General features: G+C 38.4%; 1 protein-coding gene, 1 non-coding gene and 1 pseudogene across 6 annotated transcripts; 1 reads left to right on the forward strand and 2 right to left on the reverse strand.

Annotated features, from left to right (window-relative positions):
- Positions 1-16,620: 16,620 nt before the first annotated feature.
- Positions 16,621-35,653, reverse strand: PEX2 (peroxisomal biogenesis factor 2). 5 transcript variants are annotated; one of them, NM_001280222.1, is given in 5 exon segments: positions 17,482-18,753; positions 20,745-20,854; positions 22,864-22,895; positions 34,560-34,702; positions 35,475-35,601. In NM_001280222.1, a coding segment is annotated over 1 exon segment (918 nt). In that variant the 5' UTR covers positions 18,737-18,753; positions 20,745-20,854; positions 22,864-22,895; positions 34,560-34,702; positions 35,475-35,601; the 3' UTR covers positions 17,482-17,818.
- Positions 34,876-41,782, forward strand: LOC112204162 (uncharacterized). Its single transcript, XR_010159608.1, has 3 exons — positions 34,876-36,255; positions 37,306-37,384; positions 41,411-41,782. It is a non-coding gene; the product is annotated as an uncharacterized LOC112204162 (transcript).
- A 6,499-nt stretch (positions 41,783-48,281) lies between these two features.
- On the reverse strand, positions 48,282-48,638 carry LOC129135613 (HIG1 domain family member 1A, mitochondrial-like; annotated as a pseudogene).
- Between the last annotated feature and the right edge of the window lie 23,451 nt (positions 48,639-72,089).

Here is a 72,089-nt window from a genome sequence, read left to right on the forward strand (position 1 = left end):
CTTGTGAAAAAGGAGGCATTTTCTAAAGCTGCTGATGCATATAACCAATCTGCTCTCCAAAAAAATTTACACTGATACAGTAGTTTAAGAAGATGCTAGCTTCTCTATACTCTCAACAATACTTGGTATTTTTATTAAAAAATCACCACCAGAAAGTAGCTTTGCCAATATGTAAGTTAAAATTAGCATCTCCAGTGTTTTCCCTTTCCCTTGATATTCATTCTTCTAGTCATTCAACAAGTAATTATTGAGTATGACCATGGATGAGGCACAATGTTGAGTCCTGAGAAAACAATAATAACTCTTCCCTTTCTGAATCACTCACTATTCTCCCTTTCTTGAGTCAAAGAAAGTCTGGACAAGGGCTTTTCCTCTCAAGTATCCAAGTATCTCAAGAATATACTGTATCTCTCCCATTTCTCAATTATATCTACTCAGGACATTCTAGTTGGTTTCTATTCTCATATCGCCCCTACTTTAAGTGGTAGTTCCATATGCATGACCTTTTTAAAAATGTTTTTGACACAATTCTGATTTTTGTTGAAAGCAGTGTATTGCAGAGGGTATGGACAAGCCAGTTAAACAATGAGCCTCTGGTAGCAATTGTGAGATAAAATTGAAGGGCGATTGGGTGTTGTAGAAAGAGGGTAGATTTTGCATCAGAAAGACCTTAGTTCTCACCCTTGCTGTGTAACCTTGGGAAAATTACTTAGTTGCCTCTTTTGTAAAGAGTGGCTTATAACACATCTCACAGAATAAAAAGTTCTAAAAGGGTACCAGCCACCTGGTAGAATGATGAATTTTTGGTTCATTTCGGCCAAAATTTGTTTGCTACTTGGTCTGTCCTCTTTCAACAGCCTTTTCTCTAGTTTTGTTTCCCTTTTTCTTCCAAGGCATTCTTAGTCTTTCCTAGTGGCCCTGGAAAAATCTCAATTTGGGATTACCAGCCTGGGCTTTCTTTCCTAAAGGATGTCTTATGTTATGACTCCATCTTCACCTTGTTCTTGCATAAAATTCTTTTCTCACTGGACCCTGTTTTCCATAGTGATTAACTAGTTTTCAGGGAAACTGTGAGTTTCTTAAGGGCAGAAAACATGTCCTGTATTTACTGTCTTTGCATCCTTGATGCTTACCTAGCACAGTGTCTGGCAGACTGTGAGTCCTTGATGATTATCTGTTGAATGAATGACTACTCATCTAAACTTGGATGTTAGGGGCTCAGGTGTTAAATCTCAAGAACTTATATACTCTTAAGATATTCTTAAATGTTATTGTTTTCAGACATGAGGAAATCTGTCGGTTCTGTGTATACACACACATACACACACATATCCATACATATATATATGTATGTGTGTGGATGACATGTGTGTGTACATGTATGTATATCCCATTTTGATGTCCTTTTTACATTTCTTTACCTGAAGATATCCTACATACCTCAAGACTAAACCGAAATATCTTTGTCCCTGGAAGGCCTCTACAGGTCTCTGATGAAATAAATCACTCATTTCTCAATGCTCTCCAAGCACTTTGTCTATTTACTCCCATTGCCTTCTCCTTTGGTAGACTCTAATCTCCTATTTATCTTTGGATTCTTAATGCCCAACATACTGAAAAAAAACATATTGAAAAAAGTGTTCACTAATCATTTGGCTGAATGAGGAGGGAGGCTAGGCTTAATCATTCATGTGGCCTTAAGTTTTAGCTTGTATAAAGGAGAAGCCAGTTTACAATGAACTTAGAGGGCCAGATGCAGTGGCTCACACTTATAGTCCCAGCACTTTGGGAGGCCAAGGCGGATTGCTTAAGGCCAGGAGTTCAAGACCAGCCTGTGTAACATGGCAAGACCCCCGCCTCTAAAAAAAATAATAAAAATAAAATGAACATGAATTTAGAGGATAGTAAGTAAAAAGAGGTAATGTGTAAAAAATAATTAGTGGTTAGGGAGATGAGGAAATAGAATAGATTTTGATTGGTGGTTCTATAGTTTACGGATGTATGTATCCGAGCCACCTTTCTCCCACTCCAGCTGCCTCTAATCTCTGACTGGTGCTGGCAGGAAATCCACAACAGAAGGCAGCACATTGCATGGAATTTACATTATAGATAATGCTCTGCCCTTATAGACATACTACTTTCAATTGATGATTAAATGCCAGGAACCATGGCAGAGCTAAGGGCAGATATTTATACCTCTAAAACACAAGCGGAGACCTCTGCATAGGAGTGGCCCTGCAGAGACCAAGTCCATGGGCATTACTTACTTAACTCATTAAAGGAAATACGTGGGTAACCAGAGCTGCAATGGAAGGCAGAGGAGTAAATAAGGACCAGCTTCAGAACCAAACTGGTTATCTTGAAAATCTATCACTTCACCCTTGCAATAGCTTATAACTCTGTATTGTAAGTAAATTCAATTATCATGCTTTTGATTCAACCTTTCAATCCAAGGACGATATTCTTAAAAAAATTGGACTTTAATTTCATAAGCCTTCTAGGAGATGTTTAATCTTCTGAGAGAAGTCTTTTGTACTTCTGAGAAATTTTCATTTATCATACATGTCCTTAGACCATCACTGAGTCTGCAGGCTTTCCCCCACTCTTATCTCCATATTTTATACTGAATACCCATCTTCCACTTCTCAACCTTGAAACATTAGACAAAACCACACTCAAGTTATCAGTGGAAGAAATCTACCTGAGGAAAATCCTCGGGAGCTCCATTAATTGACAGATGGACACTTCCTGAATTTCCCCCAGCCCTCTGCCTGACTTCCTTACCCTGGGGTAAAAAAAGAGTGAATTTAAGCACGATTGAAGAAAAAGGATTTAGGTTTGGGAAAACTTTTGTTTCTCTTAATATTTCTGCTTTGATTCCAGGGAAAAGAATGAATGTCATTGTTTCAAATACGAAGAAATCTGTTGGTTTTGAATTTGCTACCAGTTATCCACCCATATGTGGAATCAACATATATAGGAAAGAAAAGGAGTCTGATTTCTTAATTTTAAAAAAATAAAACCAATGAGACAGCAAGTGATATTCAATCCTATTAAAGAGACTAAGCACCGACCTTTTAAAAAGTCCTTATGTTCCTTGCATTGGGATTGTGTGATATGGCTCCACAATTCAGGAGGACTGGAAATTACAGAACATCTGCAATGAAATTGGTTTTCTGTGGAAAACTGATGAATCACTTACTGCCAATGACTAGAAGGAAAAGCACTTGCTTATGCCCTTATGTAATGAATTTTTATGAGGTGAAGTTTGCTGTTTATAAAAAATACACTTTACGCTGCTGTAGATGTAAAATAATAGAATTCAGAATTCAGAGCAATGCATTATTGCAAAGACAGTCACCAGCAGAATATTATCTGCTTACAAAACACCAAGACAGGGCTATTACTTTTATAATGGAATTAAAAAAAAAAAACAAACTTCATCTACCCAGTTGGATTCTAGAAGAAAAAAGTATTTAAAGAGACATAGCTAAAATTGACAGCTCTGAAATTGCATGTATTTTCAAAGCAAAGTTATTAATTCTCTTATTGTGCTCTTGAATTCCAACTGTTTTTCTCAAAGCAAGAATGCCACAGGACATTTTAAATTAATAATGGCAATCCTAAGATACACTACAAACCTGAGGTGTGGCCTTTCCACAACATTATATACATGCATATAGAATTCTCCCTACGCTAATACCATCAGCTGCTCTGCTCAATCTTTGTGAAGGGCTTGATGATCAAACTCCAAACTCTCTTGGTTTCTACAGACATTTACAGAGCATCTGTATTGTGTCAGTCAGTTTTTGGCTGTAGTGCCACAAAAATGAGAAAGATACAGTTTCTGTCCTTACTGAGCTGAAAGGCTATTTTGCTGTTTGAGAGAATCGTCAAGTTGAACTGAGAAATATTCCACTAGGTCTGAGAAGGAAAACTAAGAAATAATGCTCACGATATTGGATGAGGATCCTTGCTCTTAAATTTTTTTTTGACCTCTATATTTAATCTAGAACTAAGTATTTTTAAAGCAAGTAATTATAATTTCAATTAGTGAAAAAAACTGTAGTATTTTATTATTTTTGGTGACTAGAAAGGCACTCTTACAAATTGGTGTGGATTTAAAATAGAGGCTGTCAGGAGAGGATGATATTTTCTGAGTGTATGGTGAGATATATTTACCAAGGAACCATTCTGAAAACCTCAAGAACAGTAAAGACTTCAGCTCCAATAATTCAGAATAGTGACTATTTATTTTATATATTTTCTTGACAAAGAGTCTTGCTCTGTTGCCCAGGATGGAGTGCATTGACGTGATCTCAGCTCACTGCAACCTCCGCCTCCCAAATTCAAGCGCTTTTCCTGCCTCCGCCTCCCAAGTAGCTGGGAAAGGTGTACACCACCACACCCAGCTAATTTTTACATTTTTTAGTAGAGACGGGGTTTTGCCATGTTGGTCAGGCTGGTCTCAAACTCCTGACCTCAGGTGATCCACCCACCTCGGCCTCCCAGAGTGCTGGGATTACAGGCTTGAGCCATGGCGCCTGACCAACTGTGACTATTTAGATTAGGTCTCAGTTGAGATTCAAGTTTGCATTGTCTCTTATTGGCAGCCAAACCATAACAATACTCAGAAATGTCGACATTTTGTGTTGATATCTGGAAGAAATACAAAATCCTAGGTCAGACCCTGTATCTTAGATTCTTAGTTGTGGAAATATAGTGACTTTACAAGCTTAGGCAGTTGACAATATTAAATATTCACGTCAATTTTTCAGATCTGGTGTATTAGCTCTAGACTTTCCTACATACTTCTAAGTGATTAAAATCCATATATAGTATGGAGTTAGATATTTAATATGTAATTTAAGACATATGAAATAATTCAGACTTTCTACAGTTGTGATTGGCTATAAAGGCAGGTTTTATTTAATGCAAAAATAGGTACTATAGTAATTTAGAATCTTTTACCTCCTAAATTATCTCACATCAAAAAACTTGTTTACAAGTTGTGAAGATGTTTTATCTTTGGATTAACTGAAACAAAACTGGTCATGAAATTTTAAAGAAATAACCTGTTTGGGTCTTATTAAAAATAATTATATGCTCATTGTAGAAAATTTGGGAAACACAGAAAAACATAAAGAAGAAAATCAAAATTTGATTACTGAGAGGTATTTGTTGTTAGTAAGACATATTATGTACCTATTTATCTCATTGGTGAGGTCATAGTGTACTTAATTTAGTATGCTATTTCTTTAATTTAGTATTACATTATGAGCACTTTCTCATGTAATTAAAAATATTCATAAATATTTCTGCAAGAAATTCTTTCCTGTTGTATTTGTATTACATTATTTTAGTCAACTAAATTGCTACACTATTTTATTTATTTCCCTATTGTTGAGCATTTATGTTGTTTCACATCTTTCTTTATTATGAATAGTCTGGCACTAAACACTATCATTTCCTTCAGATAGATCTCTTGAAGTTAATAAATATAAACATGTCCACATCCACTCGATTTTGAAAATCAGTTTTACTTAACTAAGTAGATATACAATTTATTGGTTCTGAGGTTTCAGCGTAGACATAAGTTGAACCTGTTAATGAGAATATATTATTCTGCTGCTAATGAGAAGGGAAGTGAACTACCTACAGAATACTACACTTATGGATCTCCTGGCCTCAAAAGTGACTTCTCTCAACTTTATTTGACTTTTTATAGTTTCCAGAATAACAACTCAATTCAGGATTAGGTAAAAGACATTATACAAAATGATGCTTACTTTATTTTTTCCCAACATTTTAAAACTATAAGCTTTTTTTTTCTTTTTTGGAAAAGAGGGGAAATAAAAGACTACCTGTAAACATGAAGGCATATTCTCATATTCTGTCTTGTTTCATGATTTACATACTCTTTGAAAGATAAAAGAAATAGACATTAAAAAAAGTTGATTTTGTTCCCCCCAAGACGGGGAATTAGAGATTTTTAGTGCACCTCAGCCACTTGGAAATAGCAAGACAGTGCATAAAGACCAACTCTGTCAGCTTTAATTCAAGAAGGAAAATAGGAATCCATACAAATTGTGAAGGACACCTCAGATTCTGATTTTATCAGTGTCCGGCTGATAAAAATGAGTGACCCCCAGTATGCGAAAGAGGCAGAGGGCCTCCCTCTGTAACTGACCTTTCCACTGCAGATTCAAGAAACCCAGGCCAAGGGAGAGCACTTTGCTTCTCCCAAAGCCAAGAGCTAACTTGGGGAGAGGCTTGGAGACTTTGTGAGGAAAAGACACTGGGAAAGCTGCAGGCATTTTCCCACACCCAGGACTGAGAGCAGAATGCCATTTTTGATCAGGGTGCATACAAAGTCACAGGCATTATTTGGTGACCTAGCAGCATAGCCATGCAGGCATTGCATCAGGCCAGAGACTGGAGCACCTGCTCTGGAGCAGAGTAGGGACTCCACAGCCAGAATTGTGGAAAGTGCCTCAGCAGTAGGTACTGGAATTGTGGTCTCCCCTGTTGCAGGCCTGAGGTAGGAGGAGATCTGGTACAGCTGCAGTTTCTCCTGGATGACAAGACTTGCAGCCAGTGCCAGCGTGGCAACCTGGAACTGGTCTGCATGTGTTACTGCTGGGTGCCCTCCCTGCTCTCCTGAGATTGTGCTGCAGTGGGGCCTGTTCCACTCCATCCCAAGGCAAAAATCTAGGCATCTGGAGCACCTACGTGCCTGGACCAGTAGCTTGGCTATCCCATCGTTCATGGACGTAGATTGTGGTAGAATAGGGCCCTTTCTGCTCCATGCCCAGGCAGATCTCCAGCTATTCAGAGCACTCCCAAGCCTGAATCAACAGCCTGAGCTGTCCCACCCTTCCAATGCATAGATCACGGTGTGGGTGGGGGGCAGCAGGGCTGTTTATACACAGGCAGATCTCCAGAGATTAGGAGCACATGCTCCCCTGGTTCAGCAGCTTAAATTGCCTCATGCTTTCTAGGCATAGATCATGGTACAGTGGGGCCCTCTCTGCTCCACATGTAGACAGATCCCCAGGCATTTGGAGTACCTGCTCACCTGAACCAGCGGCCTGAGCTAGCCCACTCCTCCTGGGCAGAGATTCTGGTAAAGTGAGGCCCTCTCTGCTCCCTACCCAGGCAGATCTCCAGGCATCTGGAGCACCCACTCTCATGGACAGGGAGTTTAGGCTGCCCCTATCCCCTGTGCAGAGAACCTGGGGCTGAGGAAGTTTCCCAGCTCCATGCCTACGCATGCCTCTGGGTACTTGGTGACTTTGCAATGGATTCTCCCTTGGCACTGTTGCATGTGCATGCCATCAAGGGGCCTGCAGGCAGACCTGTCTAGTCCAGCCCTGACCATCTTGGCCCCCACCCCACTGGGGCTAAGGAGGGAGCTCAGATCCCTGTGTACTCTGTGAATAAGCCCATTGCCTGAGGCAACAGAGCTTCTCCCAGCATACAATGATCAAGTATATATCCAGCTGTGTTGGCCCAAACTGGCTCTTACCCATAAGCACCATCCACGGGCTCTTAGGTTGAACTGCACAGCCCAATATAAAACCTGACAACAGAAGTGCCTATTAGGGCAATAGAAGCAAAGCCAGAAGATCCTACATAGCATTCTCTACAGTGATACCACTTAGGGAGCGGGGGAAAGGGAAAGCGGGAAAAAAAAAATTATGTTGAATAGGAGTGGTGAAAGAGGGCATCCCTGTCTTGTGCCAGTTTTCAAAGGGAATGCTTCCAGTTTTTGCCCATTCAGTATGATATTGGCTGTGGGTTTGTCATAAATAGATCTTATTATTTTGAGATGTATCTCATCAATACCTAATTTATTGAGAGTTTTTAGCATGAAGGGCTGTTGAATTTTGTCAAAGGCCTTTTCTGCATCTATTGAGATAATCATGTGGTTTTTGTCTTTGGTTCTGTTTATATGCTGGATTACATTTATTGATTTGCGTATGTTGAACCAGCCTTGCATCCCAGGGATGAAGCCCACTTGATCATGGTGGATAAGCTTTTTGATGTGCTGCTGGATTTGGTTCAGCAGGCAGGAGAAAGAAGGGTATTCAACTAGGAAAAGAGGAAGTCAAATTGTCCTTGTTTGCAGATGACATGATTGTGTATTTAGAAAACCCCATTGTCTCAGCCCAAAATCTCCTTAAGCTGATAAGCAACTCAGGATACAAAATCAATGTGCAAAAATCACAAGCAATCTTATACAGCAATAACAAACAGAGAGCCAAATCATGAGTGAACTCCCATTCACAATTGCTTCAAAGACAATAAAATACCTAGGAATCCAACTTACAAGGGATGTGAAAGACCTCTTCAAGGAGAACTACAAACCACTGCTCAACAAAATAAAAGAGGACACCAACAAATGGAAGAACATTCCATGCTCATGGATAGGAAGAATGAATATTGTGAAAATGGCCATACTGCCCAAGGTAATTTGTAGATTCAATGCCAACCCCATCAAGCTACCAATGACTTTCCTCACAGAATTGGAAAAAATGACTTTAAGGTTCATATGGAACCAAAAAAGAGCCTGCATTGCCAAGATAATCCTAAGGCAAAAGAACAAAGCTGGAGGCATCATGCTTACCTGACTTCAAACTATACTACAAGGCTTCAGTAACCAAAACAGCATGGTACTGGTACCAAAACAGAGATATAGACCTATGGAACAGAACAGAGCCCTCAGAAATAATACCACACATCTACAACCATCTGATCTTTGACAAACCTGACAAAAACAAGCAATGGGGAAAGGATTCCCTATTTAATAAATGGTGCTGGGAAAACTGGCTAGTCATATGTAGAAAGCTGAAACTAGATCCCTTCCTAACACCTTACACAAAAATCAATTCACGATGGATTAAAGACTTAAATGTTAGACCTAAAACCATAAAAGCCCTAGAGGAAAACCTAGGCAATAACATTCAGGACATAGGCATGGGCAAGGACTTCATTACTAAAACACCAAAAGCAATGGCAACAAAAGCCAAAATAGACAAATGAGATCTAATTAAACTAAAGAGCTTCTGCACAGCAAAAGAAACTACCATCAAAGCGAACAGGTAACCTACAGAATGGGAGAAAATTTTTGCAATCTACTCATCTGACAAAGGGCTAATATCCAGAATCTACAAAGACCTCAAACAAATTTACAAGAAAAAAAAAAAACAACCCCATCAAAAAGTGGGCAAAGGATATGAACAGATACTTCTCAAAAGAAGACATTTATGCAGCCAAAAGACACAAGAAAAAATGCTCCTCATCACTGGCCATCAGAGAAATGCAAATCAAAACCACAATGAGATACCATCTTACACCAGTTAGAATGGCGATCATTAAAAAGTCAGGAAACAAGAGGTGCTGGAGAGGATGTGGAGAAATAGGAACACTTTTACACTGTTGGTGGGACTGTAAACTAGTTCAACCATTGTGGAAGACAGTGTGGTGTTTCCTCAAGGATCTAGAACTAGAAATACCATTTGACCCAGCCATCCCATTACTGGGTATATACCCAAAGGATTATAAATCATGCTTCTATAAAGACACATGCATACATATGTTTACTGTGGCACTATTCACAATAGCAAAGACTTGGAACCAACCCAAATGTCACCACTCCTATTCAATATAGTATTGGAAGTCCTTGCCAGAGCAATCAGGCAAGAGAAAGAAAAGGCATCTAAATAGGAAAAGAAGAGTGAAACGATTATCTCTTTGCCGATGATAGAATTCTAAATCCAGAAAACCCAAAAGTCTCTGTCAAAAGGTTCCTCGAACTGATAACAGACTTCAGCAAAGTTTCAGGATACAAAATCAATGTACAAAAATCAGTAGCATTTCTATACACCATAACATTCAAGCTGAGCACCAAATCAAGACTACAATCCCATTCATAATAGATGCAAAAATAAAAATAAAAATAAAAAACCTAGGAATACATCTAACCAAGGAGGTGAAAGAGCTCTATAAGAACTACAAAACACTGCTGAAAGAAATCACAGGTGATACAAATAAATGAAAAAACATTCCATGCTCCTGGATGAGAAGAATCAATATTGCTAAAAAGGCCATACTCCTAGCCCAAAGTAATCTACAGATTCAGTACTATTCCTATTGAGCTACCAATGTCATTTTTTTTAATAGAACTACAAAAAGGTATTCTAACATTCATAGGGAACAACAACAAAAAAAGAGCCCAAATAGCCAAAGCAATTCTGAGCAAAATGAACAAAGCTGGAGGCATCATATTACTTGACGTCGAACTATATTATAAGGTGATGGTAACCAAAAGAGCATGGTACTGCTACAAAAACAGACACAAAGAACAATGTTACAGAACAGACAGCAGAGAAATAAAGTCACACACCTACACCCATTCTTTGACAAAGTTGGCAACAATAAACAATGGGGAAAGGACTTCCTATTCAATAAATGGTGCTGAGAAAGCTGTCTAGCCATGTGTAGAAAAATGAAACTGAACCCCTACCTTTCAACATACACAAAAATTAACTCAATATGGATTAAAGATTTAAATGTAAGACCTCATTTTAAGAATCCTATAAGAAAACCTAGGAAACACCATTCTGGACATCAGCTTTGGGCAAGAATTTATGACTAAGTCCTCAAAAGCAATTGCAACAAAAACAAAAATTGACAAGTGGGACCTAATTAAACCGAAGAGCTTCTGTACAGCAAAAGAAACTATTAACAGAGTACACAGAAAACCTACACAATGGGAGAAGATATTTGTAAACTATGCATCCAACAAAGGTCTAATATCCAGAATCTATAAGGAACTTAAATAAATCAACATGTAAAAAAAACCTATTAAAAATGGGCAAAATATATAAACAGATACTTCTCAAAAGAAACTACACAAGCAGCCAACAAACATATGAAAAAATTTTCCAAATCACTAATCAGAGAAACGCAAATTAAAACCACAACGAGATACCATCTCACACCAGTCTGAATGGCTATTACTAAAAAGTCAAAAAACAACAGGTGCTGGCAAGGCTGTGGAGAAATGGGAATGCTTATCATACATTGTTGATGGAAATGTACATTATTTCAGACCCTGTGGAAAGCAGTTTGGAGATTTCTCAAAGAACTTAAAACTGAACTCCCATTTGACTAAGCAAGCTCATTAGTGGGTATATATGCAAACGAAAATAAGTCGTTCTACCAAAAAGACACACGCACTCCCATGTTCATCGCAGCACTATTCACAATAGCAGAGACATGGAATCAACTTAGGTACCCAGCAACAGTGGACTGGCTAAAGAAAATGTGGCACATATACACCATGGAACACAATGCAGCCATAAAAAGGAACAAAATCATGTTATTTGCAACATGGATGCAGCTGTAGGCTGTTATCCTAAGTGAGTTAGTGCAGGAACAAAAAACCAAATACCACATGTTCTCACTTATAAGTGGGAGCTAAACAACCGGTATTCATAAAGATGGCAATAATAGACACTGGGGACTACTAGGTAGGGAGAGACAAAGAGGGTATGAGTTGGAAAAAAAACTATTGGGTACTATACTCAATACCCTGTTACCTGTTACCTGGGTGACAGGATCCACTATGCTCAACCTCAGCATCATGTAATATATGCAGGTAACAAATCTGCACACGGTACCCCCTAAACATAAAAGTTGAATTTTTTTTTTTTTTTTTTTTTTTTTTTAAGACAGAGTCTCGCTCTGTTGCCCAGGCTGGCAACAGAGTGTAGTGGCTTGATCTCAGCTCACTGCAGCTTCTGCCTCCTGTGTTTACGTGATTCTCCTGCCTCAGCCTCCCAAGTAGCTGGGAGTACAGGCATGCATCACCAAACCTGGCTTTTTTTTTTTTTTTTTGTAGAGATGGGGTTTTGCTATGTTGGCCAGGTTGGTCTTCAACTCCTGGCCTGAAGTGATCCACCTGCCTTGGCCTCCCAAAGTGCTGGGATTACAGGTGTGAGCCACCGTGCCCAGACAGAAATTTTTTTTTTTACCAAAGAAAAATATTTGCTAACTTATTTGTGGTGATGAGTATAAATGTACACTACATAGTAGTTCTAGCTGCAGAGGACCATGGATCATCAGTTGTATATACAATATGGCCAATTGGTTTGGCTAAAAAGCATGTTTAGAACTGTTTTCTTGATGAAAAAGATCTTGTCTTAAACAGTAACAACGCTTACTGAATGTTTTTTGCTAAAACTGAATGTTTCAAATAAATCAAATTTTTGCCTCTAAGTGCCATCCCATTTTGAAGGCTTCTCGAACAGAGCAATACTAATTTCTGCCTTCTTAACCAAATCAAACAGAATATAGGGTAGATTTCATTGATGATACAAGGTCATTTTTTAAAACCACAATTACTATTCACAGTTAGTTCTCAGAGCCTGTGTGTCCCACTCTAAATGATACCAGATTAAAGTCTGTTTTTAAGTTTTTCTTCTTTGATACCAAGTTGTTCATTATTGCTTGTTATGGTAAACCATGCTTGCTTTTACCAGTTTTCCTCTTCTGTCTGTTATTTTTAATCTGTTGGTGAAAGTTGATTAGAATTCTATTCAAAATAAAGCAGCCTCTTACTGGAGACTTGAGAAACTGTCGCATGAGTATAGCTTTGGTGATAGAATCTATTAAAATCTATTTAGGTTTCTTCAGGCTTTATTTCAGATTGCAGACCATTTCAGTGATACTGTTAATGGAAATAACAATCATGGCTCATGTTGACTGTTAGCAATAGCCTTTGACCTGGTTTTCTTGCTTTGACTCATACCTCTGCACAAATTATCCAGAGCGAGCCCTTAAAAATGTAAATCTGATCATGTCACATCTCTGCTTAAAATCCTCCTCTGGCCTCCTCAGAGCTGGAATAAATCCAGGTATTTTCCCCCTGGCTTGCATGACCTCACCTCGCCTACCTCATTTCCCACCTCTTTCTCTGGTTCACTGGGATTTCTTGCTGTTCCTCAAAAAGGTAAAAGACTCATCTCAGAGATTGGGCGCAGCCATTTCCTTACCCTAGCACCCCTTTTCTGCTTGGCTTTCTCCGTTTCTTCATATCTCTTTTTAAGTATCACCTCAGAGAGGCCTTCCAAAAGCACACAATACAGCAACCCCTATCACTCCCCATTTCTCAGCCTGTTTTATTTTCTTCAGAGTACTACTAACATTTGAAATTATCTTTATTATTTATCACCCCTCTAAGAATGTAAACTCCATGAGAGCAGGTGTTTTGTGGTATTCATGAATGCATTCCCTGAGTACGGAAAAAGAATGTCTGCAGGGGCTCAATAGATAATTTTTGAGAGAATGCTTTATTTAATTCCCATTAGAATTCTAAGAGGTAGACATTATTGAATGTCCATTTCATAGGTGAACAAATTGAATCTTAAGTTAAATGAACTTGTCCCAAATCCAGTCACTAAATACTGAAAGCAGGGGAGCTGAGAGCAAAGTAGTAGGACATGCCTTGTGTGAGCTCTGATTGGTATCTGAGTAATTTAGATATGATCACTGAAGTCACTTGGGTACTTTAAATACAAAAGTAGCAAACTTGATTTGAGAGCAAGTGCAAGGGAGAGAAAAGAAAAATGTTAAGTGTAAATGTTTTTATTTTCCTAAGGAAGAACACTTGTAACTGATGGTTACATACTTGAGGCTAACATGGAAACATATCATGTAGCTAAATCCTATCCAGTTTTCCTAAAGCTTGAGCCTGGAGCCTGCTGGGGAGTAGAAACAGTCGCACCAGAGGTAGAGCAACTCTTCTGGCAGTGCCCAGAGAGGCAGAGACTGAATGGAGTTCCTGGGGGCTGTCATAGCAACTTGGCCAGGAAATCTGGTATTTGTAGTGGGGCAGAGATACTCAAGAGACACTTGGGTGTGTCAGTCATAAATCTATTGTTTATAAACTGAACACTACCTGGCATTAGTGTGTTGTTTGTCCAGTGTACTATATGCAAGAAAAAACAAAAAAAAAAGAAACCAGAAAGGAAAAAATGGACAGTATTAGATGTAGTACACACCAAGATATGCCACCTGGCTCCTCCTGCAAGGATGTACATGGTGCCCAGCTGTGGAGTGTGGTCAGTGGACTGCCTCCAGCTGTTGGCTCCCACAGGATCTGCTTCTGCTACAGAGCTGCCATGCTTGAGATCACAACCTTCCCAGAGCTGCCCACACCCAGTGACTGATAGAAGTGTAGGTAAAAAGGCCTATTTACTTTGGCCTAATTTAGGACATTCTGACAGATGACACTAGCTCAGAGCTCCCCTCTGGGCTGGCCAACTTTTTTCAGGCCTGCTTTAGAGTACTCTCATTTCTTCTGCCTATTCCTGCTTTGCTCTTTCCCTTCACAGGCATGGATCCCTGAGAGTTATACATAAAAATCTCTTGTACTTCAAACCCCTTTCAACGCCAGCTTCTGCAGAACCCTATCTGCGACCTTAGGTTTATTCAGCTAATAAAATGTTTCTATTGCTACACTAGAACTAAAAGGCTCTGGCTATCTAGTGATGAACAAAATAGTCATGGTCTCTGAACTCATGGGGGTTATCACCTAGTAGGGGTGGCAGATGTTAAATAAAAATGAAAAATAATAAAAACCTATTTTTACTAAGTGCCATTAGGGTCTGTGGAAAAAAACCACCCCCTACCCCAATACTGACAAGTCTATCAGCTGGCATATGTGTAAAGTACTGTTTTCTTAAGATTTTGAGAATATGGATAACTACTTAGAAGTTACTCTATCAAAATAATATAACAATTGTTGATATAACAATTTTGTTGACTTTATTTAATCCTTTCAAATCTGCAATGTTAAAGAATCATCCAGTTACTTATGAATGTCCTTATCAAACTAGATCACTGGTAAAATGAGACTGCAATGTGGACTTTTGAAATGAGTAAGGCAAATGTAGACTCTAACTAGTAGAGATCTATCTGCCAGCATCCACCCTTCTAAGAACACCTCAGTTTCCTGTGGTGTACGGCCTCCTCCAGGACTCCTTTAGGTTCATGTGGTATATGGGAGGAGCATCACCTACATTTAAGTAACCAGGAACAGTATTTTCCATCCCCTAGATATAGTGGCTGGTTCAGGAATGTGCACATAATCCAAGGCAGACCAGTAACAGTGAGCTCCTGGACTTTAGCTGTAACTATTAGGCAAGAGTATCTCATGCCAGTGGGATCAGAAAGCTAGCAGATTATAAGCCTTGAGCTTCTAGCGGCCATCATTCTGTGTGAGAATGAAACCGACTCAAGAGTAATACTGACAACAGCAAAGGAAAGCACTACTATTATATCCTATTTACTATGTGTCAGGCATTGTTTTAAGAGCTTTATATACACTAAACATGTAATCCTTACAATGAACAGATGTGCAGAGATGTGGCACATTGCCCTAGGTTATACACAAGTGGGATTTGAATTCTAGCGGGATCTGTGTCCCTCATGCCATGTACACTCATCAAAAAAATGAGAGCCAAAGGATAAAGCCTGCCTCAAAGAGAACCATCTGAGCACCTACATCCAGACTGGGCCTGCAGTGTGCAGCTGGACTCTTCACTTAATGAACTCAGATTCAACATTGCATTATTCACAACAGAAAGTGAAAAGAACCTAAATGCTCTATGATGGTGGTTAAATAATAATAGGAATAGGAATATGATGGCATATACATAGCCTTTTAAAAATATATTATGGCTGGGTGCAGTGGCTCATGCCTGTAATCCCACAACTTTGGGAGGCGAGGGTAGGAGGACTGCTTGAGCCCAGAAGTTCAAGACCAGCCTAGGCAACAAAGTGAGACCTCATCTCTACAAAAATTAGCCAGGCATGGTGGTATGGGCCTGTGGTCCCAGCAACTTGGGAGGCTCAGATGGGAGGATCGCTTGAGCCCTGGGAGGGAAAGGCTGCGGTTAGCCATGATCACACCACCGCACTCCAACCTGGGGGACTGGGTGAGACCCTTTCTCACCAAAAACGAACAAACAAACAAAAAACAAAGATGTTTGTATATATTTTTATTTTTTTAGAAACGACCTCAAACTCCCGGGCTCAGCCTCCCTAAGTAGGGAGCCTGGGATTACAGGCATGAGCCATTGTGCTCAGCCCTAAAATAGTTTTGAAGAATATTTATGCATATGAAAAAATGCTATTTTTTATGCATTATAATAATTTTGTAAATAAGAAATGTACGTGCAACAAATCTACAAATATAGTAAAATATAGTGATGATCTCTCTCAAAAAATTGTGGGAAAGTTGATTTTATATTTTTTCCTGAATTGCTGGTGTTTTCTACAATAATGTTTTAAAATTACAGAAGGCAAAAGAAGGCAAATTCTTAAGACGTAAAATACTCTTAACTCAAACTACAAAACTTCTTCAGTATCTTACACTAAATTGAACCTAAATTAAACTTACAGTTCATTCAATCACAGAATGTAAACTCCATGAAGGTAACTTGATTTTTCCTGCTTAATATACTGTTGTGCCTCTAATGGCTACATCAGTACCTGGCACCTGAGTACTTGTTCAATGAAAGGTGAAGAGAAAAATGAACTGGCAGTGTATTTCCACCATACTAGCAAGATGTTTATTTAAAAACATTTAAAAACTGTTTTTTAAAAAACATTCTAGTTAAGACGAGATAATTCAATGTTCAAGCTAATAATTCTATACCATTTTAAGAGTCTGAATTTACTTTTAAGTAAAAAAAGGCAGAGAAAAAGAGTGAAGGATACAGAATTATCTTGATTATGCACTGCTGTTATTATTCCCATGCTAAAGACCCCTTTTGTTTCAATAAAACTATCAATATTTACTGAGAATGAGAGCTCTGAATCAAAGGCAAGAGAAAGAGACCTGTAAATAGTGCTGTTCATACTAGTTGCCCCCAGTAGTTCCCAGGCCTCACTTCCAAGCTGCCTTAAGTAATTTTTACTTTCTGAATATAAAGCTAACTGTGGAGGGGTCAGACAGCTGAGGACTGAACTTCTTAAAAATTGGCTTCAGAGAAAAGCATAACATTACAACTGAGGCGGCCGAGCACAGTGGCTCACGTCTGTAATCTCAGCACTTTGGGAGGCTGACACAGGTGGATCACCAGATCAGGAGATAGAGACCATCCTGGCTAACACGGTGAACCCCAACTCTACTAAAAATACAAAAATTACCCGGGCATGGTGGCATGCACCTGCAGTGCCAGCTACTCGGGAGGCTGAGGCAGGAGAACTGCTTGAACCCGGGAGGCAGACATTGCAGTGAGCAGAGATCGCGCCACTGCACTCCAGCCTGGGTGACAGAGCAGGACACCGTCTCAAAAAAAAAAAAAAAAAGTTACAACTGAGGCATCAGGTCTTAAGGTTTAAAACAGTCTCATAATTGTCACATTATCATATTATGTCAACTCTGAAAATAAATGCACACTCATCCCAGAGTCTCCAAAATCTTTATCTTTAGAATCCAACCTTGTTTTAAGTAGTAAAATGAAGGAGCATTGTTAGTAGTCACCTGACAAAAACTGTCCATTATTCTTGACATTAAAAATTGAATGCAATGATTTAAAAAACATAATACATTAACATTTACATAATATATTTAGAATCACATGGTTTCCAGTGATTAGAATTCAGTCATGCCTGGAAAGGAGAAGACAGTGGCTAGGAGCACATTCCTTATAAAGGATACATAAATGGTATACTTAGGATGACTAATATTAAGAATTTAAACACGGTGCATTTTTTTCCTCAGAGGAAGCAATTTTAGTTTCTAAAGAGCATTTACTTCTGACATCTCGATTCCTGATTTCAGTGGCTGCAGACTGTGTACTTCTGTGCCACACTTAGGACAAGTAAAGTACATGTCAAATAAGAAACTACTCTTAGCACAGAAGTAACAGAAAATATGCTCACATCCTATGGTGTGAGGCATGGTGGGCCACTCTCCACATAGAGCGCATTCTTTGCCACTGGTGGCTAATGTATTGTCACTATTAGGTGCACCAGTAAGAGGAATACACCATGAAGACAGCTTGGCTTTCAACTTCTGGACATTGATAAGTGGTAAGAGAAAAATCAGAAATTCAGCAAAACCATGCCAGAGAAGTTCCCTATTCATGTATTCAAAGCCAACTTCACGTATGTTTTGAGGCTTGCAAAATACAGAATGAATACCTAGGAGACGTTCTGTCAAAGTTGCAAACTTTCCCCTCTGAAGGAAAATCAAAAAATTAATCAGCCCACCTAATTTCAAAAGTCCAATCACAAAATTCACACACTGCTTGACTTTCCCAAATGATGCTAATTGATGGTTTCGAAACAAATCATAGCATCGTTCTTCTAACCACCTGCCACCAATTGTACAAACAGCATACCAGATTTTTTGATTTTTACTGGGTGGCTGATATCTCAGGTTAGGGGAAAAATCATTTTTGTACTTAATATTCAAAACTGACTGTCCCACTGTGGCATTTTTGGAGTAGATGGTGAATCTCCACAAGAAAACCCATAAGCACGCTTTCACCTCTGGCTCAAAGCGAGCTAACAGCCCAGGTTTAAATCCATGAAAGCACTGAGTAAACTGGGACCAAACTAGCTGCTCCAGGGCCTTGTTTAGTTCAAGTGAATCCAACTGGCTTATTCTTAGCACTCTGTTTGCACTCTTCGCATTCTCTTTTCTGGAAGCCATGTCTTCTCTGAAGGTCTCTAGGAAAAAATACAATTGAAGAACATTAGCAAAGAGTTGCAATCTTGTACAACCTCCTCAACTTATGCCTGGAAACTGTCATACACAAATTACACAGGACACATAAGCGATGAGCCTTTCAGTAGTCTCAAATAGTACAGCGAATAATCACTTCTTACTTGAAACTTCTGTCTCATCTCTCAGAGCCTTTCTTTCTCCCCCTGCCTTTTTTTCTTAATTTCTTTTTCTTTTTTCTTGACCCTCTTCATCAAAGAAATAACAACAAAACAAAACAAAACTGTACCCTCTTTCCACAAATATACTTCTAAGCAATACTCTTTGGTCAGATATTCTAGCAGGGAGACATTAAAATCCTGAAGCTAACAGAAAGGAGGCTGAATAACATGACTAATGAAGAGATACAGGAAGGTAATAAATACAACAACTATATAGAACATTGCAATAGATGGTTAAGTCAAGACCTCAGTTTATTTTCCAGCACTACTACTGACTCCAAAGGTGTTATTTTTCAGCAAGTCATTTAATCTTTCTCAAATACATTTTATATGTGTAAAGGAAGTTAAAAAGAAAAATAAATGAACAATACACGGTTACTATTCTATCACGCTATTGCCAAAAATAAATAGTACTAAATCTTAGTATGAAGGAACAAGAATGCAGAAATATCATTATTAAGGTACTAAAAATGTATATATCACACAGTACTCTAAGAAAACTATGATATAAAAATATATACCACAATAATGCCATAAATAGACTAAGGAAACAAATTGGTGCTAAAGGGAAAAAAATTTAAATGAAATATAAGAAGCTGAATGGTTAGCTAGGTACAGCTTACTGATTCAATACACATATATTATTATAAATATGTATTATGTGCAAGCTGATATAATTAAAACACCAAGTCACTGCCATAATCCAGTATACAGACCAGTTCAGATATTTTAAATATTATTAACTGGCAAATCCACCCATGACAAAAAAAAAAAAAAAAATGAGGCTTAAATTTAGTTGCTAAAATGGACCTCAGTATGATCTCATTTATATGTGGATTCTAAAAAAGTCAAACTTATTGAAACAGAGAGTAAAATGGTGGTTGGTAGGGGCTGGGAGGGTGAGAGAAATGGGAGATATTAGTCAAAGGGTGCAAATTTTCAGTTATAAGATGAGTAAGTTCTGAGGAACTCATGTCCAGAATAGCATAGTTAATATGCTCTATTGTTTCTTTGAAATTTGCCAAGAGCAAATCTGAAGTGTCCTCATCACACACATACACACAGGTGGTAAGTAACTACGGGTGGTGATTGATGTAATTAACTTGATTGTGGCAGTCATTTCACAATGGATACATATATGAAATCATTACATTGCACACTTTGAATATATACCATTTTTACTTGCCAATTATACTCCAATAAAGCTAGGGGAAAAAAACACAAAAAAATTAAAATGGGCTATCACCACACCGGGCTTGATTATCATGTCTAGGCCTTTAAAAAGCCAATACCCTAAAAGAAAGAACAGTTACTGAGGGAGGCATGGATACTGCTGGAGCTCACTGCCACGGTCTGGTCACATATTCTTCGACAAGTCATTTCCCCTGACCCTGACCTATGCCTTGGTTTCTTCACATATAAAACAAAGGGCTGGAGATAAAATGACCTTCGAAGTCCTTTCAAATTCTATTCTGTTATGATTTTTAGTAAAAAGATGATAAACACAATTTATTAGAAGGTAACGTAAACTTGTACTTCTTGAAATTGGGAGTATCTTTGACAACCAAAGTTGTTTTCAAGAGGGAAGTTCTAAATTTACCCATGCATCCTAGGAGACTTAGTGGCAGAAGACTACATGTTTAACAAGTTCAAGTCCAGGAAACAAAAATGATCAATGAATAACAGGTTGTTTGGAGCTATTTTTCTCTCAAACCAGATATACAACAGGAATGCTTCTCACCATAAATGCCAACGATCTTCTGGGGAGATCTCACCTTTTTCCTGTTCCTGCAGCTCCCTCAAGACTGGACAGCCTATAGCTATGACAGTGGGAATTTTTGCTCCAAGTTCTTCTGTGAAATCCTTGCCTCATACTTGCCAGAAGCTACATACAAAAAAGAATAAAGTTTAAAAGGGAGTTCCCTTTCCTCACTCTACAAATCAAATCCATTGCCAAGGACTGTTGGTACGTGGTCCAAAATTTTTCCTAACCCATCTGTCACTCCCTATCCCCCGCAAGCCTTTTCCTGAATTCTGGCTGCTCTCCTCTCTCATGGATTCCATCAAACTGGTCTACCTTACCTTCTGCCTCCTTCAGTGCATTCTCCACACTGCCAGTGTTCTAAAACACAAACCTCCCCAAATCCACTCCCAGCTGCTTTCCTTCCTTACGCATCACATCCAGTCAAAAAGTACCCCCTTCTCCTGTTCACCAGTAGACTTCACTGTCTGTTCCCTTTGTGTGGAACAGTCCGTTTCCAATCTTTTAACTGAAAACTCATACTAAGATTTTAAGTACTGGCTCAGACATCACTTCCTTCTGACTCCAAATTTGGGTTGCTGCCCATCTAGTTGTTCCCTTGGCACTCTATTCTTTCCCTTTCTTGGCCTCTATGTACTGTACATAAACTACTTTTAAATGGTTTATTTCCTCCACTAGAGGATGAGCCTGTTGTGAAGATTATTTGAGCCTTATCACAGTTGAATCAGAACAACTATCTCAGTTCCTGGTACACAGAAGGCACTCTACAAACACTAGATAAATGAATAAATGAATAGGATGAAAGTCTGGGATGTGTGAAGGATAGAAAATATCAATTCCCATCCATTACCCTTTAAAACTATTTCAAATTACCATATCCAGAAAGATGATTATTACTAATTTCACCATGTTTATTGTGCATCTGTTATTTACCTGTTAATATGAGAGCTAGTGATATAATGGTACAACAGACACTGTTTTCAACCCTTGTGGAGGGTTGTGGAACGAGAGAGAAAAGTAAAGGTGTGCTATATAAAATAAACAGGTGATTACAATAAGGTGCGATCAGTGATATGCAAGGGAAAATTCAGGGCACTATGGTTACAACTATACTTCAGAAGGTCAGAGAAGGCTTCCTGGGAGAGGCAATACCTAAGCAGCCACCTGATATTAGCATGTCAGCCTGGTAAAGGAGGGTAAGAATATTATTGCCAATGGTGAGAAGAGTAGGTACTAAGGACTAGAGGTGCACAGATGAGATAAGGCTGGAAAGAAGCAGGAGACAGGTCCTAAAGGCCCTAGAAGCCAAACTCAGGAGGCTGTATTTTATGAGGAAGGTAACGGGAAGCCCTCGATAGTGGTACGCAAAGAACTAGTAAGATTTACATTTTAGACTACTTGTTCTGGCCACCCTGAGCAAGAATGGAATAGAGGCTGAGAGAAAGACTGGAAGCATAGAGACGAGTTAACAGGTTGTTAAAATGATCTAGTGAGAAACTAATGATGGCCTAAATTAGAAAAGCATCAATGGGGACAGAGAGAAAAGGGTTATCTTTGACAGCGGTGAGGTGGTAGAAGTGACACTATCTGGAGAGAAATAAGCCAAGAAAAACTGACTTAAGTAATTGAGTGATACTGATCCAAGTCCCTGAAACAAGAAATACACGAGGCAATACAGGTTTGAACAGAAAGATAACACATACATGCAATTTTCAACATCTGAGGATCCTATGAGACATCTAAGTGGAAAAGTTCAGTAGGCAGTTATGTAAATACGACAGAAAAAATCTGGGTAGAATTTTAGAAGTCTGATGCCCCTCTGGTAAAACTAATCTATTTTAAATCTACTTGATCTACATAAGTGCTAAAATCAAGAAGGCAGTGATTTAAAACAAGATAGATCTTGTCTATTTGTAACACATTCAACTTTCTTTGTAACAACGTAATCTTATTCTGGTAGTTTTTAACTGCTAACAGATATATGTGTCTATGATAAAGATACATATATCTCTGGGCTTTTAATCCTTCTAAACTGTGGTCTTCACCATCACAGTCCTGTGGTCTCTGCTCCTCTAGTCTAGTGGTTTTCAAACTTGTGACTTCATCAGAATCACATAAGAAAACAGGCATACCTCAGAGACATTGCAGGTTAGGTTCCAGACCACTGCAATAAAGCAAATATCACAATAAAGTAAGTTACACAACTTTTTTGGTTTTCCAGTGCATATAAAACTTATATTTTCACTATACTGCAGTCTATTAAGTGTGCAATAGCACTGTGCCTTAAAAACAATGTACATACCTTAATTAAAAATTACTTGATTGCTAAAAAATGCTAACAACCATCTGAGCCTTCAGTGAGTTATAATCTTTTTGATAGTGGAGGGTCCTGCCTTGATGTTGATGCCTGCTGACTGATCAGGGTGATGACTGCTGAAGGCTGGGGTGGTTGTGGCAATATCTTATAACAACAACAAAGTTTGCTGCATGGATTGACTCTTCATCTCATGAAAGATTTCTCTGTAGCATGCGAAGATTTCTGATAACATTTTACCAAGAGTAAACCTTCTTTCAAAACTGGAGTCAACAGTCTCAAACCCTGCCACGGCTTTATCAATTAAGTTTATGGGATATTCTAAATCCTTTGCTATCTTTTCAACAATGTTTACAGCATTTCCCCAGGTATAAACTCCATCTCAAGAAACCACTTTCTTTGCTTATCCATAAGAAGCAACTCACTGGGTGCAGTGGCTCATGCCTATAATTCCAGCCCTTTGGGAGGCCAAGGGAGGATTTCTGGGCAACACAGGGAGACACCGTCTCTACAAAAACTGGAAAAAAAAAAAAAAAATTAGCCAGGCGTGCTGGCATGCACCTGTAGTCCTAGCTACTAAGGGGAGGCTGACGCAGGAGAGTTGCTTGAGCCCAGGAGATTGAGAGGCTGCAGTGAGCTGACTGTGCTGTTGTTCACCAGCCTGAGTGCCAGAGCATGACCTTCGTTTCAAAAAAAAAAAAAAAGAGGGGAAGCAAGTCCTTATCAATTCAAGTTCTATTATGAGATTGTAGCAAATCAGTCACATCTTTAGGCTCCACTCTAATTCTAGCTCTCTTACTATTTCCATCACATCTGTAGTTACTTCCTCCACTGAAGTCTTGAACTCCTCAAAGTCATCCACAATGGTTAGAATCAACTTCTTACAAACTCCTGTTCATGTTGGTATGTTGACCTTCTCTCACCAATCATGTTCTTAATGGTACACAGAATGGCGAATCTTTTCCAGAAGGTTTTCAATTTACTTTGCCCAGATCCATCAGAGAAATTGCTATTGGCAACTATAGGCTTATGAAATGTAGTTCTTAAAAAAAAATATAAAAGTCAAAATTACTCCTTGATCCATGGGGTGCAGAATGAATGCTGTGATAGCAGGCATGAAAACATTAATCTCCTTGTACATCTTCGTCAGAGCTCTTGGGTGACTAAGGTGCATATCAATGAGCAGTAATATTTTGAAATAATCTTTTTTGAACAAGTCTCACCTGTGTGCTTAAAATATTCAGTAAACCATGCTGTAAACAGATGTGCTGTCATCCAGGCTTTGTTTTTTTCATTTATAAAGTACAGGCAGAGTAGTTCTAGCATAATTCTTAAGGGTCTTCGAATTTTTAGAATGGTAAATAAGCACCGGCTTCAACTTAAGAGCCACCAGCTACATTAACCCACAACAGGAGAGTCAGCCTGTCCTTTGAAGCTCTGAAGCCACATATTGGCTTCTCCTCTCTAGCTATCAGTGTTACATGGCATTTTCTTCCAATATAAGCCTTTTGTCTATCTTGAAAATATATTGTCTAGCGTAGTCACCTTCATCAATTATTTAGCTAAAGCTTCTGGATAACTTGCTGCAGCTCTGATGTCAGCATTTGCTGCTTCAGCTTTCATGTTTATATCATAAATAGTTATTTCCTTAAATCTCACGAACCAACCTCTGCTAGCTTCCACCTTTTCTTCTGCAGATTCCTCACCTCTTTGTCTTAAAGAATTGAAGAGAGTTAGGAACTTGCTCTGGATTAGGCTTTGACTTAAAGGAATTTTGTGGCTGGTTTGATCTTCTATCTAGACCACTAAAACTTGTCCCACATCATCAGCAATAAGGCTGTTCACTTTCTTTAATTCATGTGTTCCCTGGAGGATCACTTTTAATTTCCTTCAAGAACTTTTCCTCTGCATTCACAACTTGGCTGTTTGGTATAAAAGGTCTACCTTTTGGCCTGTGTTGGCTTCTGACATGGCTTCCTCACTAAGCTTAGCAAAATCTAGCAAAATCATTGCTAGATTTTGATTTAAAGTGGGAGATGTACAACCCTTCCTTTCACTTGAACACTTAAGAGGCCATTGTAGGCTTATCTTAATTGGCCTAATTTCAACATTGTTGTGTCTTAGGGAATAGGCCAGTCAGCAGAACAGTCAGAACACCCAATATTTGTTAAGTTCACCATCTTATATGGATACAGTTCTTGGTGCCCCAGAATATTTATAAGTTCACCATCTTATATGGATACAGTTCGTGGTGCCCCAGAACAGTTACAATAGTAATAACAAAGATCACTGATCACAGGTCACCACTAAGAATATCATAATAAAAAAAAGTCTGAAATATTGCCAAGAATTACCTAAACGTTACACAGAGAAACCAAGTTGAGTAAATGCTGTTGGAAAAAAAATTGTGCAGATAAACTTGATTGACTCAGGTTTGCTACAGACCTTTAATTTGTAAAAGCAGTATCTGCAAACCAGAAGAAAGCACAGTAAAATATACGAGGTGTGAACTAGGCTATACCAAGTAGGTTTGTGTGAGTACACCCTATGATGTTCGCACAATGATGAAATCATCAAACTATGCGTTTCTCAGAATGTACCCCCTTGATAAGCAATTCATAACTGCATCTCTTCCTCAGGTTCCTTAGTGATATTTAGTGAGAAACTGGTCAGAGTGAGTGGCTTGTCAGAAGAATCATCTATTTCAAGTTTCTTGTTTTTGGAGGAATTACACTTAAAAACATTCAGTAAAAACAGGAATTTTTAATGACTGCCAGAAAAGGAGACCTAAAACAGTCTTTAACCAATACAATATTTAACAATACTTATTATCAAAAAATTCTTTCTTATCCCTTCTGTTACAGTTTAACATTTTTTTCTTTCTTCTTTTCCTCCCCAGGCCTGGCCTCAGTGTAGATTAGGAACAGCTGGGTTTGCTCTCCTCCCTACGTAAGACTCTTTAATAGACCAAAAGACTATTATTAAACTGTTCTTCAGCCTTTGCTCCTCCAGATGAATAATTTCTCTATTTTTTGTTTTAGGTTTTATTTTCCAACATTTTAGTCATTTTTGTGACTTCTTTTAGTTGTAAACATAGAACAGACACTGTCTATTACACACCATAGTTCATTAAAGTGGAATACTTCTCCCATGCTCTACATTCTTCTTTAGGCATCTGTCACAGAGTGGAAAAAGCAGATTTAAAATCAAACAGGCCTGGGCTCAAGTTCTAGCTCTGTCACTTACTTGCTATGAGATCTTAAAAAACTTCATTAGCCTCGGATTCTTCTCCTAAAAGTTGGAAATAACAGCTACCTCACAAAGTTGTTGAGATTAAACCAGATAATGTTACGAAAGTGGTTTAGAAGCCATAAAGCAGTATTATTTATTACATTATTGTTGCTTTGGCTAGGGATGAGCATGAAAAGTAACAGGCCCCAAACTAATTTTGGCAAATCTCATTTCGAAAGACTGAAACCTTCACTGTTAGTTATAGTAATGCCTCAATCAACCTGTATCAAAATGTTTTTCCAGGAAATATTGACATCATTAAGACATAAATTGTGGCAGTTAAACCACAAACATGATGTCACCCTTATGTGTGCATGTGGGAGGGGCCAGGCAGGAGTGGGCAGAGATATGACGGTTCAGTGGAACTCACTGCCCACTTAACTTGCACCTTGTCTGAAAGGATATGACACAGTGTGGATAGAGAAAAGAGATGGGTTCCCGCATGACCTGCTCCCGTCATTATTTAGCCCCTATCAACATAGTTGTGCCTGTTATCTTGAAGTAAAGAAACCTCATGAATGCACACTTACAATATTTGACTCTAGGGTGCTTTGCTGCACACAACATGGTACTGGCAGTCCAAGACAAGCAACAAACTTGTATTCATCACCAGCATATTACATTCAGTTCTTCCTCATCACACATACTCCCACCCCACCCCTCTCTTTCTGGCAGGTACAGCTATTCTAGAATACTCTCTTTAGTAAAGGGCAGCAAAGGAGTAGAAGAAAATGATGAAATCAAAATAACTAGAAATTCAATTAACCCAATTATGGAATCTTCTTCCCTCTACAGCAGTACAACAAGATTTGTTATAATAGGTATGAAGCATAAATGCCATAAACGACTTTATATCACATAAAATTATTCCCAATATAGTGTAAGCAGTTTGTGTTTTAGTGAATTCTAATTCTCTGACAAATGGTTACTCAATGTAACAAATATATACTGGACACCTACCAAACACAAGGCATTCTCCTAGGTACCAGAGATTCAATCTAAATATTTAACTGTCAGCTAGCTTCCTTTTATTCAAGCATTTTAAAAGACATAGGAAATCAGGACTGGCCATTGATCTCTGAAGTGAAGAATGGATCCCAAAACGTGAAAACATTATAAAGGATCACAAAACTTTCCAGGGAGAAAAGAGGAAAATGGTATGTAAGGCAAGGGAACAGGCTGTGTGAAAGCCCAGAAATAGCAAGCTCCTGACCATAGCCTAGCTGGGACATACGGACACCAGTTGCACCATGAGCTGCATCCTTGGTTATTTAACCCCCGTCAATGTGGCTGCATCTGTTATCTGGAAGGAGACAAGTCATCTGCCATGACCAAAGCAGGCTGGCAGGAGAGACTGGCTGAAGTGTCAACCTAGCCACATTGTAAAAAGAACCTGTGTTAAGGAAATTGTATTGATTCTGTAGGCATGAATAATCATTGAAGAGAAGAGACATAATGGGATATAAATTTCAAAAGATTAATCTGACAGCAGAGTTCAATAAAACTGAAGAAAAGAAAAACTGCCGTTCTGGGAGACCAGATTTATAGGATTCCTGCAACAATTCAGGGGCCTACCTATGATGCTAGCAACTTCCTGGAAAAGTCAAAGTAATTTAACTTACTTAAGAACCATGGAAATCAAGAGGAAGACTATACTATCCCTTCACATTTTTGGGTCAAAAATTCCCAGTGCTTTTGGTAAACTAGTACTCTCCTTACTTCTGTTACAAGGATTGCCAACACCCATGCCCAACCACTGGTAAGTCTATTTTGACTTTACCTTCAATAATTTAAGTAAGCTTTAACAATTTCTGTATTATTGGTCATTGTAAATTAGTATTTAGTTTTATAAATGTAAGCTCAAACTTGAATATTTTTAAAAATTCCAAGCTAACTGCTTTTTGTAAAAAGAATTGCTTTGAATTGAACCACCATTAAATTTAATTCTAATAGATTTTTCCTATTCTACCTTTTCATACACAATCCTACCAGCCACCCACTCCTGCAATTCTCGAACTATACTAACTTTAAGATTCCAAAATGCTAACCCAGGGGAGGGGAGAGATATATTTACTGGCTATGCAAAGAGATATATAAAAATATGTAACTAAAATTATAATTGGCAGTAAATAATCTTAGCGTTTAGTGAAGGATTCTACCATGTTAAGGATATGTGAAAAAGATGCTTAAGGCAAAATCAAGACCAGATAAAAAGTATAGCATCTACTAGGGTTCGTGTGATTAACTTGTCACATAAATATGTTTAAGACAAAATGATCTAGTACTAAAATCTATTAAAAGGGTCTCCTGCTGACATTTTATCATTAAACATGTCACACTGCTTTTCTTTCACAGAAAAAGACAACTAAAAATTATTTACTAAGAGCAGCAATATATAACCTTATCCCTTAAATAACTCATGCTTTCCTTTTATGTTTTTCATATCCCAAAATAAAAACTTTGCCTTCTATATCACATTCCAAAAACTAAACAAATGACTGTATCTCACTGAGGAAGAAGGAATGTTTCAGGATGTATTTTATAGTTTTATTGAGTATAGTACAAATTATGAATGAATATATTTTCTTTAAAAACATGTTATTGACAGAAATCTATCAATAATAATGTGGGTATTGTCAAGGGCCTGTCAATATTAACGTAATTATGATTAAGGGGATAACATGGATTTTAGCTATAATACCATGTAACATCTCCTACATCGCTGCTATCAATATACACATTATTATTGACCTGTTCCAAGACTCTCAGTATTAGACGTATTACCATCAGGCATATTTGTCAATGCATACTGTCTACAAAATTCTGCATTTAAATTTACAGTCCTGTAAACTTTGTCAGCAGAAACGTGATTCTCAAGTAATCTCTACTGTGTCATACCCACTCATGCACCCCCTGCCAGGCTATTCTTTTCCATCTCCACAATAATAAACTAAGTTTTAGAATGAAAATGTCACTGCCACACCATCTTAAATGTTCTAGCAATCAAAGTGGATGAGACCACGTTCATTGTTTTCTCTTTCTGAAAATGTTAAACTAGCATTTCATATTATGAGGTTATATGAATAAAATTCTATGACTAGACATCTTAAGTTTTGAACCTATAACCTACTATTTTCTTTCCTTTGTGTAGTCAGATAGATTTACTGTCCCATGTATTGAAATCAATACTAATAAATGGGACGTGCATCAAAGAGGGATTTAACTGGACACTGATTCCCAGAACACGTTTCAAATATGGGGAAAAGATAAAAGGCTATGGCTGAAGCCCATTAGAACACTGTGACCTCTGGCACTGTGAACAGGCCTAACAACTCTTAAGTTCAAATCCCACTTCTGTCACAGACTTGCTAAGTGCCTTGTCACTACTTTCTCGTTCCTCTCTTTCACCACACATAAACTAAGTTTTAATAGTTTATAGACACCTGATGTTGTAAATCCCAGTTGTGCTCATTTGGGTATAGCCAAGATATGTGAAATTTTAAAACTGTGTTATGTCCAACAGACCTCTAAATTACTTTTAACTTCAATGAACATTGCCTCATCAAAATCCAAATAGGATTTTTCTTTTTGAAGTGGTAGTGGATACATGACAAAACATTTCTAAAATGTATCTGAAAGATAAACTTCAAAGTTGCACATATTTCTCAAAAATATGGACAATGGTAAGTAACCTGCCCTAGAAGAGGGGAAAATATCTTTTTTTTTTTCCATTTAGGGAGAAGAGGAAACTCAACACAACTCAAGATTATATTGAGTCTTACACAATCAACTGAGTGCCTTACTTATCTCATACACAATATAGTTATTCAAGTATCTAAAACTAGCACAAAATACTTTTTTTAAACCTTAGAAAAGAATTTCCAATACTTGGGCCTAGCTTTATAAGTATATTTTTAAGATAACAGCATGGCACTCATATTTTTTTCTTTCAGAAACCTGATACTTCTGAGTCTGAGAATGCTTACTGTGAAAATAAAGAACAGATGTTGGAGCGAGTATTGGGGAAAGCAGAGTTAAACTGCCTCTGATTAGCTCTGTATTCTAGCCCAGGTTCACTAACAGATTGTGTGACTCTAGACAAGTCATTTTATTACACTATACTCTTCATTGGCTAAAAAAAGAAACAAACAAAAAAAAGCAACTGTAAGTTTACCTACCTATCTAGAATCCTTATAGAAACTGCTTTAGGAAATCTTGCAAGGGAAAGGGAAAAAAATGAACAGCTATTTCCAATTGCAAAAGAGCAATACAGGACATGAGGAAAATAGAGAAATCAGAGCAGGACACAGGAGACAGAGACAGTATTCATGGAGAGTAACAGTGAAACACTAAGGAAGACAATCCCAATGAACTTGTTAGTTTACAACCAGAGAAAATACTTAACACCTACCAGTTACTGAGTGCTAACAAGTGACTACTATAGCTAATTACCAAGTACAAATTTAAATATTAAATCATTTAATCCTTATAATACTAATAAAGAGCTTCTGTTATTACTTCTGTTCTAAAACAAGGAAATTGAGGTGCAAAGAGATTAGATGACTTGTGTGAAATCCCATGACCAGAGGGGGCAGAACCAGCTCTAAACCAGTGTTCTATACTGACAACGTGGTAATGGACCCAAAAGTGAAACATAAACACTTTAGGATGGTACCACAGGTCACACAGATGGGGCTACCTTAAAGAGGCCAAGTACTAAGAGTATAGGCATAAACTATGGGAAAAACACTAGTGCAAGTATGAACAGGACACACATGAAATGTATGAGCAGCTAGATGTTTAAATACTCTATAAATAATTTAAAAATGGGCTTTAGAATCTAATTGCTTAAGAATTCTAAATGACTTGAAAATAACTGGAACAAACATTTAATTGCACATTTTATGGTACAAGAGAACACGGAAATATCCCCAAAGGAACAAAGAGCCATTAGCAATGGAATAGGAGGAACTACCATGTGATACATATCATGTACAAGGCACTACAACTTTTCTTTACATTCTTCATTTCATTTAATCCTCACAACACAGTAAGTACAGTATTATCATCTCCATTTTAAGAAGATAAAAAATTAAGGCTTGAGAAGATTAACAACCCATCTAAAGTCAAGCTGGTAATAAGTAAATTTATGGTAAACATTAGAAAAACTGTAGAACATACAAAATACACTTAGTAGAATGGATATTTGCTAAGCTTGGATCAAATTTAATCCCACAGAACTCAAAAGAAATCTTTTTCCCCTTCAAGATCATTCAAAAGACCAGACTGCCAGTCAAGCTGTCAGGACTGTAGATGGGGAAAGAAATTAAAGGAATGAGGTAAAGTTTTCCTTGTTGCTTGGGATGTATTTTGTCTATATTCCCTCTCCCTGCTTCACTATACATGTGGTCAAAGGACCATTCAAAGGACCATGTCAAATCTGAACAAAAGGAATAGATGAGTGAAAAACTCAAGGTGTGAACATTAACTATTATGAACACAAACATGCAAGGTAGAGGTAATGCCAACTCATTCATCTAACACTAAAAGACAAGTGGGCCGAGGTGGGCAGATCGCCTAAGGTCAGGAGTTCAAGACCAGTCTGGCCAACATGGTGAAACCCTGTCTCTACTAAAAATACAAAAATTAGCCAGGTGTGGTGGTGCACGCCTGTAATCCCAGCTACTCGGGAGGCTGAGGCAGGAGAACTGCTTGAACTCGGGAGGCAGAGGTTACAGTGAGCTGAGACCGTGCCACTGCACTCCAGCCTGGGGAACACAGCAAGACTCTGTCTCAAAAAAAATGAAAAGACAGTGGTTAGGCATAATCAAAACACCATTACACTTAAGTTCTTGGTTGTTTTACTAGTAAGAAGAAAGAAAAGATAACTTGGATGGAATTTTATCTCATCTTATTGAGAGGCAGTAATAAGGGAGATGTCTGATAAAAAGAAAATATATTAAATTGAGTAAGAAGCAACATAGAAGAAGGTATTTTTATTGTATAGATGGGAATATGTTAGGAAGAAGTCTAATATCCCACACGGAGAAAGGCAGAGGACACTAGACATCCCTTCTTTGCCTCCACTTCCATGTAAAGAAACTACAGGGCTGGGTTTAAAAGAGCAGGATTACAGACAGGGCAAATGGAGCAATTTAGGGCTTTTCTCCTAAGGTTTCTTGTACATTCCAAAGGAATAGAAAAGGAACATGAAACATTTACAAACTGTTATCACTTCACAGAAAAGAGGTACAGAGAACATCCAATTTGCTTCTAGGTTGTCCAACTCAGATCATCAAAAGAGGAAAAAATGAAATAATTCAAGAGAGAACTTCTGGCCAGAAATAAAGATTGTGCACATTCACACATTTTCCTTGTGCTATTGGAACCTGAGAATGTGGATGGTGTGCAAGAGGGAAAGAAACTTACAATTATTTGATGTTGTGAGAAAAACATGGGGCTAGGACTGAGCTCTTTTAATGGGTGTGATGATGAGCAAGCCTGCTAATACCTTTAACGTTCAGGTACCAAATATGTAAAATGAAAAATACTTGTCCTCCCTACGGCAAGAATCATTATGTGCATCAAATATAAGCAAAACTTTTATGGCTAAAATAAGAGGATATGGAGAAGAAAGAATAATAAATTCTAATTCTGTTCATAAAGAAAAACATTTCAAATTTGTATTGATAAAATAAATTGAAACAGAATAGGGACATATTTGTAGCTTTTAGAAATAAATTAGCTGTGAATATATTATTTTTAAAAACTGTAATAAATGTACATTGAGTACAAATGAATAATTATCCCCAAAACCAGAATTTTAATGCTAGAAGAAAAGGCAGATCATCTCATTTAAGACATAAATTTAATCTTCTTAACAAGAACTTTGTTATTCAAGCGGAACACCTAAATGGCTGCTCTTGTTAAAATAAACCTGAGGGTGGGCTTGCTTTGTCTCTCCCTGCATGGCTCCAGAAAATTTCTACACAAGTTCTCCTATGGAACAGTTTTAAAACCCCAGCTTGAGTACTAACACTAGTTTCTAAAAATAAGGAGAATACGGCCAAGAGGTAAAATTGTACAAAGGCAACCAGAGTCAGGACTAGAATCCAACTGTCTTGATTTAGTCTAATACTCTTTAGTCTACTAGTCTAGTATTCGCTCTATGTCCTGTTACTTCTATTTTTTTTTTAAGAAAAAAATATGAAGGGTTTTTTTTTTTTTTTTTGACTCTGTAAATAATTCTTTCAAATCTCTTTCTGGCTCAAGATCACTCAACTGTAATCTTTCTGGAAACAAGTAATTGATAATATAAGTGAGATCAGATAAGTTAAAAGAGCCACCCCAAATTCATTCTGTTCAGGATTAAGTAAAGGTAACACTTTAGGGGAAGGTGTTTAGACTACAAGCTGCGGTGTTGTGAGCGCCCAAATATCATTTAATTGTCCGAAACGTCAAGATAAAATATTTCCGAGGGGCATTACGGAAGTTTAACAGAATGTGTTAGACTTGAACGTTCAACAGCTTGCTCATTTTGCCAAAAGCCCTTTCACTAAACGTGGGAAATTTGGAAAATGGTACCTCAATAAATAAACAAACAACGATTTTTAATTTAAGAACCCAGGAAAAAAATGTTAACAATTCTCACATTCAGATTTCTTATCAAAAGTCAACGTGAAATATAACTAATTTATCGCAAGCAATTTTATCAGAAACTTTTCATTATCTCTTCCTCCATAAGAAAACCAAACTGCATTTACGTGCGCTTTCAACAGTGTTAGAAAACTAAGCACTCAAATTTTTTGTACTACATATAACACTTTACATGAACTTTCAGATATTAAGTAAAGCTTGGATCCTCAATTCTTTATAAAGCCGTTTATAAGAGGTAAATATCTTCACGACCGCCAAATGAGAGAAAAAGATTTAGAAGTTCGTCTCTTAAGTTACTACGTGGAATGCAGAGGGGCTCAACTGCAGCTGTGTGTGTGTTTATTTTTAATGCCGCGATCCTAAAAACATCTTTAGGAGTTTAGGTTTGCTTCACTGCCTTTCCCAAAATTCAGCAGCTTTGATTTGCCTTTTCCAGGGAGACAGGAAACCAATAAACAGGGAAAAAAAAGCAAACGGCGACAATTACAAGGTCGTGAAACTCCACGACCTCCCAGCTGAAAACAAGACCTCGGGTTTGCACTCCGGCTCTCTAGGGCAGACACTGACCTTAGGAGTCTGCGAAACGCCCACGCTCCACGTAACTTTCTCTGAAACATTCTCTGGAAAGCTTGTCTTTTCCTAGCCGAATCTGGATTACCAAGGCTTCCGGAACTCGCAGGCTTCCGGAGAGACGCAGGAGCCGGAAGTGGCTGAAAAAAAAAAAAGAAAACGTTACACCAACGAGAACTGCGCTTTAGCGGCGCTGCGGAAGGCCCTGGATGGCCAAACAACCGCGAACGCCGACAAGCCGAAGAGCCGAAGGGCCGACAAGCCGAAGCGGACACCCGCGCGCGGTGATTGGCCGGTTGGCCGGATGAAATCTGTCTCTGATTGGCAGGAGAGTCACGAACCGGTCAGCCCCGGGTCAGGGGCCGCAAGTGAGGACACAAGTGTCAAGGGGCGTAAGGGAAGCCGGGGCTTGGGAGGGCAGGGCTTTCTCTGCTTGCGGACATCGCGAAGGGCCTCTGGCAGGCGCCGCCGGGTGGCGGCGAGACGCCTCCGCGCCTCCAGGGTTCCTTGTTGGCTGTCGGAGGAGGACCGGCTGAGGGATGGCCTGGTGGGGAGGGAGCCCTCGGGCAGGTAGCTGCGTCGGGCCTGGGACAGTTGTGCTGCACTTGGAGACCTGCCCGCCTTCGGGGCCTGTGTGCACGGGGAGGATAGGCTGTTTATCTCTGCAGGCTCAGGAAGGCAGGTAGCTGGCCCGTCAGTCATCCGCCCTGCAAAGCGCTCCCGAGAGACCCCGTAGAGCGGACCGGACGCGCGCTCGCCTTCGGGCCAGCGCGCGCCTGGCCTGAGGTTTCCCGCCCCCGGAGGCCCTCACATCTCCCCGGTAACGCTTAGGAATTCGGGCAGCCAGCTCGCCTACCCTTGGGGAATCGAGGCAGAGCTTCTGGGAATGGGGTCTGAGGGAAGAGTGCTCACCAGGCAGTGACATGTAGCCGTTGAGGATCGCCACTGCCTTCTCGTTCTGTGGTATGAATGGCAGTGTCTGTCTAGAGAGTGCTGAAGTTTGAATGATGGCAGGCACTTCAGGATTCCAGCACGTAGTAGGGTTTAAGAACGTCTTAGTTCTTACCTCCAGTCTCGACTCACCGTTCCTACAAGGAACACTCACTTCTACGAAAGCTCTATTAGACGTTCGAGGGAGAGCTTATACTGTAGAACCAGTGTTATTAGGAAAGTTGTTTTTTTTTGTGCTTGTATTTTTATTTCCGGAACTACCCATGGAGCAGAGTTGCTAAAATAAAATTTATTAACTCTAATGCTATCCAAATTGTGAAACAATGGTACAAATGAGATAGAGTAGAAGCTACAAATTGATAGGGTATGTAGTTCACTTAGGGGTTTGGGAGTGGATTTTCTAGAGCTGCAACTGTCCAGTGTAGTAGTCACTGGCCACTTGAAAAGTGGCTAGTCTGAACTGAGGTCTGCTCTAAGTGTAGAACATGCACCAGATTTCTAAAGCGTGGTCTGAAAAGAAAAAAAAAGCTTGGTCTGAAAAGAAAAAGAATGTAAAGTATTTCATTAATTTTATATTGCTTACATGTCAAAATGAGAGTGTTTTGGAAAATTTTAAATTACGTGGCTTCCATTATATTTCTATGGATACTGCTGTTCTAGAGAGTAAAAAAAATCTCACTGAAGAAGAGTAGGCCTTCCGTTTAGCAACTGTGAAGAAAACCAACCACGCTGCACCTCTCAGGTAGCCTACAGATGTGCTGTGCTTCACTTAATTTTTGAGAAGGACGGGGGAAAATACACACAAAGACTTGATTGACATAGAGGACATTTTCAGAAAGCAAATTCTGGTTCATAGAGCCTTATGTATGTCATGTGAACATCACACAGTAGCAAATGAAAATAATAAAGATATCAAACTTGAATCATATTTAATGAATCTCATTAAGAATGCGGGGAAACATGCAACAGTTAAAATTCTGTTGAAATTTGTAAAAATAAGTTCTAGATTTTAATGTTTAACCTGTAGATACGGTATACCTTCTTAATTTTCCCATGAGCTGGTGAGCTAAGGTTCCAGGGAAGCTTTGTTTCCAGTTTTTTAAGGATATATTTATTTTTCATTCATTTATTTAACAAAAGCTTTCTGAGGCCCGGGAGTTTTGCTAGGTAGTGTTGTTAAAAATGTGAAGACAGAAAACAGACACGGCTCTTACTCTCTCAGAGCTAATTCATATCAATTCAGAGGCAGTGAATAAGTAAATAATAACCAAGACAGAATATTTTCTTCTTAGTAAATGTTTACCTCTGTAAATGCAAAACATGAGTTATTTTAAACCTAGAATTTATATATTTCTAGTGACATGTTAAGAGTCTTTATTAGAACTTGGCTGTGGACTTAAAAAATATTAGGAAAAAAATCAAAGTTAATTTGTTCATTAACTATGAGAAGTTAAAGAAGAAAAATTAAAATTGTTTTTTTAACCTTTACATAGAAAAGATGAAAACATTTTATAATAGCATTTTATATCCTCTTTAGCCTTTTAGCAACTTTTAGATTCTAAGAATTTAACAATAGAAATGTAAATAAGACATTGATTTATGTCCCTAATATAGTTTTAAAATGCTGACTTTAAGAAGTTAAATTTATTCTAGAATATTATGTAGTTGCTAAATCAATATATTTGAGTCTTTTAGGAAAAAGTTAAGTATGGATCTTATATTAGTTTACTATTAATACTATTTCTGTAACAAAGTTAGAAGCTCAAACCACCACCAATTTATTACCTTACAGTTCTGTAGTCAGAAGTCCAACATGGTTCTCAATGGCCTAAAATCAAGGTGTCCACAGGATTGTGTTCCTTTCTAGAGAGGTAAGGGAAGAATCTGATTTTTTTTTTTTTTTTTTTTGCTTATTCAGGTTGTTGGACAAATTGAGTCCCTTGCTCTTGTAGCTGTTCTCCCTGTTTCTTTGCTGGCTGTCAGCTAAGAGCTGTTTTCAGCTTCTAGAGGCCACTAACATTCCTTGGTTATGGCCCTCTTCGTCTCCAAAGCCAGCAATAGTGGATTGAGACCCTTTCATCCTTGTAAATCTTTCTTTCTTCTTCTTCCATTGCTGTATCTCTCCAATTACAGCCTTTTAAGAATCCATTGGTTAGACAGAATCTCCCCCGCTCAAGGTTCATAACTTTTATTTACATCTGCAAAGTCGCTTTTGCGGTAATAATGTAACATATTCACAGCTTACAGGGATTGGGGAATGGATATATTTAGGAGCCATTATTCTACCTATCTCAGATCTCAATTGGGGCCATGCAGTATATCCAGTGTTTCATACCACTATTCTCAATACTTTATGTTAGAATAATAATATTGATAATAGGTAAATTTTGTTGGTTATATAATACGCTCAAGGTACTTTTCTAAGCCCTTTTACTAAATTCACTCATTTAATCCTCAGAACTACCCTAGGAGGCAAACACTGTTATTGTTCCCACTCACAGATGAGGAAACAGGTGCTGAAAGCTGAAGTAACTTGTCGAATTTCTCACAGCCATTAAATGGTGAAATGGAGATCTGAACCTAGGTAGTCTGGTTCCAGAGCCTGTGCATGCTCTGAAGCTCAACATAATAAAAATAATTTCTACATACCTGGATTTAACTAAACATGTGTTGATGATACAGTGGCTATGAATTCAGGTTCTGACATCACCTTGTGGATTCAAATTCTACCTACCCATTACTGAATGACCCTGGGCAAGTTACTTGACCTCTCTGAGACTTAACAATAAACTGAACCAATAATAATAGTTGAGAATTAAACAAATACTATATGTAAGGTACTTAGAGCACTGCCTCTACATACAGTCATTCATAACAATAGAGATACGTTTTGAGAGGTGTGTCATTAGGCTATTTTGTTGTGTGAACATCGTAGAGTGTACTTACACAAACCTAGATGATGTAGTCTACTACATACCTAGGCTACATGGGATAACCTTTTGCTCCTAGGCTACAAACCCGCACAGCGTGTTACTGTACTGAGTACTATAGGTAGTTGTAACACAGTGGTAAGTATTTGTGCATCTAACCATGTCTAAACATAGAAAAATTGCAGTAAAAATACAGTATTATAATCTTAGGGACCACTGTTGTGTATGTGGGCCATCATTGACTGAAACATCATTATGCAGTGCAAGCCATTGCTAGCTGTAATTATTGATGACAATTCAACTTTTAAAAACAGTATTTATTATAAAAAATGTTTCCTTTAGATATCAGTCTTTCCTTGTAAAATAAAAACAAAATTAAAATTTTTACTTTAATACACTACAGTGCTATCTCCTTTCTCAGACTCTGATTTCTCCTCACTCTAGGCTAGCATCTATCGTTCTAACCATGGTACCTTCAGTGTTATCTGATCATGCATTCTAAATACTTTGTCCAGATCCTAGTATCTGCAGGCTAATATTCAAACTCTCTAGAAGGGCACCAGGACTTTTCACACATTCCAGAGACTCTCTCTTGCCATTCCTCTGCTGGGTATTTACACAGCCATCAATTCTAACTTTTCACTGATCTCGTTTGCTATTATTATTCTTTGAGGGAGACTTATGTGTGTGGAGGGGACTCTGGGGAGTATGGACAATGTCACATCCTGGGTCCCCTTCCATAATGCCTGCTAATACCACTCCAAATTCATTCTCTCTTTTAATAATCTTTCCTGCAATTGCCTTAATTCAAACCCTCATTATCCTTGCACTTTAAGCCATCTCTTAACAAATTGGTGGCCTCCAGCCTCACTGCCCTTCAGGCTTACTATCCTTGCTTGCTGGAATGATCTCTAAACTACAAAACTCTATATGTTACTCTCCTTCAAACCATTCAGTGTCCCCTCTGCCAGGTCCTACAAATATTACTCTTTTTTCTGTGCCTCTTGGTACCAGTTACATGCTTCTACCGTAACTTAAAAGGTGTCACACAGTTGTTTATTTAAATACATATCTTCCCTTCTAAATCAGGAGCTCATGGAGAATAGGGCCATAAGAGATGGTTTTGCTTTAATGAATTTATATTATTTCATGATAACAAAAATTATTGTATTATTGTGTCATCTGTCTGTTGTCACTAATCTGTGAACTCTTTAAGGGGAGACTAATTGTTTTATTCATTTCTCTTTTTCCTCTATGCCCGTGGCATAGGAGGTACTTAGTAATTGGTCAATGAATGATTTGGGAAAAATAATCCAGAATATATACAATTTTTTAGTCTGCTTCAGTCTAAACAAATATATGAAACTATGTATTTGGAATATATATGATTTCATTATGATTATTATATACAATTCAATTATGATTTTAGAAGAAGCATAATTCCTGTACTCTGGAGCCAGAGTGCCTGAGTTTGAATTCTGGCTCTGCCACTTACAAGCTTGGGGAAGTTTTCTTGGGAAAGCTCATCAAAATTGTGTTTGTTGTTTGTCTGTAGAAGAAGAATGATAATAGTAACTGTCTTTTAAGTTAATAGAACTAAATGAATAATATTTATAACGTATCTATGACTTTAGACTCTATAATAGTGTCTACCACCTAGTAAATGTTCTACAAGTGTTTGTTAAATAAAAACATAATAGTTTTTATTCTCATTGCTTTTGATGATAGGTAATGGTCTTGAAATACAATGATTTAGAAAAAATCGTCCCGTGCTTTCTAGTGTTGTTTTGAACTAGAAGTTTTTTTACTCAATGATTTTTAATATTGTACATTCTAGAATGATCATATATATTCCTTCAACATTTAGAGAGTACCTGTGTGTGATCTCTCTCAGGAAACACATATTTTCTCTTTGTATTATTTTTCTGTTGCCATTATAACAAATTACCACAAACTTAGTTGCTTAAAACAACGTAAATTTATTATATTATTCTATAGATCAGATGTCTGACAATAGTCTCACCAACCTAAGATCAAGTTGACAGCAGGGTAGCACTCTTTACTGGAGAGTGCAGGCTAGAATCTGTTTTCTTGCCTTTTCCCATTTTGAAGGCTGTCCACATTCATTGGCTCTTGGCCCCCTTCTTCTACCTTCAAAGCCTGCAACGTTGCATCTCTCTAATCATTCTGGCATAATCACAAGTGTTTCTCTGACCACAGCCAGGAATGGTTCTCTGCTTTTAAAGGATTCTTGTGATAAAATTGGACCCACCTGGATAAACCATGTCAGTCTTCCCATTTCAAGAACCTTAACTTGATTACTTGTGCAAAGTTCCTTTCCCTATGTAAAGTAATTTATTCATGAGTTCTATGGATTGGAGTATGGACTTCTTTGGAGGACTGTTATTCTGCCTACCACACTCTTGTACTGTAAATGAGTCACTGTGGAAAGGTAATAGGTTGTAGCTTCTGAAAATAAAGATAAATGTTAGCTAGATTGTTAACAGTAGTGTCAGTATCATTTATGACTCTACTGGTTGTTGAGAGCAAAGTTGGCTTAGTAGAATGCTTAGGTACTGCAGGGCTCACTGATTATGTCTTTGTCTCCTAGGATTTTTATTCTACTAGAGAGGGAAGAATACATTCATATTTGTTGCATATCTGCCGTGTCCTAGGTACTCTACAATGAACTACAGATACATTAATCCCATTTAATTTCCACAATAACTTTATGAGGTGTGGTAGGAGGCCTTCTAAGATGACCCAATGATCTCCATCACATAGCACTCACCCCCTTGTATAATCTCCCTCCTTTGAATGTAGGCTTAACCCAGTGACTCTACCAATGAACAGAGTAGGACAATAGTGATAGTATATCATTTCTGAGATTGGATTCCAGAAAACTATGACTTGTCTCTCACTTACACTGTCTCTCTCTTGCCCTCTTATTTGCTTGCTTTGATGAAGCAAGCTGCAGTGTGGTAAACTGCCTTTGAAAGAGACCCACATGTCAAGAAACTGAGCATCACCTGTGACCAACAGCCAGAAAGTAACTGAAGCCCCAAGACGAACAGCTTGTGCAAAACTAAATTCTGCCTACAACAAGAGCATGAATCGAGACGCAGATCCTTCCCTAGTTGATCCTTGAAATGCTTGCAGCTCTATGGACACCTTGATTGCAGCCTTGTGAGAAATTCTGAACTAGAGGACCTCGTATGCCTTACCCATAGGACTTAGAAGATAATACGTGTTTTTCAAAAAAGTAAGTTTGGGGATAATTTCTTATGCAGCAATAGATAATGAATAATAAAGTAAATACAGTTTTTTGCTGTTGACTTCAAAAATGTTTAAAGATTTTACTGTTATATAATTGTACATATTTATGGGGTACATGTGATATTTTGATACATGCATACAATGTGTAATGATCAAACTGGGGTAATTTGAATATCCATCACCTCAAATGTTATTTAGTGGTATTGGGAACATTCCAAATCTTGTAGGTATTTTGAAATATACAAAAAGTTAATTATATATATAAATATATGTCATATATTATTAATATATTAATAATATATGCCATATATATGTATGTATAAATGCCATATATATTAATTACATGTATGGCATGTTTTCTTTTATACATTTATCCACTGATAAACACTTAGGTTCCTTCCTTACCTTGGCTATTGTGAATAGTGCTGCAATAAACATGGGAGTGTAGATAATCTCTTTGATGCACTAATTTTCTTTCTTTTGGATGTATACCTAGCAGTGAGAATGCAGGATCATATGGTAGATATATTTTTAGTTTTTTGAGGAACTTTCATACTGTTTTTTACAGTGGCTGTGCCTATTTACATTCCCACCAACAGTGTGTGAGTGTTCACATCCTTGCCAGTATTTATTATTTTTTGTCCTTTTGATAATTTTAACTGGAGTGAAGTGATATAATTGTGGTTTTGATTTGCATTTCCCTAATGATTAGTGATGTTGGGTATTTTTTTTATACCTGTTGGCCATTTGTATGTATTCTTTTATGAAGCATCTATTTAGATCATTTGTCCATTTGTAAATCAGATTATTTGTTTTTTTGCTATTGAGTTGTTTGAGTTTCTTATATGTTCTGGTTATTAATCCCTTGTTGGATGGATAGTTTGCAAATATTTTATCCCATTCTGCAGGTTGTCTCTTTATTGATTGTTTCCTTTGCTGTGCAGAAACTTTGCTTTAGTACAGATAATAAAACAAATACTTGGAAAGATTAGGCAACTTCCTGGGTCACTTAATTATTAGTAGAAGCTCTTTCCACTGCAAATAGTGATGATAATAGTAATAAAATTGAAGTATTAGTAGTTGCTTATGTTTATTGAGCAATTACTAGGTATTAGACAACTTTCAATGCATTTTATATGTTATAATCTTAGATTATTACAAGTTTATAAAGTAGGTACTATAATTATCTCATTTGATAAATGATGAAATTGGATTTAAGAGAGGTCAAACTATATTCCCAAGATCCGCAGTGAGCCAGTAGATTGGCAGGATATGAACTCAGGTTGTATGGCTCTTGAGTTCTCACTCTTACCACTATAATAAGTTGTTCCCTAAAGATCCATGCTATGAGGCAAAAGGTGATGGTGCAGCAGGAAGAAATGAAAGGTTACAGTCTGTCAGGCGAATGAGATTATCCCTGACCAAGTTATTAGGAAATGCTGTGGCACTAGGAAGGTATCCGACATGGCTCTGAAAGGCTGGGTAGAATTTAAGCTTCTGGCTGTTAGAGGAAAGAGCATAATCAGCTGAGCAAGACAGCTGGAGAAGCATGAGCTGGAAGACACCAGCTCACAGCATCTAGAGCTGCATCAGGATGAGGAAAAGTGGGAGATAAATTTAGAAAGATAGTTTGGGGCCTGGAGATAGTTATGTAAAAAAAAAAAAAAGAATGTATTGTTTATAAAATTATTGATTCTTGAGGTTTGTGACTAGTAGTTTAAATCAACTACATCTTAAACTATTTAGTGGCACTATTATAGATATGATATTCGGGTAAATTTGAAACACACAGAGAATCAGATTGTATAGATTGTATGAAAATATGAAATTTAGTTTCAGTACAGTACAAAAGAAAACTATGAATGTACACTGAACATTTTGTGTGGTTAAACTTCTTGACACATTAAAAAATGTGTTAAGTTTATATTTAGTTTCAGCAAAACTGCATGAATCATTATATATCAACATATACAGGTATTTTTTTTCTTATAAAAATAGTATTATTGGTGGTTACATTCAAAGAACATTAAGCATTCCACTAAAAACAGAGCTTATAGAAATGAAGAAAAAATTTCATTATGATTGTGTTTTAGTTACCTGGGAGTAGGCCTTAAAAACAGAAGTATTTTTTTCTTCAAAACATTCAGATTCACTAGATGAAAATTTAATTTTGTAGGATGTCTGTACAGTTCAACTTTGATTATGGTGTGAGCTTTCAATTTAGACAATTTATCATTACATGGAGAGGAATTTTTTCTCTTAAGCCAGATTGAGTTTTCTTTCCAGGGAATAGATGAATCCAGGAGAAATCTTTCCACAGCTTATACCTAGCCAATGGACAGCTCATTGAATAATGGCAAAAGGAAAATATGTAATATCTTTTCCTATAGTCTCTCTTTGACCTTGACTTATCTCAAAATTCTCCTATTCATAGATTAAAGCAGTTTACATTTCGATTCCTAAATTTGGGGGTTGGACTTCAGCTTCAAAACAGTACAAAGCAGGCAGTTGATAATATAAAATATATGCAGAGGCCTGACTGATTTGCCTCTGACAGTTGTGTGACCTTTGGAAGGTCTCTTAACTGTCAAGGCCCTCAGTTTCTTAATCTGTCATCTGTTTGACATGTCCTCTAAAATTTTTCTTTTGTTTTAATGGATTAGGATTCTACAGGCCAATTTTTTATGGCTGCAGTTTCAACCTGATCGTGCAGTTAAACATGTGGGCCTTTGTGCTGTCTATATGTTTTATTTGAAGTCATCTTTTCTATGTCTGTAGCTTTACAGGAATAACATAATTACATCCATAAGAGAGGCTAAGTCCTAAATTCCTAGCCTAGCCCAAGTTTGGCTTCACTTCTTGCTAATTTTGATCTTAAAATTTAGGAGAGGCTACTCCCTCTACCTCATAGCCAGACAGATTCTGTACCATCCCTAGAGGAATAATCTTGAAGCCCTTTCATTTTAAAATATCTCCCTTTTCTGTATGTATTTAAGTGTTTGTACTATATATCTTACTGCCATAACAGAGGAAGCCAGTGAGGTAATGAGAAAAAATATATGGCAATTATTTGACCTGACATCATTAACCTTAACAGCCTCAGCATCCAATACCTAGCTTCATCCCCAGCCCCTACGCTCCCACCTGGAAGACTGCAGTGACCCTTAGAGGCAAGACATTTCTTTGAAAAGAAGCCTTTGGAACTCTGTCTGGATAGGGTATTTTGAACACTCATTACTTCAGAGTTTCAGGACGAGTCTGAGGTCAATATTCTTGTATCCCACAAAAAATATGAGTAGAATAAAGGATTATATACATACACTAGCATTTCACATGATTTCCAAACAGTCAGAAAGTATCCAGAAGTCCTGGTTTTTCTTGAGTTCCTGAATTAATCAATTTTTCCTCCTCATTTTAGAAGGATCTAATGATTAAACATTGCTCCCAAGTACTTCTGGGTCATAGAAATTCTCTGAGAGTTGGATAAAGAAGATGCTGTAGAGTTACAAGAACTGGGCTTGAAGTTAAGGAGACCTGATAGCTTATATCCACATACTCATTGAGTTGAGTGCCCTTGAGCAAATGATAGAACATCTGAGGGCTTTAGTACTTCATGTGAAAATGAAGAATATGGGCTAGATAAATTTAGTGAACTTTTCCAATTCTAAATTTATATGATTCTAAGAGTAAGTTGCCAAGTGTCTATAGATACTTTGGATTACACCCAGGCACCAAGGCGAATGTCAACGGGTAGTGCTGCTTAGCTAGGCTTTGACATTATCCAGAGTAGTAGAGGTGGAAGCTTAATTCATTTGGTTTCCAAAAACTACTGAGGGATGAGTAGCCCTGAGAATATAAGACTAGGCTAGTCTTTGCTACACCATCTTGAAGTGTTTTGTTTTATAATATTCAGTTTACAGAGATTTAGTAAATTTAAGGTGACTTTTAGCCATTATTACAGAAAGACAGTATAAAATCTATGATTTCTTTACTTATTCCTTTTAAATCCTATTATTTAAAAATTATCCTTGTTAGAAAATCTTACTAAGGTTTATTAATCAAATGGCAATCAATGAAATAAGATTTGTACTGAATGTATGACACTGTATTAGTCACTTTGGGAGGATATAAACATTTGTGGGAGCGTGCTTGCCCTTAGTTTGTATGTTAGGAGAAGAGAAAAGTCACTAAGAAATAAAAATATGTACAAGAATGAAAGAATCAAAATGCTCAGGACATTTTGCAGGAGAATGGAATTAATCTAAAAGAAAGAATGTATCCTTTGGTTTTTTAATGAAATAACTTTGGGAGTACTTTTTAAAATTAAAGATTATTTTACTCAGAAGCAGATTGAAATCTTTCTTTTTCCAGCCTGCAGAGCTCTCTTTAAAGATAAACGTTGCAGTGGTATTTTTAATTATTAAGGCTGGGCACTTATTTCCTTCTTACACTCACACACTTCCAAGGGGATTTGGAACATGGAAGAATTTCATAGCTATTTAGAGAAATGAGAACTTAGGTCTTTATAATTGCAAATGTTTCTTTCCAGTTCTAAGTTCAGGCTCTATTCTCCATGGTATTGAATCTTCCAAGTTGTGATACATCAATATAATGTATGATCTGTGCCTGAACATCCAAACATTTGTAAGTTTCTAGGATAGATGAAGGCAAATTTGTTTCAGCTAGCTTTGTTATGATTTATTTTTTCTAAGTGGTTAGTAACTTACCAATTAAATATATAGTTTGGAAAATAAAATTTGATAATTTTTTCTCTTTCACAAGTGATTGTAGCTCAAACACAAAGCAATACTAATGTAGTCTGGCTGTCTATGGGAAGGTTACCTGAAGCAGTGTCTGAGCGTGTTTAGTCATAAGCCTAAGACAACCAGAAAATGTTCATTTTGGGAAGATGATGATTTCTGCTCACCTATCAGAACCTCAAACTACACGTGTGCTTAAGTAGTGTTTAGTGAAGGTAAATATTTCTTTTTTTTTTTTAGACATGGTCACTTGATTTAATAACAATACATATACCATGTTATCACTATGGAATGTAAATTCAGGTTAGACAAGAGAATTTCACAAGTGTAATAGCATTCTGTAGTATATAAAAGTGTGTATACACTGTCTGACCAAACCAGCTTGCTCATAAAGCATTAATCAATTCCATTATAGGTAATTTGTTTAGTTTAATGTTTATAATTCTTAGGGAGAAAATAAGAAAAGCACACATTTATTTATTTATTTATTTACTTACTTATTTATTTATTTATTTATTTAGAGACAGGGTCTCACTCTGTTGCCCAGGCTGGAGTGCGGTGGTGTGATCTCAGCTCACTGCAGCCTCTGCCTCCCAGGCTCAAGCAATTCTCCTGCCTCAGCCACCTGGGCAGCTGGGACTACCAGTGTGCGCCGCCACACCTGGCTAATTTTTGTATTCTTAGTAGAGACAGGGTTTAATTATGTTGCCCAGGCTGGTCTCGACCTCCTAAACTCAAGCAATCCGCCCACCTCGGCGTCCCAAAGTGCTGGGATTACAGGCATAAGCCACCGTGCACAGCCAGCAACGCACACATTTAGAAAGTGTTTATTTACCTTTCTATGAGTGCTTAAAATACACATTTCTATTTCAAGATGATATTTAAAAATTATTCTAATATAACAGCCGCAAAAATATAATTCTACAATTACAAGAGAACTAAACTAGAATCCATAAGTTATTCTCATGTTTATAATTACGTTTTTTGTTGTTGTTGTTGTTTTTTTTTTTTTTGAGACGGGATCTCACTCTGTCGCCGGGGCTGGAGTGCAGCGGCGCGAACTTGGCTCACTGCAAGCTCCGCCTCCCGGGTCCACGCCGTTCTCCTGCCTCAGCCTCCCGAGTAGCTGGGACTACAGGCGCCTGCCACCACACCTGGCTAATTTTTTTGTATTTTTAGTAGAGACAGGGTTTCACCGTGTCAGCCAGGATGGTTTCGATCTCCTGACCTCGTGATCCACCCGCCTCGGCCTCCCAAAGTGCTGGGATTACAGACGTGAGCCACCGCACCCTGCCGCGATTCTTTAATAAATACTACTACTCTGCAGCCCTATTGTAAGCTTTCTAGATTTGGTTTAAACACACACACACATATATACTTTCAGCTGTGGGAGGCTTTACAACTTCTATTCCATGCACTTTCTAGACAGAGCTCTAAAAAAGCCAGCCAGTCCACAAGACAGGTAGAAAAAAAGTTAAATTAACTGGGGCAAATAGAACTCTTATATAACATCCAAAACATGAGAGATTCTGCAGCAAACTGGGAGTACTTCAGGGTTGGCGTGCTGTCTTCTTTAGAACTAATTTCACCTCAATAGTTTAAGAAGGTGTACATTTTAACGCTATCCAGTGCATTTAGGTGACATGTTTCTTTTGTGTTAACTTGACTCCCCTGAATGACCTAGTTGGTAAACTAGTCACGAATAATTCGATCACCAGGCAAATCAAGCCTGTAGGAAAGGAAGCCAATAATCGAAATGCCATGTTACCATCTGAACCCACTGAAATAGTTTATTTTTAACATTAATATGTAACTTCAGTAATGAGATGTCTAACTAAAGCAAGCTCCTCCAAGAAGACCAAGATAGCTTCATTTCTTCTAAGGCTTAGGATTGCCCAGAATTCCTAATACATGGAATAGCCCATGCCAAGAGTCATTGCTCCTACAACAAAGTCTTGGGCTGCCACACACACGTGGATCAGATGAAGGGGCATTTTAGTATTTCCCCTGCTCTTCAATTTGTATAATCCCTATGCAACAATTGCTGCAAAACCTGCCATTCCAATGGGGATGAATGGTGCGTCTTTAGCTTTTCTAATAAGTTTGGGTCCCTGATCTTCATCATATGAAGAAAGGGAAGCATCTGTGTCTGTTGACATAGTGATTGCTTGAAGAATCTCCCTAGAACTAGCAAACCCCTCACACGCCAGCTGGCTCGAAGCTAAATATTTCTAAGTATTGTCATATATAATTTTTAAAATAATGCTAATTTAGAATGTACTATAGGTGACTCAGATTTATGATTAAAGTTAGGCTATTTCCCTCTATTTTATAAAATAATAGTAATGGTTAATAGTACCAAATATATGCAACACACTATTGTAAGTATTTTACGTTTATTAATATTAATGCACTTTACATTTGCAACAACCCCATGTGGTAGGCATTGTTATTACCAGATTTCCATTTTACAGATGAAGAAACTGAGACACAGAGAAATTAAATAAATTACCCCAGATCGAAAAGTTGACAGGGCCAGAATGTAATGCCAGGCACCCTGCTCCTGGCATCAGTGCTTTAATCACTATACTATTCTTCCTCTCAATACAGTCTGCACTTCAGCTCCCTTCATTTAGACCTGGAGCCGCATTCTAAACTTGAGTACCTGCAGCCAAAATCTGTTTTTCAGTTAATCACTCGATATTGAATGAATGAAATGGAAAGAAGTCAAATAACTAGCTTATAGTCAGAGCTGGCTACATTATTTGCAGGGCCAAGTCCATAATGAAACTGCTTGTTCAAAAAATAGGAAAAAAAAGTGCAATTAAATATACTAAAATATAAAGCTTTTCCTTTAGTTTACAATCTTTCTCCTGTCATGATAGTTTTTTTTTGCCATTTAGTGTCATCTTAAGAAAAGGAAAATTAAAATTTAAAATGATTAGCATACATTTTATCATTCATCTTTCTATTGTGCAATACCTATTTTTAAATGCAAATATGGGAGTATTTAATTCGCATGTGGAAATTCCACCATGGTTTTATTGTTTTTTTTTTGTTTTTTTTTTGTTTTAGTTTGCACATGAATATCTTTTTTTTCCTTACCAGAACAGTGGAAACTGCATAAACTAATTCAAATGCTTTTATTTTACTTCTTTACATGCATACATTCTACCAGCATTCTCTACCTTCAGCTTCCTGATGAGTAATGAAAGACAGAAAGAAAATGAAATATGGGTTGTCCTGTTTTTTTCTTTCCTCCTTTGTCATCATTTTCAATGTAAGTAGGTCATTAACACAGGAAACTAATATGCATAAGAAAGTATGATAAGTTTCCTTGGTTGTTCATGTTTCTTAGAACACTATTGTTTTCTTTCTGTGTTTGAAGCAAGCTCTGGTTTGAATAAAAATCATGGCCTTTTGGGGCTATCAGTGCCTTTACTTCCTCAGTAGTGGACATAAGACACCGACCTTGAATACTTGACTTGAGTCTCTGTGAACTTCCACGTAGCGTGGGTCCACCAGAATCCTGTGCTCCTGGACATCATGAACACTGTGTGAATTGGGAGCTAAGGAATAGAACAGGCCAAGATGCCTGCATTTTGCTTTGTATCTCCTCTGTTCCAGTGTATATTCCCCTGACACACTGGACCTCACTTACGAATATGTTTAAATATGAAATTGTTGGCAATTTCAACATGGCAATAGAAGAGCCCTTTTGAGTGCAAGGCACTGTATGACTACTCAGGTCCTACATCTCTGAAGTGGGCCTTGCTCAGGGCCATTAGATGAATTGAAAGCTGGATTGGCCTCACACCATTTTTCCAGTCAACCCCAAACATGGTACTAAAGATAGAAATAATTGGCCTGGGAGGGTTAGGTGTGATCACAGGCGATCAAGCCAAGGTGAGATGGACTTCCAAAGGATTCTTGCCAGGCAGCTTGGAAAATAGTCTGGAGAAGCCAGTTAGTTGCTCGACACCATGCTCAGTAAACACCTTCCACAGGCTGAGGGACTTTCTCAGAATGGCCTGGGTTCTTGTGAGATGGTTCACTCCTGCAGTAAATTGCTGTGCTGATTTGACAGTAGATGATAAATCCAGCGGCCAGAAAGCAAGCAATAATCACACTGCAACCCTGCCTCATAATCCATGCAACATTTTTTGAAGTATTTTCATCCTCATTAGCTTATTCATGCTCATATCTCTATGAGAAAGGCTGGAATTTTTTTCCATTTTACAGCTGAGAAAGCTTAGGAGGTCTAGAATAGGACGGTCTAACAGAACTTTATGCAAAGATGGAGATGTCCTTTACCTGTGCGTCTAATATAATCATCACTAGCCACACATGGCTAGTACCACTGAAAAGCTGAAGTTTAAACTGATTTAATTTGAATTAAATTCAAGTAGCCACATGTATCTAGTGGCTTTTATATTGGACATGCAACTGGAGAACATACATGGTGATGCACTCTCTCTACACATTCACTCACTAAATTACCAGGATCAGAGCCTGAGAGTCTAGGAACTTCTCAAGAGCAGGCTCTTAACCAGGCACTTTTGGCATCTGGGGCCCGTCACTCAAGATCAGCTAATCTGCCTGGCCCTCAGGACACTTCCTCCCGCCTTGTTCAAGTCAACAGCCAGGGGAACAGACTTTACACCGCACATCTCCAGGTGGTGCTAGGTTGGCACTCACGTTTTAGGAAGCCAGCAAGAGGTCTTTTGGATCTAGATATGCCTGTCTGTCTCTTAGAAGATTAACAAGGTAAGGACATTAGACAATCCCAAAATGCTAATCCCATTATCTTTTCAACTCTGTGGAAAAATATCATCCTTCATTTTCTCAGATTTCATTTGCATTCAAGGAAGCTAAAAGTGGTCAAGATGCTTTCCTTCTGGGGTCCCATGTTACAGGAATCCAAGGTAAGGACATCAGACAATCCCAAAATGCTAATCCCATTATCTTTTCAACTCTGTGGAAAAATATCATCCTTCATTTTCTCAGATTTCATTTGCATTCAAGGAAGCTAAAAGTGGTCAAGATGCTTTCCTTCTGGGGTCCCATGTTACAGGAATCTAAAGCCTACTTGATTGACCTGACTGTTTTTACCCTGGGAAGCGGCGTAATTAACCCTGTTCATCTCTAAGACGAGGTTACAGCAGCCCCTATGCCAACTCTGGGAACTCCTATTCAACGTTACTGACCCCTTCATTCCCATACCATCAGGATGAATTTCACTTCAGGCCTAACCTTGCCATCATTGTTTCTCCCAATCCTGGTACAAGCCATTTTAGTGTTAGTATACTTCATCAGGTGGGAAGTGTACTTACCTGAAACACTCCTCCTCTCCCCCACACTACTAACAACTCCCAATTTCTTTCAGTTGATCTGTTGGCCATTTATTCAAATACTGCTAGGTGCTGAAGAGATGCTAAAAAAACATACAGTTACAGTCCCTCGTCTCCATCTCCAAGCTTCCCAGTCTCAAACCAGGTTGGGAAGGCAAGATTCAAACTAGCCATACTTGTCAGTATCCGTCTGTTTATTTACTATCACTCAGATATCGACCAGATGCTAGAAGAGTATGTACTTATATTCCTACGAAAATGGTATATACAATCACTGGAGAATCTGCTCATCATCTCACTGTCATCCATCCAGAAAAGTTCGTTTTACAACTAGAAGTTTCAGTATCCCCTGATTATCCAAACTTCCTACCACTGCTGACACACAGCAGTCAGCTACTATTATGAGACTTATGAGCACTCAAGCGTATGGCTTTCAAGTTTATTATTTCCCAGAATCCTTGAGGACTACAATACAAGAATTTTCTCCATCTCTTATACCTCTTCCTAGTTTAAGCCAATTTTCCTCCCCTGGAATACCACAATGACCTCTTAACTCATCCCTACTATCCATTGTACACAATTCAGCTAGAATGATACTTTAGAGAGATAATTTGAAGCACGCCATTTCTCTATTCTAATACCTTCAATGGCACAATATTGTTCTTAGATTAAACACCCAAATCCTGAATATGACTCACAGGTATTGTTAGATCAGCTGTTGCCTCTTCCTCTTCCTATTTCAGCCATTTTACCTTAGCTCTTTGTGCTTCAGGCAGTAAGCCTTTTTATGTTTATTAATCAATTAATTCAATAGACATGTATACAGAACCTGGGTGAATAAGACGGAAAACTTCTTCACTTTTGTGGAACTTTTATTTTAATTATAGAAAATAGATAAGTAAAAAGAAAAGATAATTTTAGGTTGTTGAAGGAAATACAGTGAGGTCCTTCAAAGTAGCTTGGAAAAAGCCCTGCTGTAGAGAAGGTGCTATGAGGGCTTCTCTTACATGCCCCACTACTTTCTGTCCTAGGACCATCACTCCTGCTATTCCTTCTTCTTGGAATCCCCTTCCAGAATCTTCTACCACAACTTCTACCCCATTCCACTGAGGCATCTTCTGCTCATTCTTCAGAACACAGTTCAGCTGTCTCTTTCTTAAGTAATCTTTCCTCAATCCCCAGGCAAACTCAGTTTTCCCTGTTACTTTTTCCTTATTTCACTTACCTGAATTATAATTAAATATTTGCTTAATTATTATTATTTTTTCCTAATGTCTGTCTCTTTTACTGTACCACATAAGGGCAGGGGCTGGATCTTCCCTGTCACCTCAGGGCCCCACCTTGAGTCTGTCATATGTAGTTGTTTAGTCTGTATCTGCTGAGTGAATTGATGATAGTGGCTCACTACAAAGTGTTTCTCGCATAGCAAGAGAGAAGAAAGGAAACATGTATACATATGTAACAAACCTGCAGGTTGTGCACATGTACCCTAGAACTTAAAGTGTAATAACAATAAAAAAAAAAGAAAGGAAACACTTCAGAATATCCCCCTGGTTGGTTCTGATATGCCTTCCATACTTTGGACCATCATCCTCTCCTGTATGCCAAAGAATTGTGTAAGGCCCATGCTGATGGACACTGTGTCAGGGGAGGTATCCAAGTTGGCTTTCCTACCAACGCATATGGATAGTCTGTCTTTGCTGGAAAGAGCATTGTGATAGATTACTGTTTAAAGGTCCCCTCTCCCACCCCTCCTGCCATGCCTCTCTCTTTGACTTTGGCCTTAGCTTTGTTAATTTGCCTTGGCCAATAGACCGCTAGAAGAGCGACCACAAGCAGGGAATTGACATGTGGTTAGTAGCTGGGCACATTGTCTTATATTTCTCTCTTCACCATGAGAAGGGCTGCCTGTTGGCTGGGCCCCAAATGAACACATATGGACAGACCTGAGCCCAAACTTCAATGAAGAGCCATGTCCAGCTGGACTAAGGCTTGGAGCGGAGCTGTGCAGCTGAGCCCAACCCAAATCAGCTGAACCTCACTGACCTGCAGACATTTGAGCTAAATAAATATCTATTACACACTGGCAATGTTTTGTGGTTGTTTGTGATGCAGCAAATGCTAACTGACACAGACCTTAAAGCTTGGATAGATTTCTGCAATTGGTCTGAATGTGGTTCCTTTTTCCCAGGGGACTTATGAACAAAAAGTTTATCTGTCTCCAGTGATGTACATCTACAATGATGGAACAAAAACAAGATTGTCACAATAAACTTTCCATTTGGAAGACCCAGAGCAGTCAACAATTATTAACAACCTACTAGATAAACAATGTGAGGGGCTGTGAAGGCCATGAGAATGTGTCTGCAGGTGGTAATACAGGGAGCACACTTGACCTAGAGGGGATCCAGTGATACATCCTTCATTGCCTTGGAGTAGAGGTCATGTCTGCCATGGTCTGCTCTTCACCAAAGACTTCGTGAGCAAGAGTTGGAATCCTAAAACAGAATTGTTCCTGGGAGACCTGGTACCCCTTTTTAGACCAACCTTAGCAGCTTTGCTGAGCCTGCCTTCCTCTGTAAAGCAGTTTAGGCACCTTTCCTCAACACACTCTCTCTCTTGCTTTCCTTCATTCACAGTCTAATGGGTTTCCCACCCTTGTCTAACTCTCTCCCTATTTCTTTGCCTGCAGGTGTTTGCTCTACTAAAATCCTCACATGCTTAATTTTGCCTAGGCATTTGCTTTTTGGAGGATCTAAACTAAAAGAAGTGGGAGTAAGTTTGGTTTAGGAAAATAGGAGTAAGACGAAGATTTGGCACTGGCCTACCAACCACTCAGTGGAAAATTAGACACTACCCTGATAGGCAGGTAGGAGATGAATAGCCCCTGGCACAAGGTGAAGTTCAGTGGCTAATCATTTTGCTGATAATGACCTGGAAAAATGTCCTGGTGAAAGGGAATGCTGAGGAAGGTGCCATGGTGCTGGCATTTGAGATATATAGGATGAACCATGCCTGCCAACACAGTGAAATTGGCTGGTTACCGCCTTGTTGAAATTAGGTGCTTCAGAAGGATAGCGTAAGATTGCCTGACATTAATATGTGATTAATGGCTAAGTGTGAGAACCACAAAGCTTGGATGGCAGTAGCATATTGAAAGAGAGGGATAATCGGCCAGGTGCGGTTGCTCACGTCTGTAATCCCAGCACTTTGGGAGGCTGAGGTGGATGGATCACGTGAGGTCAGGAGTTCGAGACCAGCCTGACCCACATGGAGAAACTCTGTCTCTACTAAAAATACAAAATTAGCTGAGTGTGGTGGCACATGCCTGTAATCTCAGCTACTCAGGAGGCTGAGGCAGAAGAATCACTTGAACCCAGGAGGCAGAGGTTACAGTGAGCTAAGATCATGCCATTGCACTCCAGCCTGAGCAACAAGAGCAGAAGCCCATCTCAAAAAATAATAATAATAATAAATGAGAGAGAGAAAAAGAGGGACAATCAAATGGCTAGGAGAACTAATTGTGAGAGTTGCAGAGTTCCAAAGATGATTGAAAACTCAGTCAAATCAGTTCTACTATGTGAAGGTCAGAGCCCTAGGAAGGAAAACTACAGATTCTGATAACTGTGACAGTGCTATCTGGATTTTCCCAAGGATGTTGACTCTGCAACCCTCTCTGGATTCTCTTGGTGTGCAGAAGTTGCCAACTTTCCCTTCTGTAGAAAGATCTACCACTTCAACTATGCTAGAAGATGCTTCAGAACCTCTCCGCACAGGTAACCCATACCCTGTTCTGCCCTCACCACTTCTACTGGCAGCCAGACCTATAACTAGGGACTGGATATTTAAGAGTTCTTGGTCAAAGGGCCAACGTTTAAATCTGAATAAGCAAGAATTTATTGACTTGGGGAGAGTTTTTGGAAAATAAGTTTTAATACCCTAACAAAGACCCAAGTGATGGGGCACATGTATTATTGGAGTGGCTCTCAGAAACTGGAAAAAACAGCACCATTTATTGAATAGGAGATCATTTTCCCATTGTTTGTTTTTGTCAGGTTTGTTGAAGATGAGATGGTTGTAGATGTGTGGTGTTATTTCTGAGGTCTCTCTTCTGTTCCATTGGTCTGTATGTCTGTTTTGGTGCCAGTACCATGCTGCTTTGGTTACTGTAGCTGTGTAGTATAACTTGAAGTCAGGTAGCATGATGCTTCCAGCTTTGTTCTTTTTGCTTAGGACTGTCTTGGCTATACAGGGTCTTCTTTGATTCTGTATGAAATTTAAAGTAGTTTTTTCCAATTCTGTGAAGAATGTCAATGGTGGTTTGATGGAAATAGCATTGAATGTACAAATTACTTTGGGCAGTATGGCCATTGTCACGACATTGATTCTTCCTATCCATGAGGATGGAATTTTTTTTTCCATTTGTTTGTGTCCCCTCTTATTTCCTTGAGCAGTGGTTTGTAGTTCCCCTTGAAGAGGTCCTTCACATCCCTTCTTAGCTACACTCCTAGGTATTTTGTTCTCCTATTCAATAAATAGTGCTGGGAAAACTGGTTAGTCATATGCAGAAAACTGAAACTGGACCTCTTCCTTACACCTTTTAGAAAAATTAGCTCAAGATGGATTAAAGACTTAAATGTAAAACCCAAAACCATAAAAATCCTAGAAGAAAAGGCAGTATTATTCAAGACATAGGCATGGGCAAAGGCTTCATGACAAAAATGCCAAAAGCAATTGCAATGAAAGCCAAAATTGACAGATGGGATCTAATTAAACTAAAGAGCTTCTGCACAGCAAGAAGAAACTATCATCAGAGTGAACAGGCAACCTAGAGAATGGGCGAAAACTTTTGCAATCTACCCATCTGACAAAGGTCTAATACCCAGAATTTACAAGGAACTTAGACAAATCTTACAAGAAAAAAAAATCCCATCAAAAGGTGGGCAAAGGATATGAACAGACACTTCTCAAAAGAAGACATTTATATGCCAACAAATATATGAAAAAAAGCTGAACATCACTGATCATTAGAAAAAGGCAAATCGAGTCAGGCGTGGTGGCTCACACCTGTAATCCCAGCACTTTGGGAGGCCGAGGCAGGTGGATCACAAGGTCAGGAGATCGAGACCATCCTGGCTAACACGGTGAAACCCTGTCTCTGCTAAAAATACACGCAAAAAATTAGCCAGGCATGGTGGCACGCACCTGTAGTCCCAGCTACTCGGGAGGCTGAGGCAGGAGAATGGCGTGAACCCAGGAGGCGGAGCTTGCAGTGAGCGGTTATCGCACCACTTCACTCTCCAGCCCAAGCCCAGGTGACAGAGCTAGACTCCATCTCAAAAAAAAAAAAAAAAAAAAAAAGGAAAGAAAAAAGACGTAGAGAGAAGAATCAAATAGACGCAATAAAAAATGATAAAGGGGATGTCACCACCAATCCCACAGAAGTACAAACTACCATCAGAGAATACTACAAACACCTCTACACAAATAAACTAGAAAATCTAGAAGAAATAGATAAATTGCTCGACACATACACGCTCCCAGGACTAAACCAGGAAGAAGTTGAATCTCTGAATAGACCAATAACAGGCTCTGAAATTGTGGCAATAATCAATAGCTTACCAACCAAAAAGAGTCCAGGACCAGATGGATTCACAGCCAAATTCTATCAGAGGTACAAGGAGGAACTGGTACCACTCCTTCTGAAACTATTCCAATCAATAGAAAAAGAGGGAATCCTCCCTAACTCATTTTATGAGGCCAGCATCATCCTGATACAAAAGCCGGGCAGAGACACAACCAAAAAAGAGAATTTTAGACCAATATCCTTGATGAACATTGATGCAAAAATCCTCAATAAAATACTGGCAAACGGAATCCAGCAGCACATCAAAAACTTATCCACCATGATCAAGTGGGCTTCATCCCTGGGATGCAAGGCTGGTTCAATATACGCAAATCAATAAATGTAATCCAGCATATAAACAGAACCAAAGACAAAAACCACATGATTATCTCAATAGATGCAGAAAAGGCCTTTGACAAAATTCAACAACGCTTCATGCTAAAACCTCTCACTAAATTAGGTATTGATGGGACATATCTCAAAATAATAAGAGCTATCTATGACAAACCCACAGCCAATATCATACTGAATGGGCAAAAACTGGAAGCATTCGCTTTGAAAACTGGCACAAGACAGGGATGCCCTCTCTCACCACTCCTATTCAACATAGTGTTGGAAGTTCTGGCCAGGGCAATCAGGCAGGAGAAGGAAATAAAGGGTATTCAATTAGGAAAAGAGGAAGTCAAATTGTCCCTGTTTGCAGATGACATGATTGTGTATCTAGAAAATCCCATCGTCTCAGCCCAAAATCTCCTTAAGCTGATAAGCAACTTCAGCAAAGTCTCAGGATACAAAATCAATGTACAAAAATCACAAGCGTTCTTATACACCAATAACAGACAAACAGAGAGCCAAATCATGAGTGAACTCCCATTCACAATTGCTTCAAAGACAATAAAATACCTAGGAATCCAACATACAAGGGATGTGAAGGACATCTTCAAGGAGAACTACAAACCACTGCTCAATGAAATAAAAGAGGATACAAACAAATGGAAGAACATTCCATGCTCATGGGTAGGAAGAATCAATATTGTGAAAATGGCCATACTGTCCAAGGTAATTTATAGATTCAATGCCATCCCCATCAAGCTACCAATGACTTTCTTCACAGAACTGGAAAAAACTACTTTAAAGTTCATATGGAACCAAAAAAGAGCCCACATTGCCAAGTCAATCCTAAGCCAAAAGAACAAAGCTGGAGGAATCACACTACCTGACTTCAAACTATGCTACAAGGCTACAGTAACCAAAACAGCATGGTACTGGTACCAAAACAGAGATATAGATCAATGGAACAGAACAGAGCCCTCAGAAATAATGCCACATATCTACAACTATCTGATCTTTGACAAACCTGAGAAAAACAAGAAATGGGGAAAGGATTCCCTATTTAATAAATGGTGCTGGGAAAACTGGCTAGCCATATGTAGAAAGCTGAAACTGGATCCCTTCCTTACACCTTATACAAACATTAATTCAAGATGGATTAAAGACTTAAATGTTAGACCTAAAACCATAAAAACCCTAGAAGAAAACCTAGGTATTACCATTCAGGATATAGGCATGCGCAAGGACTTCATGTCTAAAACACCAAAAGCAATGGCAACAAAAGCCAAAATTGACAAATGGGATCTAATTCAACTAAAGAGCTTCTGCACAGCAAAAGAAACTACCAGAGTGAACAGACAACCTACAAAATGGGAGAAAATTTTCGCAACCTACTCATCTGACAAAGGGCTAATATCCAGAATCTACAGTGAACTCAAATTTACAAGAAAAAAACAAACAACCTCATCAAAAAGTGGGCAAAGGACATGAACAGACACTTCTCAAAAGAAGACATTTATGCAGCCAAAAAACACATGAAAAAATGCTCACCATCACTGGCCATCAGAGAAATGCAAATCAAAACCACAATGAGATACCATCTCACACCAGTTAGAATGGCAATCACTAAAAATCAGGAAACAACAGGTGCTGGAGAGGATGTGGAGAAATAGGAACACTTTTACACTGTTTGTGGGACCGTAAACTAGTTCAACCATTGTGGAAGTCATTGTGGCGATTCCTCAGGGATCTAGAACTAGAAATACCATTTGACCCAGCCATCCCATTACTGCGTATATACCCAAAGGACTATAAATCATGCTGCTGTAAAGACACATGCACACGTATGTTTATTCGGCACTATTCACAATAGCAAAGACTTGGAACCAACCCAAATGTCCAACAATGATAGACTGGATTAAGAAAATGTGGCACATATACACCATGGAATACTATGCAGCCATAAAAAAATGATGAGTTCATGTCCTTTGTAGGGACATGGATGAAATTGGAAATCATCATTCTCAGTAAACTATTGTGAGGACAAAAAACCAAACACCGCATGTTCTCACTCATAGGTGGGAATTGAACAATGAGAACACATGGACACAGGAAGGGGAACATCACACTCTGGGGACTGTTGTGGGGTGGGCGGGGGTGGAGGGATAGCATTAGGAGATATACCTAATGCTAAATGACAAGTTAATGGGTGCAGCACACCAGCATGGCACATGTATATGTATGTAACTAACCTGCACATTGTGCACATGTACCCTAAAACTTAAAGTATAATAATAATAAAATAAAATAAAAAAATAAACAAAACAAAAAAGACCAAAAAGAAAAAAAAAAAAAGAAAAGAAAAAAGACGCAAATCGAAACCACAATGAGCTACCATCTCATGCTAGGCAGAATGGTGTTTATTAAAAAGTCAAAAAATAGTAGATACTGTCAAGGCTGTGGAGAAATGGAAATGCTTTTACACTGTTGGTGGGAGTGTAATTTAGTTCTACCATTGTGGAAGACAGTGTGGTAATGCCTCAAGGGTCTAGAACCAGAAATACCATTTGACCCAGCAATCCCACTACTGGGTATATACGCAAAGGAATAGAAATCATTCTGCTATGAAGACACATGCACATTGTATGTTTATTGCAACACTATTTACAATAGCAGAGTAATGGAACCAACCCAAATGCCCATCAATAATAGACTAGATAAAGAAAATGTGGCACATCTGCATCATGGAATACTGTGCAGCCACAAAAAAGAATGAGATCACGTCCTTTACAGGGAAATGGATGAAGCTGGAAGTCATCATCCTCAGCAAACTAAAACAGGAACAGAAAGCCAAACACCACGTGTTCTCACTTATAAGTGGGAGTTGAAAAATGACTACACATTGACACAGGGAGGGGAACAACACACACCAGGACCTGTTGAGGGGTGGGGAGCGAGGGGAGGGAACTTAGAGGATGGGTCAATAGGTGCAGCAAACCACCATGGCACACTTATACCTATGTAAAACCTGCACGTTCTGCACATGTATCCTGGAACTTAAAATAAAATAAAGAAAAAAAAAAGAAACCCAGAAAAAATAACGGCCAATTGTCAGTAAATTAGAAATGCTTGGTTAACTTGGCAGATATTAAAAGAAGGAAAAAAAACAAAGCTTGAGTAAAGTGGGCATGTTGGATTGGATATATATAATGTAAAGCCAGACGAGCCATGAAAGGATTATGTCCCAGGAGAGGCTCAGAGGAAATACATTCACTAAAGCCATTAGGAATGTGCTGGTGAGAGAGAGGTACTTCAGGGATGAAGTAGGATAGGCAGGCACAGACAGAGCTGGGCTTATTTCGTGAACTGATGACTTATGGGGCCCATCAATAGTAGAGGCTGGTGGTGGTGGAAAACCATCAGAAGCCAGGAGGCCACAATTACTGTAAAACTGGTGAGCTCAAAGGGAATTGTGGAGATGATGAATAACATATGGTGTCCCAGGGGCAAATAAGCCTGCTGCTTAACATTGATGGTGGGGGCAGAGAGAAAGTGAGAGTGAGAGCAAGAGTGAGAGTGAGAGAGAGAGAGAGAGAGAGAGAACAAATGATGGAGGAGAAAGCAGCTGAAAAGTTGTCCTGCCCAATAAAAAAAAAAATCCCTTTCTCTGTCCCCAGACATAAATCAATTTTCTTTTTTTTTTTTTTTTGTTTTGAGATGGAGTCTCACTCTGTCACCCAGGCTGGAGTGCAATGGTGTGATCTCGGCTTGCTGCAATCTCCGCCTCTCGGGTTCAAGCTATTCTCCTGCCTCAGCCTCCCGAGTAGCTGGGATTACAGGCGTGCACCACCACACCTGGCTAATTTTTGTATTTTTAGCAGAGACGGGGTTTTACCATGTTGACCAGCTGGTCTTGAACTCCTGACCTCAGGTGATCTGCCCACCTCGGCCTCCCAGACAGCTGGGATTACAGGCGTGAGCCACTATGCCCAGCCCATCAGTCAATTTTCAAGTCTGGAACACACTGGCTGAAGAGGTGACTGGGTGCCTAAGAGGAGACCCTCTTGAATTCTATGACATTTATATGCCATGACAATCCCCTCATCTTTCCCCAAAAGGAATTACATGTACTTGGGAAATAGTACACTGGATAAAGGGGAATAGCAGAATATTTGAGGACTATTGGACTCAAGGTCTGAGTTGACATTGATAGCCAGAGACTCGAAGTGTCATCATGGCCTCCTGTTGAGGTGGGTTATGGAGGACAGGTAATAAATGAAGATCTAACTAAAATCCATGTCACAGTGAGTCCGCTTGTCCCAATGACCCACTCAGTGGTCATTTTTCCAGTCCCCAAGTGTGTAATCAGAATTGACGTACCAGGAAATTGAATTCTCACATTGGCTCTGTGGAGAAAAACCTATTATAATAGGGGAGGCTAAAGAGAAAACTTTGAAATTCCCTCTCCCTAACCCCCAGCCAAGATAGTAAATCAAAACAATATTTTATCCCAGTGGACATGGTAGAGTTAAGTGGCACTATTAAAGAGCTAGATGATACAGGGGTAATGATCTCTGTCACATACCAATTTAATGCCACTCTGGCCCCTGCAGCAGCCAGATTGAGCCAGGAAAATGGCTGTAGACTAATGCAGGCTAAACAAGTAGTAGCCATGATTGCAGCCGCTGCACCAGATTTGGCACTGTTGCTAAAACAGATCAACAAGACCTCAGGTACATGGATGTAGCCAATGATTTTGGAAATGTTTTATTTTTCATTCTAATGATGAAATCAGAAACAGTTCGCATTTGTATGCGTCAGATGACAATATTCATTTGTAGAAGGAGGAAGAAGTTCAAGTTTGAATTATCAGTGTATTGGGTAGGTAGTGAGTGCCAGCCAGAAGTAGAATATAACTATATTACTGTCTCTCTACAGACAGTAGAGGCAGCAAAGCTTCTCAATGGAAAAACAAACAAACAACAAACAAAATCAAACTAATGTACTTGGTAGTCTACTTTGTGTGGAAGGAGAAATAGCCTGAGGTGAGAATATTCATAGATTCCCAGCCAGCAGAGTGGCCAGCGGCCAGGTGATCTTCAGGGGTCTGGAAGGAAAATGACTGAAAGGTTGGAGATAAGGAGACCTGGAGGAGAGGCATGTGGATAAATGTATGGGAGTGTGAACAAAGTGCAAATTGTTATTTATCCTTAATGACCACCAGAAGGTACCGATCACGGAAGAGGCACTAGGAAACCAAGCAGAGAAAATAACTTGACCAGGGCCGGGCGCCGTGGCTCACGCCTGTAATACCAGCACTTTGGGAGGCTGAGGCGGGTGGATCACCTGAGGTCAGGAGTTTGAGATCAGCCTGGCCAACATGGCGAAACCCTGTCTTTATTAAAAATACAAAAATTAGCCGGGAGTGGTGGCAAGCACCTATAATCCCAGCTATTTGGGAGGCTGAGGCGGGAGAATCCCTTGAACCTGGAAGGTGGTGGTTGCAGTGAGCCGAGATCGTGCCACTGCACTCCAGCCTGGGCTACAGAGCGAGACTCTGCCTCAAAAAAAAAAAAAAAAAAAAAAAACTTGACCAAGTGATATGAGCCAATGCCGGCCACCCTAGAACTGACATGGTGGGCACATGAATGAAGCAGCCACAGAGGGAGAGACAGAGGCTATTTATGGGACCAACAGTGTGGACTCCCACTTTGGCCCAAGGACAAAACCACTCCTCAGTGGGTTTGCTAGTGAATGGCAGTCTAGAATGCTTCCACCTAACCTTCTTTTCTCTTCTTCAGTCAGGGACAGACTTGTATCATTGTCTGACAGACTCTCAGAGCCTTATCCGGCTCCCTTCCAATTCCCTTCCACATAGGAATTTTCCCTAATAAAATCATTTCATGTTTGTTTCTGTCCTGGAATCTGCTTCTTGCAGACCTTGTTTTACATAGTTGCCTACCCTAGGAATGCAGAAATGTCCTTTGATTAGGCTCCAATTCTATTCCCTGAAAGTAGCTCCCTTCTCTTCTGTTTTCTGTGACCTTTAGCTCTGATTTTCTTCTGCATCAGGCTCCATGACCACACTTGAAGAGGGCATGGGAGACTGAGTACTGAGTAGCTTTCTTTTCTTTTTTTTTTTTTTCTTTGAGACACAGTCTCGTTCTTGTCCCACAGTCTGGAGTGCAATGGCACGATCTCAGCTCACTGCAACCTCCGCCTCCCGGGTTCAAGTGATTCTCCTGCCTCAGCCTCCTGAGTAGCTGGGATTACAGGTGCATACCACCACGCCCAGCTAATTTTTTGTATTTTAAGTAGAGACAGGGTTTCATCATGTTGGCCAGGCTGGTCTCGAACTCCTGACCTCAGCTGATCCACCTGCCTCGGCCTCCCAAAGTGCTGGGATTACAGGCGTGAGCCACCACACCCGGTCCTGAGTAGCTTTCTTAGCGCCTGCTTTCTGCTTCTGAATGTTAGGAGTCCAAAGGACATATTAAGTAACAAATGACCACAATCTCTTTTTCTTCAGGTAGGTGATAGTACAGTTCTCCCAAAACAGTTTTGTATCTAACTCTGGTTAGCACAATTTGCCAATTGTACACTCATGATTCTTTTTGAAAGATATCCCTCTCTCTACACTTAATTGTTGGTAACTTTAAAGTCCAATCATCTGTGAAAGAGCCACTTCTTCAGATGTCTTTCATTGAGCTATTTTGACCAATGGAAAAATTTTACTTCATTCTGCTGTAGAATATTTACTCACATAATACTACACTGACCCTCTTCCAGTTTGCCTGTTTGCTCAGTTTTTGTTTTCTAGAATCCTCATGCTTCTTTTAGGCTTCATCTTCCCTCTTGAAGTGTTGTTACTTGGCCATGTTTTCTATATTAGAAACACCATGTTTCAGACAATGCTGTTAATTGAACCTTCACACACTTCCTGGATTCCAAATCTTCATTTTCCCTCTTATGCTTTTTCAAAATTTCCACAAACAAGCCAGAGATCTTTGCCAGTTCCACACTTTTCCCCATTTTCTTCAGTTCCCTGTGATTGAAACTCACTCATTTGTTTTGCCACTTCTACTACAACAAATAGAAAAGAAGAACAAGGACCGTATCTGTAGACACTTTAATATGTAAGTATCAAGGAGAAAAAGAAGAACCAAGTGAAACTGAGAAGGACCAACCAACAAAGGAGGGGAAAACCAAGAAAGTGGGGTATCCTAGATGCCAAGTGGAGAAAATAGCAATTGTCCTCAATGCAGTTAAGGATATCTCATTTATCATGAGATGAAGACTGGATATTGACCATTTGGTTTAGCCACACAGGTCACTGGTGACTTGGGGTAGAGTGGTTTGGGTGGAGTGATAAGATTGGTGCCTAACTGCAATTGGTTGAAGAGGAGATGGAATCTGTGTCTTGTTTCTTCATTAGGTAAATAAATTTCTCCCCCTCTCCCTGTTTCTTCAGTTCTGCATCTCTGCCAATCATCTCAGTCAAAATTGAACCATCCAAGTAGCTAGAGCTGCAAAGGATGTTTCCTTAGAAAGTGGGAGAGATGGGGTTATTATATCTATTTTAATATGTTGTCTTCATCTCATTCATTGGTCTGATCTGCTTGTAGAACCCCTGAAACCATGATTGTATTTTACCTCACCACTTAGCCTCAAGGTTAGCACTAAGTAGTTTAATTTTGGAGACAGTTTTCTTACCCTTCTAATTCAGAGTGTTTTTCTTCCTATCAAATCAAATGCCAGCTGGGACTAGGATTTAAGGGGCTGAAATTATCAGGTTTTGTTTCAAGGCAGTTGGAAAAAAAATAGAGTTGATGGGAGTCTTGGGTTCTATCCCTGATTCTAAAATAATTACGTGATTCAGTCAAGTTCTTAGTTGTAAGGGTATCTGGGCAAATTACTAAGAAAATGTTAGCTCTGAAGTGAGAGAGTCTTTCTGGTTTCCCATATCCATAAAAGTCAATGCCTTATTGCCCTCAGCTCTTCACACAATTTTTAAAAAACCAACATATTCTTCCCAAATGTCTGAGGCGTTAGATAATATTATTCATGTTTTAGAGATTTGGAAATGGAAGCTAAGAGAGTGTAGGTGATTTACCATGTTTTAAAGTTGATAAGAAGGAGAACAATTTATGATTGCAAGCCATGAAGCCAAATGGCCTATGTCTGCAATCATGGCTCTGTAACTTACTAGCTGTGTGACCTTGGACAGTGACCTAAATCCTGAGACTCAGTTAATTTAACGGTGGAACGGGGCTAAGGCCAGCATTTGCCTATGGATTGTTGGGGACATTAACTGTGATAATCCAGGTAAAATGCTTTAATATTCCTCAGCATGCAGTATGTCTTCAATAAGTATTAACTCAGAATGAAATGTATTTCCTTTTCTCTTTAGTATCGGATCTGCCACTTGCATCTGAAGTATATACCAATTGACTATCTGGTCTTTTAAACCCCATTTTTATTTTGGAACTCTACTTGTTGGATTATCTGACAAACTAAAACAGTTTTTAAGGAACAAATTAGTATAAAAGTAAGAGGAATGTTATCATTTTCTATCAATTTCCAATACCAAAACTAACAAATTGAGGCAGCTCAAATTTGAAAATGTGTAGAGAGGAAGATCACCACTAAATCACTTCATTTATTTTCTCTTTCAAAAATATATATTTGAAAAAAGGAAAGTTGCATTAGAAAAAGGGCTGTTACCCTACTACATTTCCCCCAGTGATTGATTGTGTTTTCTCCCAGGAATTGAAGAAAAGGAGAAGAGAATATAAGGGATGATTGCATCAAAAGTGTGACACGAATAAAAGAATCAAGAAATCACATATGTCTGCACAGAAGTTAACTAATAAATCAAAAGCATGTTCTTAGCTAAGTCAGATGTTTCTTTGAAACAGCATATGGTGCAATTCCAATATACTCTATATTCAGCTACCTAACAGGCTGTCTTGTTGCTTTCAACTAGTGAAAAATATGGCAGCACAAATGTTTATAAGGCTGGTAAAATATTTTAACTTTATTTTATGCCCTGATTAGCTATTGCTGGCCTGGCAATTACATTGTAAAACCTAAAATCATAAATGAAGAAAATAACCTGTTGGCAGGAGTGAACACTAATTGTTACAACGTCCTATATTAAACCTGTTCATAGTTTCTTTTTAGTAGTTATTTTGATGTAAAATTTAAGAAGTTTTCTTTTATCCCATATCAAGACTGTATTTTAAAAAGTTGTGGATTTAAATTTCTGCATCATTTGTAGAATTGAGTCATAAAATTAACATTTTCATCATAATTTTAACCAAATCAAATCCTCATGATGGAATCATGCCTTAATCAGGAAAGAATGGAGATTATAACCCTTAAAAATATTATGATGGTAGTATCTTGCTATAAAGGATAAATAAATCCTAGTATAATTGAAGAAAAGTAGTTCACATGAAGTTTTACACTTTGAGATACTAAAAAGTTTGTGACCATGTGAAGGTTACACTTTGAAATACTAAAAAGTTTGTGACTATGTGAAGGTGGCTGTGGGTGAATGTAACTTTGTAACCAAAGGAGAAACTACTATAATTAATTGACAATAGTAGGAGAAATAATTTTCAGTGAATCATTATGCTCTCCGTTTTTTTCAGGATTATCTTTAATTGCCATTATATTATAAGGTTAATGGGAGTCAATGTCAAATCTGAAAACTATATTATACCCCCATACACACCTTGACCCAAAAATGCAACCACTCATGTTTTTTGGTCATTGATAACAAGTGGAACAGTCTTGTACAGTAAATTGTTGAACCCTGTATTTTATAAGACCCAAAAAAGAAGGAGAGTTGGAGGATATCAGTGAAAGGGTAATTTTGGAATAGAAAACTGATAAGGGAGACATTGGTATAATTTTATATCCAGCTCTTTTACTCTCTCTACATGTGTAAATATGCAAGTTATTATGAGTGAATACTCAAGACCACATTCAGCAGCATCCATGGAGCACATGAGAAGTAAGAGTGAACTCTTTCCCACCTGTGTAGATACTTAAGTGTTCTGAGAGGGCCCTACAAGTACTTTGCCAGGATTCTGAAAACCATGTTTTTCTGCTTATTTCTTCTTATCATTAGCCTTACTCATTATTCCCCAAGGCCACTAATTCTGTGTTTATGTCTGTTCACAGCATAGAGCTAACATTAGTAGCTTATGAGAGCATGGTGCTGTCAGTAACAGCAAAACAACTAATGGAAATGTTATGCGAAAGCTCCAGATGGTCAGATGTTGGTGGGACTGGTTATATGTTGTAGAAGGTATTACTTGTTTGATTTTTCTTCCCCTCAGTTTCCTAAATAATGTATTTGAAAGAAAAGAAGAAAGAAAATGGCACTAGTGAAGTGTTTCCTCCGTGATAGGTACTTGGCACACATCATCACAATCATTTTCCCAGTGATCCAAGCCCAAGACCAATTCTGTTCAACGTTGAAAAATATTAAAAAGACTTGGCACAATAACTTGCTGACTCAGCATCAGGCCATCCACCTGAATGGCCTTGCCAATTGCTTGTGCTCCACTTGTAATAACTGGTGTTGTCAAGCCTTTGACTAAAAATGTGACCTTTCCCTGGCTCCTACTTAATTTCTCCATAACTTATCCTTGTCCTTGAATCTTATCCAGCTTTACCTAATACCACACTCCTGAAGGCCTTTGCAACTTTTTCTGTTTGCATGTACAGACTTCTTGTCGCTTGCAGCTGCTTTCTACTGGTAGTTGGGTTCCATCTTCAGGAGCTGCTGCTCCAGGCTGGGTTGCCTGACTGCTTGCATTTCTTTGTTTGCTGTAATTCCCTAACATGCCACATGTGGATTCAGAATTACTCTGCCTACTTTGGGATCCATCCCTAGTAGCCTCCTCTTTTTATTCTTGTCAGCCTAACTTTACTGTCTGACCTTTGCTGTGTGCTATGGTTCTTTGATTATAAGAACAAGGAAGGACAGTATGTGCCGAGGGACTGGAAACACGGCAGTGGTGAAAAATCTGAACTTTGGAGTTTTCTCTGCTTTGGAACTGTCCTGGAGAGATTCTTCCATTTCTATTTTTCCTTTCTAATTGTATGGAGAAGGGATTTGTGAAGCCTTGATTAATTCGAAGCTAGTGGGTATGTCATCTCACAGGTAGTGATTTTGGCAGCTATTTTGAGTTTGTTCACATGTCAGTAGCTGTAATTGCAAGCTTCTTTCTTGTTAATTCCTGGAGTTGCCTGTCTTCTTCCCCTGCTGTAAAATTTTGTCCCTCTCTGAAACAGAACACATTTTTTTCCTGATATGCAAAGCACACTCATTAATTTCTCACTTAGTGATGATTCATTAATCATAGAAGGGCATGTAAGCTTCAGTAAAAGCAACTCCTTTAATTTAATTTAACAAACATTTATTGAGTGTTTAATGTGCAAAGCAAAGCGCAAAGCATGAGACCAAAGAGACCCAGTTTGGGTAATATGTAAATTATTTTTCATCAGGATAAGTGTTTAATAAACTTTTCTGAATCAAATCTAATTGGCAGAGACTTTATTAGGGCTTTCAGTTTAGATAATAAGTTCTAAAATAAACTGTTTAGTAATACACTTAAAAGAAACATATTCAGAATGTTTCCATAGAGAATAAATAACTATATTGGGAGGTAACTAATCTATAGTTCATATTCCACTAAAAACAGTGTCTAGTCAATATTAAAACCTGCAAAAAAACCACTGGCTGTGCTTTCCTTGTGTGCTCTGTTTCTTCTTTGTAGTTTCCATTATGTAGGAATAATACAGGGCTATAATCAGAAACACAGAGATGAAATGATATTTGAGCAAAACTAAGATACAGTGTGAAGTGGTTATTTTATTTAAATTAATTATATGTTAAATCACAGAATCATGAAACGTTAGGAAAGATGACAACCTGGAGATCAATCCAATTTCAATCATTTTACAGGTAAGGAGGCTCAGATCCAGGGAGAAGATGTGATTTGCCTACGGTTGCACAACTAGCTGGAATTAGAAACCAGCTTGTGGTTTGTATCTGAAGTTGTTAAACATGACTCTTTGGATAGTAAGAAATGGAAAACAGTTCAAGCTAACTTTTGGAAAATTTGGGGTCACACCATTAAGAAGTCAGTGAATTGCAGTCATGGCTTGATCTAGGGGTATCAATGCTTGTAGTTTCATTCACTTCTCTCTCTCTCCATCTTCAGAATTGGCTTCTTTCTCTAGTGGCTTTATTTACTCCTCCTGGGGACAGGCTTCACTCAAAACAACAAAAACAATGGTTTCACAGCCTGTAAATTAGAAAAAAGGTTAATATTTTTAAGTTTCATATAATTAAAAATAATATAGTTGAAACTTGACTTAATACTAACGACTTAATACTTTTGGAATGTTGCAAAAAAGTGGGAGGTATTGATGAGGAAATTGTTTACTATATTGGATGTTATTGCAAACATTGAGTAATTTTTGTCAGCATACTATACTTTCCTCTTTCCATAACCTTCCCCCAATGCTTCAAACATATCCACTAATAATTAGCAAACCCACCTTTCATACTCTGTCTTCACCCCTCTTATTGTCAACTGTAAAAATCCAGGTAAACAGCATAAAAATCATATCTATATCTATCTATATATATATCCATAGGTGTTTGGGAAATGGGAGGTATTTGGTTACATAAGATTTTTAGTGGTTATTTGTGAGATTTTGGTGCACTCATCACCTGAGCAGTATATGCTGAACACAATTTGTAGCCTTTTATCACTCACTCCTTTCCCAACCCTTTCCCCTGAGTCCCTAAAGTCCATTGTATCATTCTTATGCCTTTGCATCCTCATAGCTTAGCTCCCACTTATGAGTGAGAGCATATGATGTTTGTTTGGTTTTTCATTCCTGAGTTACTTCACTTAGAATAATAGTCTCCAATCCCATCCAGGTTGCTGTAAATGCTGTTAACTCATTACTTTTTATGGCTGACTAGTATTCCATCATATATATATATATATGTATATATATATATATGATGTAATGATATATATACGAGATATATGATTTGTGATATATATATGTGTGTGTATATATATATATATCACAGTTTATCTGCTTGATAGGCATTTGGGCTGGTTCCATATTTTTGCAATTGCAAGTTGTGCTGCTATAAACATGCATGCACAAGTATCTTTTTCTGATAATGACTTATTTTCTTCTGGGTAGGTACTGGGATTGCTGGATCAAATGGTATTCCTACTTTTCGTTCTTTAAGTAATCTCCACACTGTTTTCCATACTGGTCGTACTAATTTACATTCCCACCATCAGTGTAGAAGTGTTCCCTTTTCACCGCATCCACACCAACATCTATTATTTTTTGATTTTTTGATTATGGCCATTCTTTCAGGAGTAAGGTGGTATCACGCGATCATCTCAGTAGATGCAGAAAAAGCATTTGACAAAATCCAGCATCCCTTTTTGATTAAAACCCTCAGCAAAATTTGAATACAGGGGACATACATCAATGTAATAAAAATCATCTATGAGAAACCCACACCAACCTAGTACTGAATGGAGAAAAGTTGAAAGCATTCCTTCTGAGAAGTGAAACAAGACAACGATGCCCACTGTCACCACTTCTATTCAACATAGTACTGGAAGTCCTAGCCAGAGCAGTCAGACAAGAGAAAGAAGTAAAGGGCATCCAAATTGGTAAAGAGGGAGTGAAACTGTCACCGTTTGCTGATGATATGATTGTATACCGAGAAAACCCTCAAGACTCCTCTGAAAAGCTCCTAGAACTGATAAATCAAGTCAGCAAAGTTTCAAGATACAAACTTAATTTACACAAATCAGTAGCTCTGCTATACACCAACAGCGACCAAGCTGAGAATGAAATTAAGAACACAACCCCTTTTACAATAGCTGCAAAGAAATAAAAATAAAAAAAATACTTAGGAATATACCTAACCAAGGAGGTGAAAGACCTCTACAAGGAAAACTACAAAGCACTTCCAAAAGAAATTATAGACTACACAAACAAATGGAAACACCTTCCATGGTCATGGATGGATAGAATCAATATTGTGAAAATGACTATACTGCCAAAAGCAATCTGCAAATTCAATGCAATTCCCATCAAAATACCACAGTTATTCTTCACAGAACTAGAAAAACAATCCTAAAATTCATCTGGAACCAAAAAAGAGCTCCCACAGCAAAAGAAAGACTAAGCAAAGAGAATAAATCTGGAGGCATTGCATTATGTGATTTCAAACT

The sequence above is a fragment of the Pan troglodytes genome, chromosome 7 (assembly GCF_028858775.2).
Source record: "Pan troglodytes isolate AG18354 chromosome 7, NHGRI_mPanTro3-v2.0_pri, whole genome shotgun sequence".
Classification (NCBI taxonomy): domain Eukaryota; kingdom Metazoa; phylum Chordata; class Mammalia; order Primates; family Hominidae; genus Pan; species Pan troglodytes.

Coding starts and splice junctions, on each gene's coding strand:
- PEX2 (XM_009455323.5), bottom strand. CDS start 18,736: ATGGCTTCCAGAAAAGAGAATGCGAAGAGTGCAAACAGAGTGCTAAGA.